This window comes from Gouania willdenowi, unplaced genomic scaffold, assembly GCF_900634775.1.
Source record: "Gouania willdenowi unplaced genomic scaffold, fGouWil2.1 scaffold_85_arrow_ctg1, whole genome shotgun sequence".
In the NCBI taxonomy this organism is placed as follows: domain Eukaryota; kingdom Metazoa; phylum Chordata; class Actinopteri; order Blenniiformes; family Gobiesocidae; genus Gouania; species Gouania willdenowi.
Genome location: NW_021145250.1, coordinates 711,423 through 782,179, shown reverse-complemented (window position 1 = coordinate 782,179; position 70,757 = coordinate 711,423). Strand labels below are relative to the sequence as shown.

The 70,757-nt window shown below is 37.5% G+C and overlaps 1 protein-coding gene and 1 pseudogene across 2 annotated transcripts; both read left to right on the top strand.

Annotated features, from left to right (window-relative positions):
• The first annotated feature begins 31,077 nt into the window (after nt 1-31,077).
• On the top strand, nt 31,078-57,342 carry rxrba (retinoid x receptor, beta a). 2 transcript variants are annotated; one of them, XM_028442813.1, is made up of 12 exons: nt 31,078-31,202; nt 32,015-32,165; nt 33,336-33,568; nt 37,384-37,537; nt 38,789-38,968; nt 39,316-39,336; nt 41,472-41,632; nt 41,703-41,832; nt 47,753-47,885; nt 48,776-48,867; nt 49,194-49,299; nt 49,378-57,342. In XM_028442813.1, the coding sequence occupies exons 2-12, from the start codon at nt 32,150-32,152 to the stop codon at nt 49,523-49,525; spliced, it is 1,374 nt and encodes a 457-aa protein (XP_028298614.1). In that variant the 5' UTR covers nt 31,078-31,202; nt 32,015-32,149; the 3' UTR covers nt 49,526-57,342. The 2 variants fall into 2 exon arrangements, with proteins under 2 accessions (XP_028298614.1, XP_028298615.1); XM_028442814.1 differs by lacking the exon at nt 39,316-39,336.
• Nucleotides 57,343-68,362: 11,020 nt separating this feature from the next.
• LOC114460913 (collagen alpha-1(XI) chain-like) overlaps nt 68,363-70,757 on the top strand; it is a 41,409-nt pseudogene continuing 39,014 nt past the window's right edge.

The following is a 70,757-nucleotide window of genomic DNA, read 5'->3' as shown; positions in this document are numbered from 1 at the left end:
TCGGCCATTTTTGTAGTTTGATAGAAGAGATACGGCTATGTAGCGGAGCATAAACTTTTTATTCACACGTTATTTACAAAATGTCAACAACGTTAGACTTGTCCATCCAGCCTTACATGTTCCAGCCAGAGTCTGACCCAGTGGAGCGAGATGAAAATGAAGATGATGAACCTGCAGAACCCTAACAAGTGAGCTAACACAAGCACCGAGCTAACGCTAGCACCAAGCTAACATCACGAAATGCACTTTAATACAGTCTTTTCAAAGACAAAAACGTCAAAATGAAATGACTAATGAAAACTTTAGACTTAAATTAAATCACGTAGGCCATATCATCAAGGATCTAAAACGAGCACACAGCGCTAACATATGAAGACGGTGCAACTGCTAATGCTAACAAAACAATGACAGGGACGTCTTATCATCACACTTTTTAGTGTTATTTACAGCTTACCGAAGTGCTCTGTTCATCGTCTCCAAAGATAGAAGGAATTGAACCCTCAATCAGACAAAGTCTTTCTGTAAATCCTTCTTTATACTGGTGGAGGTTGATGAAGCAGTCATCATTGAAGTGCTTCACACACACAAAAATGACCTTATCCACAGATGTGGTACATTTCTATAAAAAATAAAACTCAACCAGACACTTTGAAAAGGTTCTGATGCTGGGAGACGGTGTAATGAAGCGTGTGGGTTACTACATCCAACAACCCAACATTTAGACTTATCCTCTCGTAACTTCTGCATCCTGGAGCTTGGACTACAAAATAAAAGCCAGAAATAAAAATGGTGGATTGCTCGAAGTGTTGGACCTGGAGTTGATGAACTAATTTGGCAGTTCTGCTGCAAATACTGTGATGTAATAGTTCAAAAAACGTAATAGAGAATAGAAAAATCGAAACAGATTGAAAAATATGACCAAAACAGAATATAAAGATATCTACGGAGCACCTGAAGAGATTAATTTGATTTTTTTTGTACTTCTAAGCACTATAAATATACAACAAAATGCATTTAAGGGCTAAAAAAGTGGATTTAACATGATATGTCACCTTTAAGGGTTAATTAAACAATTTCAGATAAATAAACTGCATTCCTATGATATAAACACGGACAAACTGTGAGGCGTGCAAATATTGCAAAGTTTCATTGATTTTGTGAGATATTTACAACAGTAATTATTATCAGTGTTTCTCCTGTGGGCCACATTAACTGCCCTAAAGGGTCAGATTTGGGCCCCAGACCTTGAGTTTGACATGTTTGCTTTAAAGTAAACAGGATTATTAAATAAAGGAGGTAATATGAATGAGCCTATTGGAATAAAGCTAACAGTTCCTAAACAAACAACCCCCCCCCCCCCCCACCCACCCACCCACGCTCTAAATAAATGTCACATATTTATATTAGGGAGAGTTTGAACAGATTTTGGGGTAAAAGGTCAACTGTCTCAGCCTCTCCTCTTCCTCCAGGGTTAGCTCATGTCTGTGAACAAGTTAGTGTCTGATGCAATGTTAGTAAAGACCCAAACCCGAGGAGTCCATGAGGGGGGGCTCAGCTGTGAGGAATGTGAGGCATGCTCAGACCGCCCGTGACTCACAGACAAACTCTGTGATGACATCAGCACAGACGTGAAGCTAAAGCTAAACCGTCTTTCTCATGTCGACACTTTCACTGGCACACACACACACACACACACACACACACACACACACACACACACACACACACACACACTTAATGGTTTTATAAACGCTCTAGGTCACAGAGGAGGAAAATCATCCTGAAATCATTACAACAGACCTAATAATCTACTACAGAACCTTGAGAACCTCATTTGGGCTCATTTTAGCTTATTTTTACCTTTTTTCTGCAACTGCACCAAACTCACCATATTTTAATCTACTTTCATCACTTTTTCTTGCCATTTTTTTGCTCCTTTTAATGCATTTTTGCTACATTACTCTCATTTCTGACACTTCTACATCACATTTCAATGTCTTTTCTGCATTTTTTTTTATTTTCAAGATATTTTCAGCACTTATAAACCCTTTCCACCACTTTTTCAACTTAATGTCACACATGTTGACCCATTATTGTCACTTTTCAACATATTTCATGCTAATCTTTTTGGCAATTTTAACCCCATTCACCATTTTTCATTCCCATTATTTACACAGATTCAACTAATTGGTTTTTGGTCACTTTGAACCATTTTATTATTGATTAAAAGCATGATTTCCATCTTTAAGATGACTATAATAATAATAATAAACGTTCCTGGATAACAGTGGATATTATTCAGATGAATAAATAAATGTGAATCACAGATTCATAGAACAATGGACCATCATTTTACTGACTTTATGGATGGACCCCAAAAATCTCTCCTTTATTCCCCCTTATAGATGGTCCTGTCTCCACATGACTGTTCTTCAATGTTCATGTCTATGTTCATGTGGAAAACCAGCACAAAATACTGAAAATCCAAACTTAAGTGAAAGTAAAAGTCACTTATCAGAATTTTACCTAAAGTAACTGTTAAGTTTTAGTCGTAGATGTTGCTGCTTTTCTAAAACTGTAGAGCATTATGGGAACTAAAGGTGGTCGGTCTCGTGATTGTGGAAATCAGAAAGAAAACCAAAAAGTGACGCAAACTGCAGAGGCTCATGGGAAATGTAGTGTAGTGAAAAGGTCACATTACAAACAGTTTAACTTAAGACGACAAATGCACACAAATTAAGTGTTTCAATTAAACACGCAGCGGCCTGTGAGCACGTGCAATCGCGGCAAAGCGTCCACACTGACACACACAAGCACGCACGCGCATACACACACAGCTCAGAGCTGGAAAGTCGTCTTTCATTCACTTTGTGGAAAACTACTGAAGAAACATCATCAGAGAGCAGGAAAGGAGCTGTGACAGCATCACACACACACACACACACACACACACACACACACACACACTCTGACTTCTTCACCTCTCCTCTCACTTCCTGTGAATTTCTGCAGAAATGTGAATGGAAACCTCCCAAAATCAGCAGATAAACACAGACATACAGAGAATAGACTCAGACTCAGAAAATGTTATTGATCCCATAGGTCAGGGGTCTGCAACCTTTACTTTCAAAGGAGCCATTTTGGCTCATCTCACCTGGATTAAAGTCCTTCTGGAGCCAAAAGAATATTCCTTCTCATGAAGACATACAGTTTATAAAATTCTATACAGTACAAATAGGTTATTTTGAATAATATCTCAACAAGATATATATTTTTAGTTAGTGTACTCATAGAGTTAGAAAAATGAATTTGGTAACACATGATAATCTCTGTTAACATATGCTAATTACTCATTTTTTGCCAAATATCAAAATATCAAGTATGCAACATAAGCTGGCACGTTGGCAAATTGAAATCTCTATTTTCTTTATTTTTGTTTCGTTTTCTTACTAGGGATTTAAAGCGTGAGGAAAGTTGATAGGAAGGTGGCAGAGTTATTATTGCACAATGGGATTTATTTTCTGTCATGATTTTTTGTGTGTGTCAACCTATAGGGAGCCATTGCAAAAGAGTCAATGAGCCACATGAGGCTCCAGAGCCGCAGGTTGCAGACCCCTGCCATAGTTTGTAGTCATTCTCAGAGCAGCAGAGCAGTCACATACTGTACATACAACACACACACGGTAGTCAGTACGTTACATTCAGTCTATGGCGCAGCATCAGGATATCATATACAATAAAATCAAATCAAAAACATCAGAATATCATATCACTTCAAACTAAACCATTTGAATCTAGTCATTTAATCGTGGAGGGCACAGAAAAACACACTAGACCTGATCAGTACGAACATGTCAAATCAATAAAAGAAGTTGATCCAGGAGGTTAAATTCTTAAGCCAGTCTTTGTATAATAGATCTATAGATCTGTTCCTGTCTTTTGCTACAGACGTATACAGAATGAGATAAACTTGAGGATGTTTTTCCTCCTCCTGAGTCTATTTTGGGTTTTTTTGTGTGTTTTTGTCTTTTTTTTGTGTTTTTTTTTTTGGTGTATTTTTGAGTCAAAGTGTGTGTTGTATCCATGCACTTGTTTTGGTTAGCTTAGCATGTAGCGGAGCGGGGGGGTCGAGGGGTGAAGGGGTGAAGGGGCGTGGCTATGTCTGCGTCACACTGCAATGATGAGCTCACTGTCTGCAGAGCTGGTGCGTCATCATGTTTTCACTCAATAACACTGATTAACATAAAGGCTGATTAATATGTTTTCACAGACTCGAACCCTAAACTAATCCATCACCTCTAAACAGCAGTTATGACATCCACTGTTGTCCAGAGGGTTTATTATTTGTGCCATAGTATATAGTCATCTTAAAGATGTAAATCCTTGTTTTAATCAGAAATAAAATGGGTTAAAAGTGACCAAATATAACAAAGTGTCAATAGTTCAAACTGACAATTAATGGGCATGACAAATGAGGAATGTGGTTAAATTGGCAAAAATAAGTGTGAAATATGGTGAAAAGAGGTTAAAAATGACAATAAGTCAACATTTGGCAGCAAAAGTTATCATTGACTGAAAAAGTTACTAAATGATGTAAAAATCAGGCTGAATGTTTCACTGCAATAGAAAACAATGGATGTTTACAGGCAGTGGGGCCGTATGACATCATCAATCATGTGATATGAAGATGAACACAGGCTCTAAAGCTGTAAAGTAGTCCTATTATTAAAAGGAAATAAATATGAATATGGTGCATAATAATGTGTTTTGTTACACATACTGTAGATCTACTAATAAGTACATTTTTAGGCCATATTTGTAAAAACACAATTAGGTATTTCTGACAAACTAAACCAATCTGGTCCTATTTTGTTCATTTATGGAACTTAACACTAATAATAAGCAAAAAGAAGTTCCTTCATCCTTAATTTTTGGTCACTTCCTATGTTGTTATGAATAAATATGATAAAGAACAAGAAATAACTTGTTTTTATCATCCAAAATGATCATATATATAATCAGATTTAATGTGCCAAACACACGTGAACAGATTTGAACAGTATAAACAATCGTAAAAACTGTTATTTCTAATCTTATGATGATCATTACAGCTTGTATTCAGTGTGTTTTTTCTATCAATATATTTGAATTATTTTGGAGTCCAGCACACACACACACACACACACACACACACACACGACACACACACACACACACACACACACACAGCATTGACCAATCACAGGCCAGCGTGACATCAAGCACTTCACCTGGTTTCAGAAAGTCATTCATTAATGAAATGAATTGTCGTCATGTCAATTATAACAGAGTCACTCATTCATTCATTTATGAGAAAGTAACAAAAACAAACTTACATTTCATCATTGTGCTGTGACCGTAGTAAACAAACATCCACTCGGCTCCTGAGTGTGACTGTTGTTGGTGTGTGTGTGTGTGTGTGTGTGTGTGTGTGTGTGTGTATGTGTGTGTGTGTGTGTGTGCGTGTGTGTGTGTGTGTGTGTGAGCTTGTGTTTGTGTGAACCAACTGTAAAAAGTTCCCTCTTATAGCTCAGAGTATGACACATCACCTGAGTCATCAGCAATGGTCGCCATTCAAGCATCAACGCCCACGCTGGATAGCCTAGACTGCACCCCCCCCCCCCCCCCCCCACGCCCCCACTCTAATACACTCACACACACACACACACACACACACACACACACACACACACACACACACACACACACACACACACACACACACACATATCAAAGTCATATTGAACAACTGTCAGGTTTCCTTTGAACACTTTCTCATTGAATTTTAGCCAAATGTGAGAAATTCTACAAATATAGTATTAAAAAAAAAAAATCTTCTTGAATATCTTCATTTTTCTAATTTGATCAGATATCGATGCGCGAACGTAAATTTTAGGTATTTTTAAGGGAAAGACGCGTTGGTTCCCGTGGTCGTTTCACGCTCTAACGATAATCTGACGGATCATGGCCTGCTATTGGTCGGCTGATGTTGTTGTTTCCATTGAAATGCTAGCTTCCATTTGGTGAAACCAATGTGTTGTAATTAAGCTCTGCAGAAGCACGATGACGAGTCATTCAGTTGATTCAGGGACACATCTAAAAGTCTCGAGGACTGGAGGTGAAGACCCTGCTGTAGATCATACAATGCACAGATTGTAAACATGGACTAAATGTTAAAGTAATGGTTGAAGTTCTACTTGGAGGATCAAAGTTATTTTGTAAACATAGTAAACTTTGAATCTGACAGATTACCAATGTCCTGTTTTTAGTTGTTATGCTGCAAAGAAGTGGAACAAACTGCAGCAGAGCTGAAGTCAGCATCACATGTGAACATTTTTAAATCAAAGTTAAAGACACTTTTTTTATCTACTGCGTATGATTGAGAGAGAGATTTATGGTCATGTTGTTGTTGATGTTTGTTGATGATTTTAAATGATTTTACTGATGATTTAAACGTTGTTGTTGATAAATAAGCTGTTTAATGTTTTCTGTTGCACTTTTTGATCATGTAAAGCGCATTGAGTCGCCTTGTGTAAGAAATGCTCTATACGAATAAATTTGCCTTGCCTAATAATAATAATAATAATAATAATAATAATAATAATGATATTAAAGCTCAAAACGTTAAAATGTAAAAGTGGGAGCTAATGTAAATGTGCTAAAATATATTTTAGCTACAAAATAATTTAAAAGACAAGAAACCTGCATATTTTTTGCTTACTAGTAATATTCAAATGTTGTAAACTAAACTAGAACGTGGGTTTTTTCCACTTATCACTGCAGCATTAATGACCTCGTTACATTTACACTCATCTGTGTCACAGGCTTTTAGTTTTTTACAAGAAATGATGTCGTAGTTTCACTGTGTGTGTGTGTGTGTGTGTGTGTGTGTGTGTGTGTGTGTGTGTGTGTGTGTGTGTGTGTGTGTGTGTGTGTGTGTGTGTGTGTGTGTGTGTGTGTGTGTGTGTGTGTGTGTTGGGACTTTGTGCTTAATCTTTCCCACATCCACATTTTACCATTTAAAGAAAAACATAAATCTAGGGTCTAGTGACACAAAAAAAGCTCAGATACCCACACCATAAATATTAAAACCTATGTTTTCATTAATTATGAAGCATAACAAGGTAATCAATAGATAGGAAACTAATTAGATGATAGATATTAGTTTTTAGTGTATTTTACAGCTGATTTAGGACACGTTAGCATTCGAGATGCTAACATAAGAGGAAGGTTAACGTTTATTAGGTTATTTATTTCAGGCTCAGTAATTGTGATTAGTTGTAATTGAACTTTAGCAATTGAAAACGTAATTGTAACTGAAAAATGTAATTGACCCTACCCTGCCTGCAGGTGGCAGTATTTACCAAAAATGTTAGAGCCATTCTATCCAATCAGAGCGAGCTTCCCAGGGTGCCGCCCACACTGACCGCCTCCCTCTGACGACATGAACAAAGGAAAATATGAATATTTATATATATATATAACATTTATAAATGTCACAGACTTTTACGTTTGGAAATTTAAAACTCGTGTTTTTAGGTCCACGTTCTAACTCTAAATCACAGTTTTCCAAAAGCCCCATTTTTACTGACGTAATCCTGCATTTTTGTGTGGATTAGAGGCCAAACCGTGTAAATATATATATTTGTTTTATCTACGGCTGCACAAGGCCCAATATTCAACTGTTGCTGTGTTTCCATTAACCTTTGAAATGCACAAAATGTAAATATCTCCATTAAAAACTCGTAATGAGGTTTTTCAGACGTTTCCTTATTGAAATGTGTGGTTAAAGCTCAATAAGTACAAGTAATTCAGACATAAAATACTCAAATACAAGTAAAAAGTAGCTCAGTTCAATAGTACTCAAAGTAAAAGTAACTAGATACTTTCACACAGGGCCACATTAACATTACTATAATATGGCAAAATAATAAATACATTCCAGTAATATACATAAATATACTCAATAAACCCATATTTAACTGTCATCAAGTGCATTTTGATGTACAGATGTGCAAATGCTCATATAAATACTAATGCACCATTTTATCCTCTTGTCAAAGCCACTCATTCACATATGATGCAATGAAAATAAAACACATCAGTATAATCTGGAAAAATTGACCCATTACATTAAAGAGGGAGGGGCGTGTCCTCCATTTTCAGAGAAAATAAATAAGCAACCACTTTCAGAGCATCCAGTATTTATTTAATAACACAAATGTATAGAATGGATAGAACCATCAGAGGAAGTCCAAAATCCATAATCTGACAGGATCAAGTACTATTTTGTTCTTTGGCTCATTTTAAACAGAAATCAACAGGACAATAAAGTGGTGCAATGTAAACATTTTCTCTCAACAACAATAAACAAGTTACAGCATTTTTATTGAGACGCCACAAGGAAAGAAACATAAATATTGTCCTGGTAATAAACCTTGGTACAGTTCCCTTACGTACAGTAATCATCTCATGTATAAACTTAACACGGAAGAGACACAATCTACCACAATTGGAACTTCATTTATTTTCCACAAAATGTGCAATTATTTTTTAAATAAAAAAATAATAAATAAATCTCAGACTCTAAGTATAGATACATTTAGGAACTGTAAAACTGAGAAAATAACCTTCATTCAACGCTTTCTTAGCGGCGTTTATTGTTTGTAGAAATGTAAAGAATGACTTTAGTTGTTTTAAAACACACTTAAATACAACTAAAATTGCTGATTTTGAAATATACTAAAAAAATTAAAAAAAAGTACAAGTTCCCCTTAAAGCAACTCAATTACAGTAACATGAGTAATTATAATCTGTTTATTTCACCTCTGGAAGTAACACAACCTGAGACTCACATTTAGGCAAAAGCAATAACAGCTACAGTAACTATTACAGTAACAGTAACTGTAACTATTACAGTAACTGTAACTATTACAGTTGCTTTGGTAAATTTCGCTCCTCGTGGTGGTTTCCTTATATGGGCGTGTGATGAAAGCAGGGGTGTGGCCTGGTGGCCTTGACCAGGTGACGGGGGTGGGGGGGTTCTCCCACCTCTACTCCTACATCTACTCACTGTTCCAAGTATTTATTGACCTTTTCTGCCTGGTTGATCATTGACCACAGGCTGCTCCACATCTTCCTCAGCCACTCCTCATCATCATCATCATCACCACTCTAAACCAGGGGTGTCAAACTTTTCTGGCCCTAGTACCCCCATTCTCTCTGAATCCAAGTCCCCCCTTCAAACCAAAGGTGTTCTGTCCTGAGTTCTTTAACTCATCTCGATGTAAACGCTATGAAATAAAAGCTGGAATTCTGAACTTTTGTCTCATATTCATGTTTTGATCTAAAACCCAAATGTCTACAATCTACAACAAAAACAAAGGAAGTGATCTTGCATTCCCAATACTTTTGGAGAGCACTGTATGTACATTACATTAAGAATTGTATTTTTTTGAATGAAACTGTAATGAAAACCTGTAGTGTAAACACTTGACTGTTAAACTGCTGTGAAAGCAACAGATTTACTGACAAACAAAGAAAAACATCTCCTGAGTGTCTGAGAACAGCCTCACGTTGCCATAATGACAAAAGCAGATGTGATGCAAAATCAAACATCTGCATATTGGACTGTAATCACAGGATTAGTCAGCACACTGTAAGCATTAAAAACAATGAATATGAGGATATCTTGATTGTCATTGGTCCACATGGTGCAACGTCATCACTTTCTTCGAGGAAATTTGCCGCGGAGTTTCCAAGAAGCCACAAACTTTCTGGTTTCCTGATAAATTTCTGACGTTGGCTCGTATTATTTAAAAAAAAAGAAAAAAAAAAAAAAGCATTCGTAAGAAAACGAGGCGCAGATGGAGCTGAACGTGAGCCAGAGAAAGTGAAGCAAAGCCTTTGTGTAATCAAACATACACTAATGCATTATGGGTAATGGTGAGGTCGGGCCTTTCAGGCGTGTTTAAAGTTCTTTCATCATTTCTTCCACCACCCACTCCTCAGATACACTCAGCTCTGGAATGTGAGGAATGCAGACACGATGAATGAAAGCGAGCTTTTTCTTTTTTTTTACTCTCATGACCTCAAACACTCAAACGTTCATGTTGGATTATTTAGGACAGCGAGGACCACCAGGAGAAAACAATGTTTCACGTACTTTGCTGAGGTTGCATCATCAGGCTTCCTGTTGGTCTCTATAAATGAGTTCAGCCTGTTTAAACATGGGGCAGTCATTGTAAAGTTGCTCATGCTAAAATAAAAAGCAACATTTAACACCAGTTTTACAGCAATATTAGTGAAAGTTGCAATTTTTCTCGTAGAAATATACTGTCAATGTAAAATCTAAATGTTACATTTAAATCTAAATGGTGAATCTAAATCTAAATGTTACATTTAAATTTAAATGTTAAATCAAAAACTACGTGGTAAATCTAAATATAAATGGTAAATGTCAAATCTAATTGTCAAATATAAATGGTAAATAAAAATCTAAATATAAATGGTAAATATAAATGGTAAATGTAAATCTTAAATGGTAAATATAAATGGTAAATATTAATCTAAATGTTAAATATTAAATCTAAATGTTACATCTATATCTAAATGATAAATCTAAATGTTGGATGTGTTTTAATATTTAGAATTAGATTTAAATGTAAAATTTAGATTTAAATGTTACATTTAAATCTAAATCTTAAATTTAAAACTACTTGTTTAATCTAAATGGGGAATCTGAATTTAAATCTAAATGAAAAAAGTAAACGTTGGATGTAAATCTTAATTGTTAGTTTTATCTTTTAGATTTAGATTTAAATGTCAAATGTAGATTTAAATGTTAAATTTGGGTAGGCACTGCCTACCATGCCTACCCTGACAGCACGTCACTGGTATTATGGGTATACCAGGAACTCACGTTATTTTTTTTGGTTAAACTTTAAGGTTAAACTTCCTGGAAAAATGTTTAAAAAGTGTTTTGTTTTGTTTTTGCTTTTTGAAGTTGAAACGAATCGTTTGTAGTAAATGTGACTTCATTCACATGTTGATGAGCCGTTAATGCGATGCTGACCGCTCTCCTTACTTCAAAGCGGCGACTCTACTTTGACTACACCTGCTTTGTGTGTCACACGGCGCGCTGCCTTTGATGTGTTGAGGAACGCTGCAGAGAGGAAGCTGTGGCCGGGTTCTGCTCCAACACGTTCCCGCCCTGACCTCCTCACCTCCTCACACAGCCAGCTTTTAAACATCAGCACACACACAGGCTGGTAGAGTGAGTCACACACAATTATTGAAGAAACACACAGGAAGTCATCATATTCCACCATTACACACGCTCAGAAAAAACACAACTCGCACATTTTACTTTAAAACTCCACAGCATTTTCCTCTGTTTTTGACCATTTTTCACTTCATTCTTTTATATTTGACATGGTGTCATCACTTCATCATAATCACACTCAACATAAAATCATACACAAATATTGTGTAAATCCCCTGAAATCAGAGGTGGAACCACAAACACCTTAAATAAACGTATTCGCCTAAAATAGAAATATATAAATCATACATTTTAAAAACTTGTACACAGTGAAAAACTAAGTGACATTTATTTACACCAACATTCACAGCTATTCAAGTATTTTCTCCTTAAAGGATCCTCCACTGTTTTTACAAATGTGTCCTAAAATCTTCTTAATGTACATATTAGTAAATCTATGTATGATAAAACACATTATTACGCACCATATTTGTTTTATTACTTTTAAAAATAGGACTACTTTACAGTTTTAGAGCCTGTGTTCCTCCATCTTCATATCACATGATTGATGATGTCACACGGCCCCACTGCCTGTAAACATTTCATTATTTTCTATTGGAGTGAAACATTCAGCCTGATTTTTACATCATTTAACAGCTTTTTACTCTCCCTTAAACAGTGCGCTGACACGCTCTGGTGGCTGAAGTTAGCGAGTAAATCACAGACTGTTGAAGACACACAAACCTTGAGAAAAGAAGTCCTTTTTGGTGTGAGTTCTTCAACCATCTATCATTTACTTTCTAACTTCAGCCACCAGAGCGTGTCAGCACACTGTTTAAGGGAGAGTAAAGGTCCCTTAGGGGAGCTCTTCTTCTCTGCTTCATTGTTTACTACGAAACCTCAGAGTTTGAACTGTCGCCCCATGCTGTCATAGATTATTTTTTGCATCACAACTGTTTTTATCCTCTTTCTGTAAACAAAAGTCGTTTACATCCACATCTTTAAAGGTATTGTTGACTATGTTATTTTGGCTTAAACTTCTGGGTGGATCAGCTTCACTATTGGTATTCCTAGTTGTCAATCATTCTGATGATATGTTTACGTTGGACCGTCGCTCGTGCACGGTGCGTGACGGGTCCTTTGAAAATTATTTTTCACTTACTGGTGGTGAGTCTGACATAGTGGTAAAATAGCAAATCTTCTTTTGGAAGGTAAACCTGTATGAACGATGCTGACTCCATATTGTAAACAGAGCCGTGCACGAGGAAAACTGGGCTCGTGCACACTCTCTCGCACACGTAGGCGTTTCCTCTTGGGAGCAGGTAGAGTGACCATGTGCAGAGGGCGTTTCTTTTCTAAACTTTGGGAAAATCATCCTCTATACCTTTAACTTTTCCTGGTTCTTTTAGAGCAACCGAAGGTAGCACAAGTTGTCATTGTGACTGAAAAAGCTGCTAAATGATCTAAAAACTGATTTTAACATTTGCTAAATGATCTATAAAATGATTTAAGAATTTGCTAAATGATCTAAAAAAGCTGCTAAATTATCTAAAAAAATTATTTCAAAATCTGCTAAATGATCTAAAAAGCTGCTAAATGATCTAAAAACTGATTTTAACATTTGCTAAATGATCTATAAAATGATTTAAGAATTTGCTAAATGATCTAAAAAAGCTGCTAAATTATCTAAAAAAATTATTTCAAAATCTGCTAAATGATCTAAAAAAAAAAACGCTAAATTATTTAAAAAACTGCTAAATGATCTAAAAAATGATTTAAGAATTTGCTAAATGATCTATAAAATGATTAAAGAATTTGCTAAATGATTTAAAAAGCTGCTAAATTATCTAAAAAAATTATTTCAAAATCTGCTAAATGATCTAAAAAGCTGCTAAGATATCTAAAAAAAAAACGCTAAATTATTTAAAAAGCTGCTAAATGATCTAAAAAATGATTTAAGAATTTGCTAAATGAACTAAAAAGCTGCTAAATTATTTAAAAAGCTGCTTCATGATGTAAAAAAACACTAAATGATCTAAAAAGTTGCTAAATGATCTAAAGATCAGGCTGAATGTTTTTCAATAGAAAACAATGGGATGTTTACAGGCAGTGGGGATAGATCTACTAATAAGTTTATTATTTATAAAAACAGTGGAGGGTCACTTGAAAAGTAGAGGTCAGCTAAAAACAGTGCTTTTAACTGGTTTTATTTTCAGTTTAAAAGTCATAATGACTCATTCACAGTGAGATATGAGATCCTTCTCTCGTTGTCAACGATGTTTCCTCCTCACAAAGATTCTTTCTTATCACATTTCCTCCAAACAAGCTTTTCTAAGGAGGAGACGCCTTCTCAGGAAAACTATCCCTCACTTATCGAAAAGAAAACAAACCATTATAATGAAGAAATAAGAGAGAAAACCTTGTTTCTCATTGATAAAGTTTAGTTTAGGTTTAGCTTCCGCTACGGTTAGCAACAGAAACTACGTTACGTAAATATTTAATTAGTGAGACTTGCTTTAATTCAGTACAGTTCATTTACTCTGAGTGAAGCTATAGGAAGTGAGGATTTTTCAAAAAACTATACTTGGAACACAAATGCAAATTAGATGCATTAAAAGAAAACTAACTGTATGCTTGGTACTTTTCGGCCCAGTTTGGGTCCACAGCCCAATAGTTGGTGACCACTGATCTAAATAATACTTTTAAAACATTTAATACTGTTTTCTTTTTTGTCCTTTTTTCTTCCTTTTCTGCTTTTTTTTGTTCTTTCTTTCCATTTTTCTTTTTTTCCCTGTTTTTGTATTTTGTCTTTTCTTCTTTTTTTCCTTTTCCCCTGATTTTTCTCTTTTTTTCTTCTTTTTTTTCTTCCCCCCTTTTTTTCTTCTTTTTTTCCTTTTCCCCTGATTTTTCTCTTTTTTTCTTCTTTTTTTCTGAAAAGGAAAAGGGGAAAAAAGAGTGAAAAAAATTAATACTATTTTAATGCTTATTAAACATTTAATATAATATCTAATCAAAGTTGGGCTGTTGTAAATATATGTATCATATTTACATTATTACTATTATCTATCTTACTTTATTCTTACTACTGTAATGTGTGAGTATCTAATCCTTATTTTTAACAGTTATTTGATTATACACTTATTTAATGTTTATTATTTCTTTTGTCTTTTGTAACGTTTATTCTTTTATTGGTAACAAAAGCAATTTCCCCCTGGGATTAATAAAGTAATTCTGATAAATACTTATCACACTTGTGATTAAAGCAGTCTTTCATGGTTAAAAATTGGTAATATAATTATAAATACACTTTAATAGATGATGATGTCATCGCTGGTATAATAAAGCTTTCAATCCAGAGATGAGACACGTTGAGAAAAACATATTTTTGGAAAAAACATGTTTTACTACAAATATACAGGCTACATAAATGTAATAAAATCAGGATTCATCTTTTAAGTTTGTAATGAGTTATTAATAACAGTAAGTAAATGTACTTATATACTGTAGCTCTGTTAACAGATAAAAATCACAAAGTGCTGTAGAAACAAAGGTGAAACTAAAACATCATAAAAGGATAATAAAAGTTAAAAAAATCAATTTAACCAAAATCTTCCTCAGATGTTTTTTGAGCTCACGGAGGGACTGTTTTTAACAGATGAGACCAGATCACCATGGGAGTTCTTTATAAAAGGGAACTTTTTATCCAGAGCGATGATCAGAGTGTCTGTTTTGTTAGAATTAATCTGCAGATAATTTGATGTCAACCAGTTTTTGATGAAAGATCCAGGAATTCAGATAAGAAGTGAAACTCAGAATCATTGAAAGAGCAAAACAGCTGAATATCATCAGCATAGAAATGATAACACACACTTTTAAAACCATGGATCAACCGACCAAGAGTTAACGGATACAATAAAAACAAAACAGGTCCCAGAACAGAGCCCTGGGCTACTCCACATTACATCGTTAATAGTAACACTAAAAGTTCTTCCATTTATATAAGATGTAAACAACTGGAGAACAGCAATAAATCAGGTAATAACTTCTGATATAGAAATATGTATGTAATGACTTAATGGTGATATCATGGTGAGCCACTAGAGGGCAGAACAATCACAAATATCACCAAACCATTTATGTCAGAAATAATAACAAAATAATCCAGAATATCACATTAGGTCAAAAAGTTAGAAAGATTTGCAAAAGATTAATAATCTTTTAATGAAAAACCAAAAGATGTTTGTTTTAAAAACACAATGAATGCTGCACTTTTAATTCAAAATGTTATGTTTGTAATCTGTTGTGAAAAATGTTTTATTGGCTCCAGAAGTGGAAAAACTGATGTTTAAAAATGTTATTTTTCCATTGACTCCAAACTATATATATATATATATATATATATATATATATATATATATATATATTATGAATGTGGTTTGTTGCTAAATGTTATGAAAAGTTGCTGTTTATTTTTAAGCAGAGTCGATTTTTACACCTCATTGATGGATTTTAAACCCAACAAAACAACAAAAATATACAGAATAACAGCAAAAATGACTTATAACACACAAAACAACAACAATATACAGAATAATGAAAAATATACAAAATAACAAGAAAAAATGACAGAAAAACGCAAAATAACACAAACATACAAAACTACAGCAAACTTTTCTGCTCTGACTCTGGAGCCACATATGGCTCTTTAGCGTCCTCTGCTGAGACTCCACGGAAATCAATTCTTTTCTTTTAATAATTCTTTTTTTTAACATTTTGAAACCTTTTACCATAAAAACAAACCAAATCACTGCAAAAATGACAAAAAAACACACAAAACTACAAAAATATACCAAATTATGAAAAACATACAAAATAACAACAAAAATATAGAAAACTACAGCAAACGTTTCCCTCTGTGGCTCTGGAGCCACATATGGCTCTTTAGCGTCCTCTGCTGAGACTTTCTTTGAATATTGTATTTTTTTAACAATATGAAACTTTCTTGCACAAGAACACACATGATGATAGAAAACTAGAGAAATAGAAAGGTGGACAGATGTCCCCCACACACAGACTCAGACCTGATCGATATCCTGTCACTGAGGACGACTAAAGTCTCTACTTCAAGTTCACACGTCTGCTGCTCACTTTGTCCGCTGACCCCAGATTGTTCTGATGGAAATGAGCCACAGCGACACAATCCATGGGATCAGAAATCTGCATATCCAGCATCTGCCTCTCTCTCACACACACACACACACACTGTGACCTTTGACCCCCCGCAGACGCCCCACAGGAGTTCAAGGTAAACATGTGACCCGCTAATCACATGGAGCGCCCAGAGGTTAGGGCTGAACCTCCCCCAGCAGTGATCCATCAGCTGGACACACACACACACACACACACAGCAGTGAAGACATGACGCCGCGGCTGGAAAATCAGCTCGACTTTCAGCTCCATCCAGTCCTCGCCATCCCACAGAGAAACAACACAACTGTTCTCACACAGAGACTCACACACACACACGGCCCCTAGAATAAACACACACACACACACACACACAGTTACAGAAAAAACATATTACATTAAACAACAGCAAAAAACACAACAATATGTCTCCAAATAACAACAAAATGACAATAAAAAAACACAAAACAGAAAATTATACAAAACCAAACCAGAAATACACAAAGAAAAATGACTCCAAAAACACAATAATAATTATAATCTCCAAAAAACAACAAAAGTACAGAAAAATAAACAAAGGACCACAATAGAAAATACACAAAACAGAAAAATGTACAAAACCAAAATAAAAATACACAAAATGAATTACTCCAAAAGCACAATAATATTGATTATCTCTGAAAAAGAAAATACACACAACAGAAAAATATAAAAATAAAAAATAAATTAAAAAATTACTTAAATAAAATATTTTTTTGGTTGAATTCTTAATTTATTTTTCTTTTCAATCAAAAACATTGGTTTTGTGTTTTAGTTTTTGTTGTTTTGTGTTTTTTGACGTTTTTTGACATTCTGTGCAGCGATCCTTTCACATATTTCCTGTGTTTTTTATATATTTTAACTTTGTTGTTGGTTGTGTGTTTTTGTTGTTGTTGTTGTGTATTTTCTTTCTTTTTTCTGACATTCTTTGTAGCGGCCGCTTTATTTTCGGGGGCTTGTCCAGGATCAGCTGCAGAGGGACATTAATGGAAGCTCGTCTCTCTCTCTCTCTCTGACTCCTGGTGGTAAAATGTTCTGGTGGTTCTCCCAGAATCCTCGGCCGCGCGGTGAGGACAGAGGGTCCCTGTGTACCAATCCCCCCCTGCACCCACCACCCCCTCCCCCCGCCCCCTTTCTGAGCAAGACGATAGGAAGTCGCCACGAATGTCAATAAGAGACGCACCTGATGAGCTACACACAAATCAGTGGCTTAAAACATGTGCACTCACCACATGTTAATATAATAATCATAATAATAACAAGGAGAAGAAGAATTATAGTGTATATTATTGGTATGTTTAAAAGTAAAGTTCTTAGAGTTCATCACATGGTCCATAGTGTAGAAAATAGATAATTAAGATAATAAATAGCATTTTTATTGCAAAATGATTCTGTCACATTTTTGTTTCTTTGCAAACATTTAAAATCTTCTCTTTCTGATTTAAAGGATATGATTTTATTTATTTCTACCAGTTACTGTATCACAGTATCCATGAAATGTTAAAGTATCTCATAATTATGACTTTTTAATCTCATTTTAGTGGTGGAAACGGACTTCCTTACCAGTCTCTTCAAATGTTGCTGATTTGTTTTAATAAAAACTGAGTTATTTTAATTTTCCCGCGCTGAGCGACAGATTGAAACATCGTCAGCTCAGTGGAAAACATGAAGAGACGTCTAACCTCAGTAGATATAACACTATATGACAACATGGATAAAGAGATGCTTACAATGCAATTACACACACACACATACACACACACACACACACACACACACACACACACAGGCCACACATTAATAGGATTAGGAGCCTTTGGAAGGAAACCACACTTTGTTCTTGTTCTCCAGCTCTGAGGAGGAGCAAAGGCCTTCAACGAAGAGCACTTTACATATCGGTGTATTACTCCAACTGGTCGTCATGTAATTATGTACAGCACAGCAAACTGTATGACAACTTATTAATGTTTCTGACTTTGTTAGACATTTATTTAATTAATTTATCTTGGTACATAAGTGCGTAGTAAAAAATCTAATGTCTATTTTCATATATGTATGAACATAATAAATATGTTTTCAATGTGTCCTGTCTGGATGTGGTGTTTTTAATGACCCCACATTTTTTTTTAAAGAAAATTCAAAGCAATACATCCTGGATACAATACATATCAACACATTTTTTAACCACATTAATGTTGGATTTAACTGTGTCTAAAAAGCAGGTAAACTGTTTACACTAATTATTAATACAAATTTATGTTGGGAAAAAACTATTTATGGAACTACATAAACATATATTGTATATACACATACATATGACGTTGTACTGTATAAATATTGTCAATCAATGCAGTTATTGATGACAAATAACCTACAAACCCAGTTATGTCACTAGGAATCAATGGATTGAATGGCCCACCACTAACTTCCAGGAACAAATTCAGTCTTACATCACGTGACGGTCAAACATTTTGGACTTCTGTTATCGCTACTCTCTCTCTGTACGGCTCTGGTCAGAATGACAGAAACCGGTCACATGATGACATGGTCACCAGTTAAACTGTAACTCACTGTAGTAAATTTCCAGCTTTACATTTCTTTTCTCTCCAATGATTTGGTATTTGTACTTTTAATTAAAATCATCCAATATTTCAGAAACCAGTCACAGGATTACATGATCACCATTGTGTCCCTAACACCCACTGGTTCCAAGTGCTCGGTTTGATCCAGACGTTAGAGAACGGAACTGTTTCAGAATGTTTCAGTGGTTTTAATAAATGACACACACACACACACACACACACACACACACACACACACACACACACAGCTCCCATTAATAGGATTAAGGCTCCGTTTGACACCTTTTGTCCGTGGACGCTGAGACAGATCTGAGAACAAAAGCCTTTCACACGTGTTGTGTTGTAGCTACAAATATATGACGATGGGAGAACGCTGACTCAGCGCTTTCACTGCACATGAAACGGACGACGAGTTGACGTCTCAATCAGTTCAGAGGAAACGAGACGCGTTCATTGGTCGAGAGCATCGACCCAACATGGAGGTTCCAACCGAGTGGCAACTGGGGGCTCGGGGGCCACATACGGTACGCTGTCTAATTTTGTTTGCCCCCAAAAGTAAACGTGCAAAAACACACACTAAACAATAGCAAACCCTCACAAAATATATAAACACACATAAGGACAGAAAAATGCACTGAACAACAACAAAAAGTTACAAAATTCCTGTACACAGAAGTAGAAACACTCCATTAATGATGTTTGATACGTTATGGGGACGTTTTAAAGCCTGTAATAACGTCTGATCAGAGAAAATGGTTCAAATAGAAACGTGTGAATCTCCTCATTCATTCCAACGTGCTGCTGGTGATGGAGCTGATGGTGTGAAACAAACCAAATGAAACCAAACTAAACCCTGACAGGTATCAGCTGTAACCCCCCCGCCCCCCGCCCTCACAGCGCCGCCGTGGTTCAATGTCAGCGTCCAGGAGAAAAGGGAGAAAAGGTTGAGGCGTGGAAGGAGAATCCAACCTTCGCCTCCTCTTGTGTGCTGTCCAGCTGGCTGTGACCTTTGACCCCCTGACCCTCACTCCTGACCCCGGGAACCGTTCCCACGCCACGCCTTTTTGTGTCCACCTTGCCATGGCAACGCCTCGGCCACCGCGGCTGCCACGGTAACAGATGGACCGGGAAACCACTTAATTCATCCCAGCCCCCCTCTTTGGGATGGGGACACCCCCAAACCAACACACACACACACAAACACACACATGTGATGGAGTCGTTCACACGTCCACGCTGACATTTGCTCAGCACACACACACACAAAGCATCGACGTACTCCAGAAAAGTCTTTGTTTTGTTGCTCTTCACCTGTTGGTGTATCACTTCAACTGGTGACCATTATAACTGGTGACTCTTTACTGCTGCTCATCTCATCTGAACCACTTCACACTAAAAAAAACACTTCAAGCTTTGCGTGAATTCTTTCAGGTTTGACAACATCCTTTCAATCAGTCACCAGATGACAGGTTTACCAGTCAAACCGTAACACCAGCTGCTCTGAGCACTCAAAGATCACCATGAGATGCAGGAGAAGGACCAGGGGACACGTATGAACTGTTTCAGGATGTTGGCTGAAATGCGGTCACGAGATAACGCAATCTTTTACGAGTGCTCAGTGTCAACAAAGTTTAGCAGTTTTCGCGCTCCTCAAGATACGAGAGAAGGAACAAGACACACGTTGCAACTGTTTCAGGACGTCCAACAGTCGTTTGCATGAGCGTGTGCATCAGGTCACGCCGTTCGTTCAACACATACACACAGTTTGCTAATTAAGGCTGAATGAAGTCAATCAGCGATCCCGTCTCACACATTAGCCGCTCACGCTAACCTCATTAGCTGTGTTGTCGTCACACTTTCTCAGATGAGAGCGAGCTCAGCAAACAAACTGAGCGCAGCAGCAGGAGAGCGGTTTAGCTAGCTAGCTAGCAAAGAAACAAAGCAGCTAATGGACATCTGTAATCTTTTTTGAATTTCTTTTTTTTTGCATCTCTTTCAACATAATCGTATCTTTTTTAAAGAGTCTTTGGAGAGGCTGAAACTTTTGATCGTAGATCGTCGAGATCACTATGTGCGCCCATTACAAGACAAAACATGTAGTCTGTAATGGTAGCATCAGAACAACGTATAATATTAATATTAGCCTAACGAGTGTATCATAGTTTATCATGTTTTCCTGCAGTCTGTGTCTTCTCCTCACCCTCCGTTCTCTTTTCTTTTCAGGTGTTTTGATGTCGGAGCTGGTGGTTCTTGATCAATGGTTCACGGCTCAACTAGTCTAGAACACTCTGATGGTCTATCCTTCTATCCTATTCTGTTTGTCCTTCTGTTCACTAACCACAACCAGTCAAAGCAGATGTTCTCCACCTCTGAACCTGGTTTTAACAGAGATTTATTCCTGTGAAAAAATGGGGAGTTTTTTCTTCCCACTGTCGCTAAATGCTTGTTGATGTGGACTTCATATTTTGTTAAATGAGATGAATTTGTTGTAATCTGTGCTATATACAGTAAATAAAATTGAGAGGAAAAAAAGAGAAAAAAGGAAAGTAACAAGTTAGGATGAACTACGACCGGGCCCACGGAACGTCTCAGCGCCGAATAGCATGTACCACGTTCCCGAGAATTCAGTCAAATGAATCGGTTCCACTGAGTAAAAAAATGGGGCCCCTGGCACCCCTTGGCACATACAGGGTAATGGGCCCCATTTATATATTGGTATGTGCCAATGATTTGGTACCAACAACTGTCGCAACATTTGACTCGTAAATAAATGAGAAATCGACTTTCTTTTTTTTTCTTTTGGGGTCCCTTGGGCCCCCCCTGAGCCCCAAATCAAAATTCGGGCTCTGAGCATCGATAGATAGATTATAGCTACCACATTTCAGCCTGATCTGTTCAAAAATAACCAGCCTCAGAAACCTTGAGTTTGTGTTTGATCAGTCCATGTCTTTGGAGGGTCACTGTCATCTACTGACTAAAAACTGTTTTCACCACCTGAGAAATATCTCTAAAGTGAGGCATCTATTATTAAAATCAGATCAGAACTGGTCATACATGCTATTATATCATCTCATATTGACTATTGTAATTCTGTTTTTACTTGTTTTAATAAGTCGACCCTAAACAGACTCCAGATCGTTCAGAACGCTGCTGCCAGACTTTTAACTGGTGCTTCTAGAACATCCCACATCACCCACATTCTTGCTACTCTGCACTGGCTTCCAGTGAAGTTTCGAATAGAATATAAAATATTAGTTCTCACGTTCCGAGCGTTACATGGTCAGGCCCCTAAATATATCTCATACTTGTTGTACCCCTACTCATCAGGGCGATGTCTTCGGTCTTCAGGTCAGGGTCTCCTAAAGACCCCAAAAAATAAATGTAAAACCAGAGGAGACCTGGTGTTCCAGGCTGTAGCTCCCAGACTCTGGAATAACCTGCACCAGTCTCTCAGGGAGCTCAACAGTGTGGTCACTTTTAAAAACTGTTGAAGACTACACTTTACAGTAAAGCTTTTAGTTACTGGATTTTAATTTTAATTTGTCCTTTAATGTTGCTGTTCTTATGATATTTATGCATCCATGTTTTATTATTCTATTATGATGTTGCACTTGTACTTTTACCACAACTCTGTACAGCACTTTGTGATTTTATCTGTAAAAAGCACTTTATAAATAAATTACTTACTTACAAATAACAGAGGAGTAGTGATTTAAACTAGTGTACACAACAACAACAACAACAACAACAACAACAACAACAACAACAACATCAACATCAACATCAACATCAACATCAACAACAACATCAACATCAACATCAACAACAACATCAACATCAACAACAACATCAACATCAACAACAACAACAACAACAACAACAACAACAACCAGAACAAAGTCAGGGCGTTTAGAGTCCGGTAGAAAAAGAGAAAAGACATAATGGAAGAAGAAGAGAGAACAAAAGGAGAGAGGATGAGGAAAAAAGAGAGAGAAAAATAAAAGGTAAAAGAGAAAAAGAAGTCTGTTATCTTTTCACATGGTTTAGGATCACTGTTTGTTTGTCTCCACTCAGGTGTGCCCACTCTCCTCCATCGTCTTCCCTCCATTCTCTAAAGGAGTGGGCGTGTCACGTTTTCTATTGGTCCCATTAGTCCAGAGGTGCCCACATTTTTTTCGTTGGAGGGCCAAAAATTAATCTCAGTAGAGGGCCACGGCCAAAACTAAACATTCATGTTCCAGTGCATGAAATTAGATATGCCAATAAAGTGCAAAGTTAACACTTAAAGTCGTTTTGAAAGTGAACAACACTTTTTTTATTGTGTTTCATGGCATAAAATCTAAATGTCTTCAAATACATTTAGTGTGATACAAATTCAACAAAATATGACACAACATACTCCACCTATACAATCAAACACTACATTTTCCCTGCCTTGAAAAATCCTTAAAAACTTGAGAAATCAATGACCTCAGCTTTATTATTATTAATGATAATAATAAATCACTTTTATATAGTGCTTTTCAAAGAAAACTCCAAGACGCTTTACATGAAGGTTTAGATTTTTTTCTTCTTATAAATCGCTGTACTGTATTACTTAATTTTTTTTATATTTTAAAAAATACCAAAACTTTGGCTCGTGGGCCCCAAATTGGACGACCATGCGTTAGTCACTCTTGGTTTGTTTATTGTTTTTATGGTTTAATTTGTTCTTTATGTTGGTTTTTGTTTGCACTTTAAAGTCCATGTAAAACAAATTCATTTTCTTCTAAACGCATTAAATAGGTCATAAATGTTTTCCTTAAAACATGTAAAAAGCCATTTATGATTTATAATGTAACTATGGAGCTAGGCTTCACAAACTGTTTTAAATTTCTGTGTTCAGGATTTAATGGGCGGGTCAGAAATCATAGGTGTGTTATGTAACATAGCCATCATTAGCATTAACCCGACCCTGCTGCTGAAGCACACCAGGCCTCCAGCGGGCACATTTTGGCCACGAGCTGAAAACAAACCACATATTCAGACTCAGGGGAATAAAACGCATCCGCTGGTGCCACATTTTCAATGAAATTAGCACCGTGATTGTGTGTTTCGCCTCTAACGGGCGCAGTTCTGACTCCAGGAGAGATGCACGTATTCCGACTCGGGCGGAGCAGACCTTTCTGCTGACACCACGTTTGGCCCAATCCAAGTACTTTTGGAAAACCAATGGGAGAAGCACTATCAACGCTGGAGCCACTTTCACACTGCTCTCTCCCATAGACACAGTACACGGAGGCATCTCTAACTGACACGCCCCCAGCATCTCAGAGCAGAGAGAAAAGCTTGTTTTTCCATGATTTTCATACCTCATGTTTTCAACTTTCATATTTGGCTCAGTGGTCAATGACACATGTTTCTGTGGTGTGACAAACACATTTATTTCTGCTTTACACAGACTTTAATGACTGTATGTAGCTCACTGCTTCAACCTGACAAATGAAACCAATCAAATCAGTAAAACCAGTAAAAAGGTTGTTTTTTATATATACCAGTGAATGACGACGTGGGTGAAATAAGAATTTCAAACTGGAACGTTGGAGGGAAAATCACACAAATGGAGACATTTATTGAATTTTTTGTGATTTTGCCCCCTCGTCCCCCCCTTGCCCTCTGCTGCTGCACCCCCTGCAACCCCGGCCAACCCCCCCCCCCACGCCCGTTCAGCCCCACAGCTCATTGTACCAAAGGAGATTTTCTCCATTGAAGCCCAGTCTCTTAGGAAACCCCAGCGCTGCATAAAATGAGGAGAGGGAGCGGGCGAGAGACAGGCTTTTAGAATGGGAGAGAGAGAGAGGGCGGGGAGGTGGAGCGAGCGAGGGTGGGGGGGTTGGATGAGGAAATGTAAAAAGCTGAGGGACAGAGAGGGATTGAAGAGATGGATCTGAGATGTGAGGAGGAAGCTGTTGCAACCTCAGGAGAACCTGAGTCTGGAACCAGGACGGGGGTCCCAGAGAGTCCACCTGCTGCACAAACCCAACACACCCAAAAAAACGTCTCCGCTTCCTCCACATTCTGTGAGTTTTCTCCACTCGTCGCTTTTCTTCCTTTCTCCACTTGTACAAACTTTGCTGAATGTTGAATGTGTTTCTAAGTCTTTTCTTTGTGTCCATGGAAAACGTTCTGAGATGGTTTTAGAGAGAAAAGTTCCAGGATTGGTCCGAGTCGGTCCCTCTCATCCAATGAATGAAACCAACCAGTTTCCCTCACTTTTTAAAAAGAGGACGAGTGTTCAGAACGTGTTAACTCCACTCTTCTTCTCCTTCTTCTTCTTCTTGATCATTTCCCTCTTTTTTACAAACTCTAACGTGAGCAGGAGGTCATGGGGGCCGTCCTTTGTGCGTGTGCACCCTCCTGCACCTCAATGGATCAGTCAGACAGATGGACTCCAGGGCTTTGGAGCTCATTTCTTTCTTCACTTTTTGTTCAGGAACTCCTCCCTGATGCAGAAGAAGAAGAAAAAGAAGAAGAAGAGATAACTTCACGCACAAACTTCACGCTTCGTTTCTCCTCACGTGTCAGTTTTCCCTCCTGTTTTTCGCAGCTCGTGCTTCTTCTCTTGACCTTTTCAGACTTTGGCGAAGCTTCTTTCTACTTTGGTGGAGTTTCTTCGTTGTTAGAAACTGTACAGGTGCAGAAACGTTCATGTGTGAGATTCGCTCTTTGCTGTCCCCCCCGCCCCCCCGCCCTCCCCGTGCTTTTCAAAGATCATACTTCTTCTCTCCACCTTTTTAGACTTTGTTGGAGCTTCTCCGTGCTTTGGTTTTATTGAACAACCAAAGTCACTTCCATGTTCGCGGCTTATAGAAACTGAACAGGTGCAGAAACTTTAACGTGTGCGTGATTCGCTTCTTGCTGTTTTCTCTCGTGCGTTCCTTCCTCTCGCCTCTCCTCGGCCGGGGCCCGTGCAGCGTGCACAGAGACACGGTGAGGGGAGGACCGGCCGTCCTTTGTGCGTTCACACACACACACGCACACACACACACACATACACACACACACAGCAGCATGAATAGAGAAGGCCTCACATCGTTTGGATAACGACAGGCTTCCCGCAGAAAGAGAAAACGCCTCACGGAGCGAATCAGATAAAGAGAAAATGTAGCGTTAGGCAAATCAGATTAGTGCGAGTAACCCCCCCCCTTTACCAAGGCCTCACACTCTGAAACTGTGTGTGTGTGTGTGTGTGTGTGTGTGTGTGTGTGTGTGTGTGTGTGTGTGTGTGTGTGTGTGTGTGTGTGTGTGTGTGTGTGTGTGTGTGTGTGTGTGTGCGTGTGTGTGTGTGTGTGATAATGCAATCCACCGCTGTGCTGAGTTATCATCTCAGGCCTTTGTTGCCTTTGATCTCGTCTCCTTTTGTGCGAGGTCACGTCTCGGCCTCCTTTTTAAAGAGGGCGACCTCTCCGTTAATCACAGCCTTCCCGCGCCTTCTTCCTCCTCCTCCTCCTCCTTCTCCTGAATTGGACCCACAGCGGAGGTCCGGAGCTGATTGTCCAAACGCAATTCTTGCGTCTGTTTAGCAAAAACCAGGAGTTGTGGATGGACATCACGCTGCTGGCCTCCGAGAAGCAACGATGGGATAAAGAGCAGTGTCATCAGCATACAGTGTGTGTGTGTATGTTATGGGGGCGGTTTTTACTCCTGACGTCTTTAAAATCCTGATGTTTTCAAACAGAACTCCGAACTTCTTCCCATTTCTGCAGGTTTCTTTGCTTTAAAGAGGATTAGCTGCTGTTTGCGTAGCCACTGCAATTGGTGGAAGGAAGCCAAACAGGAAGTGAGAGGAAGTTTAATTCATTTATTTGGCACAGGAGCAAAGTTAGCTTGCAGCGCTAATAGTCTGAAGCCTACTATGGTTTTACATTTATATTTCTTTTAATACACTATTAATTTATTGAACAAAATCATATGAAAAACAAATTGGGGTTGATTTATGTCATTATTTGAATTATAATGATAAAATTAATCGATAATGATTTTTCATGTATTAATTTTTTTCTAATTATTAATTTGATTGTACATTTTATTTATTCACCATATTTATTTTAGTTGAATTAAATTATTTGGATAAAGTTTTGTTTGGAGAGACCCTTTAATGCATTTTACTTTGAACAAGTGTGTGTGTGTTTGTGTGTGTGTGTGTGTGTGTGTGTGTGTGTGTGTGTGTGTGTGTGTGTGTGTGTGTGTGTGTGTGTGTGTGTGTGTGTGTGCGTGCGTGTGCCATTTTTTGGAGGGAAAAGAGGAGCACAAACCCTAAAATTGTCCGGTAGCCTCACAGCACTAGTGTCGTATATGGGTGAGATTTATAGATGAAAACCACAGGAAGCGACAGATCAGTGTGAAAAATATGAACAGAAAGAGAGAGAGAGTAAAAGAGAGAGAGAGTGCAGGGTGAGGGAGAGGGCGAGCGAGGGGCCATTAATATGCTAATAGATTGAGTGAATGCACAACAGGCAGCACTGACCAGGCTAATCACTGCTGGACACACACTGAGACTAATCCCCCCCCCCACCCCACACACACACACACACACACACACACACACACACACACACAAACGTCCATATCATACCTCAGATTCTGATCCTGGACAAGCCCCCAAATATAAAACGCCAGAGGTGTAAAGAGTAGTGTTATATTCTACTCAAGTAGAAATACTGTTATTTTAAGTCATACATAAAATACTCAAGTACAAGTAAAAAATAGCTCAATTAAATAATACTCAAAGTACATGTAACTAGTTACTTTAACCCCACATTATTATTATTAAAGAGGGCTTTCGCCTTTAATTGGCCATGTAATGTTAGTACATTATTGGAATTTGTCTTCTGCACTTAACCCATCCCTGAGGATGTTTATTGTTGGTAATAAATCTTGGTACGGTTCCCTTACGTACAGTGAACATCTCATGTAGAAACTTCAAAAGGAAGAGACACAATCTACCACAATTTCCACAAATCTGTATAAAATAAAAGGTCTGTCAAAATGTACAATTGTTTTTTTAAATAAAATAACACCAATTAATTCAATTCAAAATAAAATAATTTTTAGGCTCTAAGTATAGAAACATTTATGAACTCTAAAACTCAGAAAATAACATCCATTCAATGCTGTTTTGGTGTCATATATTACGTTTAATCTGATTGGTCAGCTATGGTCATTTCATTATTTGTAGTTTCACAATCATTTTAAAACTACAAATAATAATTTACTCAGTAATGGTTTGGTGTAAAATGTAATTAATTACTTTACTTATTTTAAAACGTACTTAAGTACAAGTAAAATGACTGATTTAGACATATACTCAAAAAACTACATGTACCCATAAAAGCAACTCAATTACAGTAACGTGAGAACTTGTAATTCATTACTTTCACCTCTTTCTGCTCAGAATATCAGAAAACACAAGGTTTACTTGTGATTTACTCACGATTAGGTCACAACTAATCCCTGTGTGTCATTGTAAATTCATGAACAACTCGTTGCGAATAATTCACGTATGAATCACAATTCGGTCACTGTTTGAAATTGATGTTCAGTTGCTATTAATTCATTATTAATTCATTCATTATTAATTTGCCTAATTAAACCTCAATCAACTCGAGATTAAGTCCAGATTATTCCCTTTTAAATCATGATTGATTAAACTATTACTGGAATTAAATGTTAAATATTCATTCTAAATCTAAATGTGAACTGTTAAGCATTAAATATAAACATTAATGTTAAATCTAGATGTTATGGGTGAAACTAATTATTTAGCTAATATGCAAATTCTCCCAAAAGTAACAAAAAAAAAAGGTAAATGACGCAAACAAGAGTCAGATTTAACATTTAGATTTAGATTAAATATCTAACATTTAAATTTAGATTAAATATTTAACATTTAAATTTAGATTTAATATTTAGATTCATATTCAATAATTAGATTTAGATTTCATATTCAATATTTAGATTTCATATTCAATATTTAGATTTCATATTCAATATTTAGATTTAGATTTCATATTCAATATTTAGATTATACATTTAGATTTAACATTTCATATTTAACATTTACATTTAGATTTAGACTGACATTTCATTGGTATAACATTTTTACGAAAAAAGTAAATACCAAATTTCACAAATATTGCAGTAAATCTGGTCAAAAGTAACAGAAAAAACATACATACATTTTTTTCAAACATGGTTTGTTGCTTAATGTTATAAAAAGTTGCTGTTTATTTTAACTTTACAATCAGCGTCCCATAAAACTGAGCTTGAATTTGTTGTGTTTCAGGTGAACTCATCGATGGATGAATGGATGGATGGATGAATGGATGATGGATGGATGGATGGATGGATGGATGGATGGATGGTCAACGCTCACATTGAGCCTCACAGAAGGATTTCTGCCTAAAACAAAATAAACTGTTTAATTATGAGAATAAATCGCTGTGTCGCTGTGTTTCTTTCAGTGGAATTGTTTCTGGTAGAACGTTTACATCCTCACATGTGGACTTTATTGTTCTTATATGATGGTGGAATGATAAACAATCACTGTAATAAGTAAAAGGTAAAACAAATATCAATTCAATTCATTTCTTGGTGATTTCCTGCCTCAAAAAAGCTAGAACTTCAATTCAGATTTATATTTATTTTTTTTAATTATTCATATTTGACAACATGTCTAATGTAGAGAAAAATTAAAACAAGAAAAATAACAGAGAGGCTTTAAAATCACAATAAGATTTCCAGTCCTCATTGCCTCATGTAAATGAGTTTTAAATGTGACTTTTACTGTTTTTCTTTCACATACACCATCATTTTTGCTGTTTTCTGAATTCATTTTCAGCATAAAACAATGTTCCCACCATCACATCATATGAAATATTAATAATCGTGTAGACCAAGAACTAACATCCACAAGTTCCAACCAGGTAAGAATTCAAAGAGCTTTTATTTTGAAGAATGTTCTCCTGCTGAATAGTAAGTGTCACCAAACGAAGAAAAAAAGAACAAAAAGGCAACTTTATTTAACGGTAAAAAAGTTCAAGACTAAAAATAAAAGTACAATGAAAAAAATGGTTCTCAACCATGGGGTCAGGACCCCATTTGGGGTCACGAGGCACTGGGAGGGTGTCGCCAGATTCCTTAAAAAAACTAAATAACTTTTGCTCCATTTTTTGTGGTTTTTAAAATCCCATTTCACCACCTTTTCCACTGTTTTTAGTCACTTTGAACCATTTTATTAGTGATTAAAACCAGGATTTCCATCTTTAAGATGACTATAATAATAATAATAATAATAATAATAAATGTTCCTGGATAACAGTGGATATTATTCAGATGAATAAATAAATGTGGTTATCACAGATTCATAGAACAATGGACCATCATTTTACTGACTTTATGGATGGACCCCAAAAATCTCTCCTTTATTCCCCTTTATAGATGTAAACACACATGGAATAAAAGTAAAACCCAAATGATTATTATGTAAAACTCACAAAGCAATATCAGAATCAGAAATACTTTAATACTCCCAGGGGGAAATTATTTTCATTACAGCTCCAGATATACAAACAATATATATTATACAAGCCACATCTATTAAAAACAATATGAATATAACTATACATATATAACATGTCAACTGTACAGTTTAATTATGTTACATTATAACAAGATCATTCAGTTGATTAAGAATAAAACTTTGCATTAAACGTGTGGCCTTCTCACTGTGTAGTAGACGTGCTATTATAATAATAAAATAATAATAATAATAATAATTATTATTATTATTATTATTATTATTATTATTGATAATAATTATAATAATAGTAGTAGCAGTATTAATGATACCGTCATTACAGATAATTGTTTTGATGGAAACCAAAGGAAAGTGAATCTGTTGACCTCTGACCTCTGACGTACAGTGAGGGAATCAGGAGCTCGAGCGTCAAAGGAGGATGGGGGCGACACATGCACGCGCACATACGCACGCGCGCGCACACGGGGCCCAGCAGCCACGTCTTTTCATGCGGAGGGAGCTGCACCGTTAAACGGTCAGTATTTTTATAGTTTCATGTATTTAAAAAAAAAAAAAAGCTTTTCTGCAGGTGTTATTATTGTTGTTGTAGCTCTGCTACCGCGTAGCATAGCGGCTAGGTTAGCACGGAGGCTAATTATGTAGCTGGCACTAGAGCAATACATCCGCAGCTTTATGTTTACCTTTAAACAGTTTATATGCACCTATTGTTGCATTGAACAGACAGAACAGTATATATATAATTTATTTGTCTAAGAAACAGGCTTAAGGTTGATGTTTTTTTGCAGACAAGCACATTCTGCATATGCAGCTAATCTTAGGTATTTTTGCAAAGCGTTGCTATTTTTATTTTTAATATTATTTTTTTATTTGGCAACACAGGGTTTATGTTCTCCGCATTTCTCTATGAATTAGTCATGCTTGTGTTAATTTGCATTTTTGTGTCTAATATAATGTGGTTTATACGGGTGATATTAGTTGTTAGCATTAGCCTTTAATATGAGGTGCAGTAATGCTAACGGTGTTAATGTATCCAGCTTAACCTGTTTTCAGATGCTGGGATTAAACTGTGTATGATTTCAGTGATGGTAATGTCAATAAAATGCATGTACAAATATTTAGTTTGTCAGAGTCCGGTGTGTCTGTCTAGCCTAGCTTGAAACAGTAAGCAGAAAGCTAGCTTCCGTGCTATATAAATAGAGCAATTAAAACCCCATTTAGCACCATTTTCTCATCATTAGCACCTGGGTATGAAGATAAGTGATGTTTGCGTTTTATTGTCAGTTTTGAGCACCATAAACAATCAAGTGTCTGTTGCTGGAATTTCAGACGCACTTTTGGCTTCTCTAAAACGGCTCCGGCCCGGGCCTCAGTCCGCGGTCTCGAGTTTGGCAGCGGCCGGAGGGCGGGTGCAGCACGTCGGTGTACCGCTGCCTAACATCCAGCGGTGTTTGAACCACCATCATGGGAGACAGCAGAGGTGAGCACAAACACATGGATACAAATAAAATACTGGAACAGATTGTAAAACATGAAATAAAACAGGTAAATACTTTAATAGTTAGGCTTTATAGAGACACCACATACATAAACACTGATATATACACGTCATCTTATTTAATAGACCAGATTATTTAATTTAGATAATTTAGAATGATGACCAATCTCAAGATTAATATGGGGATTAAGGGCTTAATCTGTATTTGTTGTCGTTTTGTATATTTTTTGTGTATTTCCCTTGTCTATTTGTGTTTTTTTTTTTTTGCTTTTGTTTTGTGTATTTTTCTTTGATTTCGTGTGTTTTTGGAGTGATTTTTGTGTATTCCTGTTGTCTGTTTGTGTATTTTTGCTGTTTTTATTCAACCTTGGGGTCGGTACCCTATGTGCGGTCACTTGAAATGTCTTGTAATTGAGAAAATAATAATTACTGATTGGAAATATAGAAAAATGGAAAAAAAAAAGATTTTTTTTTTTTTATTAAAAAAATTCACCTCATGATATTTCATAAAATGTTTATTAACGGGCAAGGATGCGTGAATATTATAATGGAAATAAATATAGAGACACTTTGAAATCTTATACAAGGCTATAATAAGACTAAAATAAACGTGAATAGATTTAGTCATTTTAAAGGTTTTTTTTCAAATCAGCAAACAGTCGCACAACATGATATTTTGACACTTTGAATAACAGAATAAATAAGTAATTACTATGTAACATTAAAAAATTTTTAAAAAAATAATCTAATTGAGAGCATATAAACTAAGTTACTATATTTGGTGTTTTTAATGCATTTAAACCTTTTTTTAACTAAAATAAATGCATTTGGACAGAATATTAAGGTTTCACGACATTGATCGTCATACAGTAAAAGAATAAAACAGAATCAGAAATACTTTGTTTATCCCAGAGGGAAATTACAAATAAAAAGAATAAACACTAAACAAAGAAAAAAAATAGAAAGAAAACATACATAATTAAGTAAAAGACTGTTAATTAAATACAAGTGCACACATTATAGTAGAAAAAATAAAATAAAAAAGATAATAATACAAATATACAGATATATACAATCAAAAAGTTATTCTGGGGTTGTGAACCAGTGATTTAATAACTACCTGCTGGTCATTTTATTGTTTTATTTTTCCAGACTCTCGCAGCCCGGACAGCTCGTCCGTGTCGTCGCCGCCGTCGGGCCAGCGCTCGCCACCCCTGGTCCCCTCGGCCGCCTCCATGACCTCCCTCCCCCCCATCACCACCACGGGGGTCAACAGTCCAATCAGCAGCATCGGATCACCCTTCTCTGTCATCAGCTCGTCTCTGGGCTCGCCCTGTTTACCTGGAACGCCCTCAGTGGGCTACGGCCCCATCAGCAGCCCCCAGGTAATAACATCATTAATATATAATATTATTAACCCTTTAAGGCAGGGGTTCTCAACCTTTGGGACACTGGGAGGGGATCGCCAGATGCCTTCACGAAACTATGAATATGTTTTGAACAATTAAAGCCGTTTTTTGCTTATTTTTGCCTTTTTGGAGCAAAATGTCAAGGTCAAGATCACATCAAGTGTCAGTTTTTTTTTCTATATCTCTACGAATATTTATCGTACAAGTTTGATGCTTACATTTATGAAAAGCTCATCTGTAGTGGAGTATTTTATTTAATCAGATCAAAGCTGTACGACCTACCAGTAAAAAGATTGGTAGGGGTCAAAGTTAATGACATCATCAAAAAAAAAAAAAATTCCCTATAACTTGAGATCCAGTGCTCAGACTGATACCATTGAACAACATTTCCTTTCAATATATGACCTTGACATTCGAGCAAGGTCATATTTAAGGTCAAGGTCAGTCTTTTGTTTTTCCTACATTAGTAGAAACAACAAACATGTCAACAAATTCAGATACAGGTTGTCATTTTTGACAATTTTTTTTTAAATTTTTCAGTTGCCAAATACGTATTTGACTTGCCAATGCAGGTCTTGTCTAGTTTATCCTATTTTCATCACTTTTTCTTGCCATATTTTTGCTCCTGTTAATGTATTTTTGCTACATTACTCCCTTTTGTTTTCCACTTTCCAGACATGTCCAGCACTTATAAACTCTTTCCACCTAATGTCACATATGTTGACCCATTACTGTCACTTTTAACCTCTTTTCACCAGATTTAATGCTTCATTTTTTTGCCAATTTAACCACATTCACCATTTGTCACGTCCATTATTTGCCAGTTTAAACTATGAACCCTTTTTACCACTTTTCTGTCTGTTTTTGTCAACTCTAATATGCAACTTTTAACCAGTTTCTGTGGTTTTTAAAATCCCATTTCACCACTTTGGTTATTAGTAGTGGTAATAGGGTAGTGGTAGTAGGTGCAACGGATCAAAAAACTCACGAATCATTACATTTTTTGGATCAGCAAAAAAAAAAAAAAGAAAGACAAATAACTTTGCTCTCCTCATATTTAATAGAACACTTTCAACATTTTTCTGCTCATTAAATATAAACAACATTTAACTTGAGATGTCAATCCAATGCTTAAATACAATTTTGAATCATATCAAAACAATTGAAAGTGCAATATAAGACATTACACCTTCATCCTTTAAACAGGTATGTGTATGAAAAAAAATGAAGGCATGACATCTTGTATTTTTAAACATGGAGAGTGAATTAAAAACTAGTCTAAGCCCACATCATCAAAAATGAATGAAAGAAGGAAAAGAAAGAACATCTGAGTTTATCATTTCAAATTCTTAGAATAGTCAAGGATGGCCATCCAGACTAGAGCAAATATTTATTTAAAAAGAGCTTTAAAAGACATGGAGCTGTTCTCTCTCCCTCCCTGTGTGTGTGTGCCTATTCTACTCTCACACAATCACACACAGATACACGACCAAGAGCATGAACCACACATGTGCAGTACACTCACTGTCAGTCACACGCACACACACACACGGATGTTGCACACATTACTAATGATCATTATGAAAAGTTTTTTTTTTTTTTCGTCAACCAATCCACGGACCACACTCCATGCGTATCACAGATCAATGATGATTCGTTGCACCACTAGTTATTAGTTAATTATTAGTCAAACTCACAAAGGAATAACAACATCATTCAGTTGATTCAGAATAAAACTTTAATTAAACCCATGACTTTCTCGCTAACCACTACACCAGTGTTCTTCGTATTGTTGTTTTTTATTTCTATTATTGTTGGTATTATCATTATTATTTATTTATTATTATAATGTCATTATCAGGGTTCCCACGGATCCTTAAAAAGTCTTAAAAGGCATTAAATTCATTAATCTAAAAATAAGGCCTTAATTGTTCTAATCAATGTTTCAAATGACTAAAAGGGGACATATCATGCTAAATCCACTTTTTTAGCCCTTAAATGCATTTTGTTGTATATTTAGAGTGTTTAGAAGTACAGAAAAAATCAAATTAGTCTCTTCAGGTGCTCCATTGATATCTTTATATTCTGTTTTGCTCATATTTTTCAATCTGTTTCGATTTTTCTATTCTCTATTACGTTTTTTGAACTATTACATCACAGTATTTGCAGCAGAACTGCCAAATTAGGACATCAACTCCAGGCCCAACACTTCGAGCAATCCGCCATTTTTATTTCTGGCTTTTATTTTGTAGTCCAAGCTCCAGGATGCAGAAGTTACGAGAGGATAAGTCAAAATGTTTGGTTGTTGGATGTAGTAACCCACACGCTTCATTACACCGTCTCCCAGCATCAGAACCTTTTCAAAGTGTCTGGTTGAGTTTTATTTTTTATAGAAATGTACCACATCTGTGGATAAGGTCATTTTTGTGTGTGTGAAGCACTTCAATGATGACTGCTTCATCAACCTCCACCAGTATAAAGAAGGATTTACAGAAAGACTTTGTCTGATTGAGGGTTCAATTCCTTCTATCTTTGGAGACGATGAACAGAGCACTTCGGTAAGCTGTAAATAACGCTAAAAAGTGATGATGAGACGTCCCTGTCATTGTTTTGTTAGCATTAGCATTAGCACCGTCTTCATATGTTAGCGCTGTGTGCTCGTTTTAGATCCTTGATGATATGGCCTACGTGATTTAATTTAAGTCTAAAGTTTTCATTAGTCATTTCATTTTGATGTTTTTGTCTTTGAAAAGACTGTATTAAAATAAGTTGGCGCTAGCGTCAGCTCGGTGCTTGTGTTAGCTCACTTGTTAGGGTTCTGCAGGTTCATCATCTTCATTTTCATCTCGCTCCACTGGGTCAGACTCTGGCTGGAACATGTAAGGCTGGATGGACAAGTCTAACGTTGTTGACATTTTGTAAATAACCTCTGAATAAAAAGTTTATGCTCCGCTACATAGCCGTATCTCTTCTATCAAACTACAAAAATGGCCGAGCAGGGTGGAGTTGAACCGAGTGTCACTTGAAGAGGGGGCGGGGTATGGAGTGTCTCATTTGCATTTAAAGAGACAGCACCAAAACGAGTTGCTCTCAGAAGCACATCAGAAAAGGGGTAGAAAAGGGGTGGAGCTATAATAATGAGGAATTCAGACCCAAGCATTGCAGTTCTGCTTTATATAGACCACAACTGTATGATTTATATGTAAAAAGGAAGGATTTAAAACCATGATATGTCCCCTTTAAATTTTAACACATAATAAGTATGATATTAAGATTGTGACCAGGCATGGTAAAAAGACCAATGGTAACATTCGTTTTTTAAAAAAATACTAATTACTTTACTAATTTAACCACATTCATCATTTGTTTTGCCCATTATTTGCCATTTTAAACTAATTCCTACTTTTTAAATTACATTATATACGCCCCCTCCCCCAAATCCCTGAATTGTGACCACTTTTAACCAATTTCTGTGGTTTTTAAAATCCCATTTCACCACCTTTTCCACCATTTTGAACCTGTTTTATTAGTGATTAAAACCAGGATTTCCATCTTTAAGATGACTATAATAATAATAAACGTTCCTGGATAACAGTGGATATTATTCAGATGAATAAATAAATGTGGTTATCACAGATTCATAGAACAATGGACCATCATTTTTTTACTAAATGATGTATTTATTTCAATAACATTTATTTCCAGCTTGGTTTCAGCTAGAATGTGTGCGTGCCGTGGTGTGCGTGTGAGGCCTGCAGGTGATTGGACGGTGTCTCTTTGCTCTTCCTCAGATTAACTCCACCGTGTCCATGTCGGGGCTTCATGCCGTCAGCAGCTCTGATGACGTGAAACCTCCTCTGGGTCTGAAGCAGCTCTCAGCTCACAGTCCTGGTCCCATGATGTCCCAGAAACGCTTGTGCTCCATCTGTGGAGATCGATCCTCTGGTGAGTTCATCACATCATCACCTCCACCTGCTCAACACGTCAGTCACAGCGCTTTAGCACAAGATTATTATTAGAATATTATTCATGGATGCATAAACATGTACATAATGAAATGACATTCATACGTTCCCAGTTTAACCCTTAAACATGGCTCTACACTAACTTTTCCAGTGGTGGCACTGGTATGACTAACTTTCTCAGTTGGTCGCACCACCGCAGAATTAGGTCACACCCTCTTTTTTTTTTATGCCATACATGCTGATGAATAGTTGACTTAACTGGCGTACCGTAGTTGAAGTGAAGATTGACAATGACTCAAGATATATTTGCAAAATGTTTTAGTGTCAATATTACGTTTTCAAGCAGGGGCTGAAATAACAGGGCATTTCTTTTATATAATGTTTTAACAACAAGTTACATGTATTCTGTTTTTTTATTTTACATAAATGCTGTACTTGAATTAAATTAACAGTAGCATAACCAACTTATCATCTGCATTTTTTCACCCCATGGAATTAAATTCAGAGGGTCCAGCTCTGATAGTGGGGTCTCCTAACCCTCTTCCCCTGGTCAGGGGTCTGTAACCTTTACTCTACAGAGAACTAGGGCTGGGGTTAAACGATTATTTTATCAAATAGTCGACTATTCTAATGACTAATTAGACAATTAATCTAACGATTATTTTTCTGTTGCACGATTAATAAAAACCATATTTGATCATATTCGAGTCATTATGGCTTTTTTGTCCATTTTGTGTGTTTTTGGAGTCATCTGTTCTTATTTTAGTTTTTCTGTCGTTGTTTGTATTTGTAGTTGTCTTGGAGTAGATTTGTCTATTTTTGTCGGCCTAATGTGTTGTTTTTTGTAATGGTATGCATATGTCTGATGTTTTTATTAAGTAATATTGTGTATTTTTGCTGTTTTTGTTTATTTTTCTGTGATTGTGTTTTTTGAGTGATTTTGTACATTTCTGTTAGCCGTTGGTGTATTTTTGCTTTTGTTTTGGGTATTTTTTTTTTAAATTTTGTGTGTTGTACTTTGATTTTGTGTATTTTTGTTGTCCGTTTGTGTATTTTTGCTTTCGCTTTGTGTATCTTTATTTGATTTTGTGTGTTTTTGGAGTGATTTAGTGTATTTCTGTGTATTTTTGGAGTTGTTTCCTCCTGATGGTGATGATCAGCCGTTACGTTTGCATTTGTTTTCCAGTATGTAACAGATGTAGTGTGTGTGCGTGTGTCTGTGCGTGTGCAGGTAAACACTACGGCGTGTACAGCTGTGAGGGCTGTAAAGGCTTCTTCAAACGCACGGTGAGGAAAGACCTGACGTACACGTGTCGGGACAACAAGGACTGCATGGTGGACAAACGGCAGAGGAACCGATGCCAGTACTGTCGCTATCAGAAGTGCCTGGCCATGGGCATGAAGAGGGAAGGTGAGCCTGGCCTGAGGCACGCGTGTACACACACACGCACACACACCTGTTAAACCTTTGGTGATTATTAAGCTAAATGTAGCTCAATCATTATAGTATCGTTATCGGGACAAACCAATTGATAAATGTTAGAAGAGTGAAAGGAAGGCCTCTTATGACAGCCCTGCGACCCACTTTAGGGCCACCACCCGAGCATTGAGAAGCAACGATTAAAGGTGTTGGACGGAGGATGAGTGAAGAGATGTATGGGGGAGACGGGGGTGGGTGAGCCTTGTAAACACTAACCCCTCTCCCCCTTCTCTTCCTCTTTTTGTTTCCTCTCATCCTCCCCCCCTCCCCCCCTGTAGTGGCCAAGATGAACGACAGATGTAAGGAGAAGAGGGAGGGAGGCACAGACGCAGTTATTAATGCTTTTACACACACTCAGCCATAACATTAGGACCCCCCCTGTACTTCTGTGATCAGAGAGTAGATAACTGTTGGTGTTACACTTCATGTGGTCATCGTTACACCTGGTGGTGGTGTTCTAAAGCAGTGGTTCTCAACCTTTTTGAGCCCTGTGACCCCCAAAATAAAGGTCCCAGAGAGCGGGGACCCCCACTGTAGCTGAAGGTGGTTGAACACAGACATGAACATTGAAGAACAGTCATGTGGAGACAGGACCATCTATAAGGGGGAATAAAGGAGAGATTTTTGGGGTCCATCCATAAAGTCAGTAAAATGATGGTCCATTGTTCTATGAATCTGTGATAACCACATTTATTTATTCATCTGAATAATATCCACTGTTATCCAGGAACGTTTATTATTATTATTATAGTCATCTTAAAGATGGAAATCCTGGTTTTAATCAATAATAAAATGGTTCAAAGTGACCAAAAATAGTGGAAAAGGTGATGAAATGGGATTTTAAAAACCACAGAAATTGGTTAAAAGTCACACATTAGAGTGGACAAAAACAGAGAGAAAAAGTAATAAAAAGGGTTCAAAGTGTAAATATTGGTACAATTAGTTTAAACTCGCAAATAATGGACATGACAAATCATGAATGTGGTTAAATTGGCAGAAATAAGTATGAATATGGTGAAAAGAGGTTAAAAGTGACAATAATGGGTCAACATATGTGACATTAGGTGTAAAAGTGGTGGAAAGGGTTTATAATAGGGATGTAACGATTCACTCACCTCCCGATACGATTCACGATACTGGGTTTACGATACGATTCTCTCACGATTTATTTTACAAAATGGGACTGTAGACAGATGATGACTGAACAATATTCCTTTATTTTTTTGGGGAAAAAACTAGAAAAAACTGTACTATTTTCCTTTTATTTTTCATTGTCAAAATAATCCCTTAATAAACTATTCAAATCAATGAAATTTAACTAAAAATAATTGAATTAAATAAAGAAAGAAATAATACAAATGAAGAAGAAGCCTATTAATTGAAATTCTGGTTCTATAGTAAACAATGCAAAACTGCATAATAGTTATTTTTCTTTTTAAAAATGCAACTGAAAATGTATTTTGTGCCTTAACAATTAGACATAAAAAAAAGTCATTGTACTGTATGTAGAAAAACGTGACTTTTACAGATATTCAAGCACTATTACAGATATTCTTTTGGTGCTAAAGGGGTAAGGAATCATTTATGAACATGTTTAAGAGTAGAAGGCGCCCAGAAAGAGAGTAGTAGCAGATTCCGCCCGCCGCCAACACTTCTGGACAAGAGAAGGATAAATATATAGCACCCTCTGCTGTTTAAAAAAAGTACTGCGATTAATTTTTTACAGTATTGATATGAACTGTGATACCTATGAATCGATTTTTAATGGCCTTACGATTAATCGTTACATCCCTAGTTTATAAGTGCTGAAAATGTCTAGAAAGTGGAAAATTAATTGAAATGTGAGCAAAAATATGATAAGAAAAAGTGATGGAAATAGGTTAAAATATGGTGAGTTTGGTGTAGTTGCAGAAAAAGGATAAAAATAAACAAAAATGGGCTCAAATTGTTCATAAAATATTCTTAGTTTCAGGACAACATCTGGGGACCCCCCTCCCAGTGTCTCGCGACCCCAAATGGGGTCCTGACCCCAAGGTTGAGAACACCTGCTCTAATGCATTCATCTGTCATAAAACAATAAAACAAACACCTCAGATGATGGTTTATATTTTAATTTCCTGTTATTAGAACACACAAGATAACATGATCACCAGTCCAACTGTAACACCTGTTGCCTTAGAGACGAGTTCACAGCACAGTGATATTTGTTCAGAAAACATATACATTTATATAAAGTTATAAAATAATGATAGTAAACTGTGTGGGTGTGATCTGTTCTCTTTCCTGTCTCCTCATTGGTTGATCGTTTCCGTTCATCTTTTCCTCCGTGTCTCTCTCTCTCTCTCTCTCTCTCTCTCTCTCTCTCTCTCTCTCTCTCTCTCTCTCTCTCTCTCTCTCTCTCTCTCTCTCTCTCTCTCTCTCGTTTTGTGGACAGCGGTCCAGGACGAGCGTCAGAGGAACACAGAGCGAGAAGGAGAGGTGGAGTCGACCAGCGTGGTGAACGAGGAGATGCCGGTGGAGAAGATCCTGGAGGCGGAGCTAGCCGTTGAGCAGAAGACAGAGCTGCACTCTGATGGAAGCTCAGGAGGGAGTTCAGTGAGTGGACCACAGAGGAGGATCACACACATCTGCATTAATAATAATAAAATGTTAACGTTTTCTGCAGCCCAACGACCCCGTCACCAACATCTGTCAGGCTGCTGATAAACAGCTGTTCACTCTGGTGGAATGGGCCAAGAGGATCCCTCACTTCTCTGAGCTTCCTCTGGACGACCAGGTCATCCTGCTGAGAGCAGGTGTGTGTGTGTCTGTGTTTGTGTCTGTCTGTCTCTGTGCCTGTGTGTGTGTGTGTCCTTATTAACAGGCCTTAATGAAGGGTTGAATTACATTTTTCAATTACAATTACACCTTCAGTTATCTATGTTCAATTTCAACTCAGTTTTGATAATGGTGACCGGCATTTTCTTTAAATTACAGTTATTATTTTCCCCCTGAAAGTTAACTACAATTCCATTCTAAATTTCTAAAGTTTAAATTTAATTACAATTACTGAGCCTTTAAAGGTCTTACATCTTGCAAAACTTTTTCAGTTTTTAACTTTGTTGCAATGTTAATTCCTTATTAAAAACACCCCCAAAGTATTATTGGGTTTCCTTCCTGCATCTCTGAGAAATCCTCAATAATCCTGCTCTCTGAGCTGATGCTCCGCCCTCTTCTAGTGACGTCACTGGTCAGGAAGTCACTTTTCAGAGGCTAAAACGCTGGAAAACAGGTGAGTTTTGGAAAATAAACCTTAAATACTATGATTCTGGGGTTTTTTTTTTTTTTTTAGAACTCAATTTTTATTAAGATTTATAACATTGTACAATACAATCACATTTATCACACTATATACTGTAAGTGCATGCCAATACTATACAGAAACTATTGTACAAATAATCAGACAAAATACATATATACCAGAACATAACAACAAAGACAAAACAAAAACAAACATCCACACTATGCTCATCTTTTTAAGATAGCAAATCCATCATGGGACTCCATCTTTTAATGAACAACTCTTTCTGAAGCCTCAGAGAATAAGTAATTTCTTCCATCCGATAAATTTCTCTCACCTTCTCAATCCAATTAGAATAAGTAGGTGGGTCCGACTGCAGCCACTTGATGGTGATACATTTGAGTGCAGCTGTCAGCAGAATTCTTAGCAGATATTTTCTGCTATTTCCTAAAAACCCATCAGGAATTGTACCTAAAATAGCCACTTGTGGCTCTCTAGAAAATGGTTGACCGAATACTGTGTTGAGGGCAGTGAAGACATTATTCCAAAAAGGACTAATCTTTGGACAAGTCCAAAAAATATGAGTATGACTCCCAAGCTCAGTACTACAATTTCGCCAACAAGTATCAGGATTTACTGGATTCATTTTTGAAGTTATTTCTGGTGTCCTGAAGTATCTTGTTAATATTTTCCATTTAAACTCTCTCCACGAACTGGAGTTGGTCACCAGGTGTGCTTCGGAGCAGATTTCATCCCACCTCTCCTCAGTAATTTCAGTGCCAATCTCAGCCTCCCACTTTATCCTTATATTAGATATATTGTTTGTATTCAAATTTAGAAAAGCCTTGTAAAAATGATTGATAGTCTTTAGAGGTTGATTACCTTGTTGTATTTTTATAAGAATAGCCTCAACAGGTGATGGTTCTAACACTTTTACCCATTCTTTATGTTTTGTCAAAAAGCTTCTTAATTGTAGATATCGAAAGAAATCCGAGGAGGGAAGCCGAAACTGACCCCTTAATTGTTCAAATGACTTCAAACAACCATTATGCACAAGATGATGGAGTTTGCTAAGACCAGAAGTTGACCAAGTTTTAAAGCCCCTATCGATGGTAGACGGGGCAAAGCCTTGGAGGGAAGAAACATCAGAAAGGGCTGAAATTTCTTTTGGCAAGCCAAACGACTGCTTTATTTTACGCCAGATCTTTAGTGTGATCATGGTCCATTCACCCATACGAATATCTTTAAATGGAATGTCAGAGAAAGGGAGAGCCTCTAACGGTCTGCTACACAAACTTTTTTCAATATCGAGCCAACGGGTATCAGACAAGTCCTGCATCCACACAATCAGGGGTCTCATTTGAGCTGCCCAAAAATAGTGTTTAAGATTAGGGACAGCAAGTCCCCCTCGAGATTTTGATACTTTTAGAGTTTGCCATTTGATCCTAGGTCGTTTGCATTGCCATATAAATTTGGAAAACATCTTGTCTACCTCATCAAAAACAGAATTTGGAATATTTATCGGCAGCATTTGAAAGAGGTATAAGAATCGTGGTAGCACATTCATACGAATACTTTCTATTCGACCTAAGAGAGATAGAGGCAGGGCTGTCCATCGTTCCAGGTCTTTTTTAATTTTCCCTATTATCACCTTGTAGTTTGTATTATACAGATCAATTAGTGATGGAGGAATTTGAATGCCCAAGTATTTAATACCATCTTTAGGCCATTTAAAGCCACTCTGGTCTTTAACGGTTTGTGATATATTTCCTACAATATCCATTGCCAGTGTTTTATCAATATTGACTTTATAGCCTGAAAGATAACCATAATTACTGATTAGGTCCTTAAGATGGGGAATTGTTGCTTTTGGATTGGAGATATATAATAGTATGTCATCAGCATAAATCGATAACTTATGTTGTTGACCATTTATTGAAAATCCCTGGATATCATTGTCGTCTCTAATTAACTGTGCTAAAGGTTCAATACTTATATTGAACAGCAGGGGCGACAGTGAGCAACCCTGACGACAGCCACGTTCCAGTGTGAATCTGTTAGACATTGTTCCATTCACTTTTACTGCAGCCAATGGGTTAGAATATAAAATCTGTATCCATTTAATGAAATTTGGGCCAAATTGAAATCTTTCCAGTGTGTGTCTTAAGTACTGCCAGGACACACGGTCGAATGCTTTTTGGGCATCTAGAGACAATATCATAGCTTCTTCTTGTTTCGTTTTTGAATAGGACATCAAATTCAAAAGCCTACGAACATTGTCCCCATAGTGTCTTCCTGTCATGAATCCTGTTTGGTCTGGATGTATCACCTCTGTAATAATTTTACTGAGACGTTTGGCTAATATCGCTGTAAGAATACGTAAGTCGGTGTTCAGTAATGATATTGGTCTGTAGGATTGACAAATTGTCGGATCTTTTCCCTCCTTATGTATTACAACAATTGAAGCATCATTCCAGGAAGGCGCCATGGTTTCGGTTTGCAATGCATGTTGGTAAGCCCTTAACAATAGGGGAGTCACTTTTTCCTTATATAGTTTATAGAATTCATTAATGAAGCCGTCTGGGCCTGGACTTTTATTACTTTTTAAATTTGATATCACCTGTTTAACTTCCTGTTCTTGGATTGGTTCATCTAATTGTGTTGCTAATGGTCCAGGGAGAGTTTTTATCTGGATACTCTTTAAAAAATCTGATATTAAATTGTCATCGTTACATGTGTCATTATTTTTATAAAGAGATTTATAAAAATTTGCAAAGCAGTCTGCAATTTGGCCTGGTTTAGTAATTATTTTTTGATCGCATTTTAATTTTTGGACTATGCTTGAAGACTGCTGTTTCTTAAGCCTAATCGCCAATAGTCTACTTGCCCTATTGCCATTTTCATAGTACTTTTGTTTAGTAAATCTTAAATTACCCTCTATTTTTTCAGTGACCAGGCTGTCAAGGTCTCTGCGTAATGATTTAAGCTCACTGAGCACATCCGCAGCTCGTGTCCTTTTATGTTGTTGTTCTAACAGACGTATACGGTTTTCCAATTCACACTGTCTAGCCTCTTTTTTCTTTTTCTTGGCACTCGCAAATGATATTATTCGACCTCTGATATAAGCCTTAGCACAATCCCACAAAATGAGGGGTGACATTCCAGGTGTAGTATTTATCTCCAAATAGGTCTCCAGTTCAGTGTTTATAAAATTACAGAATTCCTTATCATTTAAAAGTGAGGCATTCAATCTCCAGTGTTTAATTTTTGGTAACTGTCCCAAGTTCCATGTTACTACTAAAGGTGCATGATCAGATAGGGTAATTGGAAAAATTTCAGTGTTTTCTATTCTATGTAATTCAGTTTTAGAGGTGAAAAAAAGGTCTATTCTGGAGTATGATGAGTGCCTGTGTGAATAAAACGTAAAATCTCTCGTCCGAGGGAACTTATTTCTCCAGACATCTATTAGACCGAGTTCTGTTGAAAGTTGTTTTAAAGCTTTGCTCATTTGAGAGACAGGGCTTTTGGAGCTAGTCTGTCTATCAATGTGTGGCGACATGACACAATTAAAGTCCCCTCCTAACAGTAATATACCTGAGCTCTTTTGGAGCACAACATTGAAAATATTATGTATAAAGTTTGGCTCGTCCTCATTAGGAGCATAAATGTTGAAAAGGGAGACCAGTACACCATCAATAACTCCATTAACTAAAATATACCTCCCTTCTGGATCTTTATGAATGGTCAATGGAGTGAAATTCACCTGCCTATGCACTAAAATAGCAACACCTCTTTTCCTGCCAGACCGATGAGAGGAATAAAATACCTGGTTCGCCCAGGACCTCTTTAACTTGTCATGCTCAACATCAGACAGGTGTGTTTCCTGCAGGTATGCAATATGACAATTATACTTTTTTAACTGACCAAGAATTTTCTTTCGTTTTACAGGACTATGGATTCCTTTAATATTATAGCTTATTACTCTGAGAGCATCCATTTTTGAAAATTAAATAAAATCAGAGAGAGTTCCTTCAGTATAGTTATTCCTATACCAGCACAATGTTGTTTGCATAGTGTAACATAACAAAAAAAAACAAAAACAAAAAAACAAAAAACAAACAAAAAACAAACTAGAAACATGTACAAAAAAAGTATTTGCATTTTTTTCCCCTTTAAACGATCCCTGGGGAACAGTGGGATCTGAACAGGGACAACAACAAACAGTCTCACAAACCCCCTGAGCATGTATCCAAACAGCTTCCATTATTGTGTACAATAAAAGCGGATACGTTATGATTCAGGGTAAACGGCTGAGCGAGTGGTCCTGGCACCTCTAAACACGTGCGCGCACGCAATAGGTTGAACTACCTATAAATAACAATGTGTATAGTCCAGGCTCCTGCACAGTTTGTTGAAAATTAGACACATCTGAACATAGTAATCATACAGCGCTTTGCGTTACCTCGTGGCAGTCACATGTCTTCATCTGCTGATTGAAGGATGTTTCCTTTAACATAGTCCATGGCTTCTGGGGTTTTTAGAACAAATGCATGATATGAGACCTTTAATAAATCACTTAAAAAACCTTCCTCATGTGTTAGCTTTCTGTTAGCATCTCTTATGACAACACGTCAGTTTGACCCATGTATTAAATAAGCTGTTAAAATACACTACAAAATGTTAGGCTTTTTGATTTATGAAAATATTGGTATTGCTGTAAGTTTCGGACTATAAGCGCACCGTTATATTGGCCACATTACATTAATTTAGAAATGTTCTAAGAAAAATCTACACAAAGGCCACAGCGTACCCTAGGGCTCACTCTATTGGCTGATGACGGTGCCCTTCAAACGACTCGGCCAATCACAACTGGCAGGTAGGAGGGCTGCTGTACAGATGTTAGGTTTAACAGAGATTTCCATGTTTCCATATGAAGTCTCCTCCTCACGCCCCACGTCTACATATCAGTCCATTTACAGCTTTTTATGGTCACTTTTTACTGGATCCAGACTGAAACACACCTCCGTCTGTTCTTCTTATTGTAAACTACCACAGAGCGATCACAGCGAGTCAGACTCTGAGTCAGAATGCGGACACGATCGCTCTGAACAAACTAAATGTGGGGATTTGGCAACTTTATGCTGATTATTGTTTCTTTCTTTCCTGCGCTGCTTTTACTGTAGACGTCTGGCCGTCCTCCTTATGAATATATTTGAAATTATATAGAAAATATTCATTAAAAACAAAATGTTTTAGCAGTAAACCTGTTGGTGAGGTAGGAGATACGTAAAGAATGGTGGAATATAAATTACATACATAAAGGAACTGGAAAATTTCAACAGTCAAAGTTATATTTAACAGGAAAAGAATAAAATCTAAAATTATTAAAATGTTATAAAATTGTGTGTGCGTGCGTGCGTGCGTGCGTGTCACAGGTTGGAATGAACTCCTGATCGCGTCGTTCTCCCATCGCTCCATCTCAGTGAAGGACGGGATCCTATTGGCTACTGGCCTCCACGTGCACAGGAACAGTGCACACAGTGCAGGGGTGGGCGCCATCTTTGACAGGTAACCTTTATCCCATGGGGCGGGGCCACAAACGTGACTTTGTCTGATTGGAGGGTCACATGATCAACATTCACATCAGCATTAGAATAACGACCAATCAGAGCATGAACACAGGGAACAACTGTGTGTGTGTGTGTAACAAATAATTTATTTTTGTGTCATTTCATTGTATTTTTGTTGTTGTTTAGTGTGTTTTTGGAGTCCCTTTGTGTTTAGTTGATTTTGTAATTTTTTGATTTGTAATTCTTAGTTTTTCCTGTAATTTTGTGTTTAACAAGTCATTTGCTGTCTTTGTGTTTTTTTTCTTCAACTCAACTTTTGTTGTTTTGTGTAGTTTTTGTCATGTTTTGTGATTGTAATTTTGTTTTTTTTTCTGTAATTTTGTTTTTTTTTCTGTAATTTTATGTTTTTGGAATATGCATTTTTTGCTGTCTTTCTGTGTATTTTTTGTCATTTTGAGTATTTTTCTGTCATGTTGCGTATTTGTCTTTAATTTTGTCACTTTTTGTTCTTTCTGTGTATTTCTCAGCTATACTCTTGTAGTTTTGTGTAATTTTTGTCATGTTGTATATTTATAACTTTGTGGGTTTTTTTTTATATTATTTGTGTATTTTTCTGTCTTTCTGTGTATTTTTTGTCATTTTGAGTATTTTTCTGTCATGTTGCGTATTTGTCTTTAATTTTGTCCCTTTTTGTTCTTTCTGTGTATTTTTCAGCTGTACTCTTGTAGTTTTGTGTAATTTTTGTCATGTTGTATATTTATAACTTTGTGGGGGTTTTTTTTATATTATCTGTGTATTTTTCTGTCTTTCTGTGTATTTTTTTTGGACAGTTTGTGTATCTTTCTGTTGCATAAAATTAGATATAGAACTACATGTGGTTGTGTCCAGGGTCCTGACCGAGTTGGTGAGCAAGATGAGAGACATGCAGATGGACAAGACGGAGCTGGGCTGCCTGAGAGCCATCATCCTCTTCAACCCAGGTACGACACAGGCCAACGTGTGCGCCAACGTGTGCGCCAACGTGTGCGCTAACGTGTTATAATAGAAAAATAAAAAATAACAATGTATTAAAGGCTAAGCTTTAAATAATAATTTTTAAAAATGTACCCAGTGTACCAAAGGCTAACTGAATGAATGCACTAATACAGAGTCCAAATTATTAATGTAAATATTGCAGACAATCAGGTTTATTTAATCATGGCAAAAAAATCGAGATCACGATTAAAATTTGATTAATTGTTCAGCCTTAATGTGTGCTCCCTAACGTGTGCGCTAACAACGCTGATGTGTGTGTTGTCTCCTGTAGATGCGAAAGGTTTGTCCAACCCCAGTGAAGTGGAGCTGCTGAGAGAGAGAGTCTACGCTTCCCTAGAGTCGTACTGCAAGCAGAAATACCCTGACCAGCAGGGCAGGTACCACAAAATCCATCTAAACATCTTTAGATTTTTTATAAACGTTCGTTTCACCATTTTAATCCCACCGCTCGGCAGGTTTGCTAAGCTCCTCCTCCGGCTCCCGGCGCTGCGCTCCATTGGTCTGAAGTGCCTGGAGCACCTGTTCTTCTTTAAACTGATCGGAGACACGCCCATCGACACCTTCCTGATGGAGATGCTGGAGGCGCCGCATCAGCTCACCTAGAAGATCCAGGATTATCATCAACCAATCAAACACACCCTGGTTCATGAACTGTTGGCTTACACACACACACACACACACACACATCCTACATACTTCAGGAGAAGGGAAACCATGTTTTTACTCAGAGGTGTGATGTAGTAATGGCGTGATCTGACACACACGCTCATAAATGATTGTTCTTCATCCTAGAACAGTTATAATGTGTCTCCTCCCCCTGCCCCTCCCCCTTCTCCTGTATCTTATGTAGGAAGATATTGATCTCCTACCAGCTGGTGTTACGGTTTGACTAGTGACTATGTTATCTTCTGACTGGTTTTTAACTCATTCACTACCAGCCATTTTAGAGCATTTTGACTGATTTTCAAAGACCCACAGAATATTTTGTACTATGACGATCTAAAATCTGAAACCAGATTCTGAAAGAATAGACTCTGCTTTCATCAGAATGTTTCTGTCTAGCTTGATTTGTTCTTCCATAATCAGCAGTTAAATATACACGAGTTTCACACAAAATGCCAGTTTCTGACAAAAAGCTGAGACTTGGAGAGAATTTTGTTTTTGCTTAAGGGACACCAACAATGGTTTCCTTCTATAAAACAACCAAAACAACCCTGAGACTGGGCTTTTGATGGCAAAATTATTATGTTATCTGGGTTAGAGTTGTATGACTGGTTTCTGACGTTTGTTGTAAAACTGCGAATCGGTGCCTAGCTGTGATCTGAAGTGTTTCTTTATTGTGTTACGTTTCAGATTAACTTAAACTCTGAGTGTTTTTTAAGTTAAAGCCTCACTTCTGTCGTGTCAGCAGTTATAACGATCACCAGTCGAGCTGTTACACCCTTCCCCAACAAATCTTCCTCCTCGGTGGTTCCCGCGTGTTGGTTTCTCTCATCAGTTGCTAAATGTAGTGTGGTTGTTCTGGAGGCGTAAAACAAGCAAAGTTTTCTGTTCTCCTGAAGTATATAGAAAGTACACACACACACACACACACACAGTGCTCCCAGTGTCGTCCTCTAGCTGTGGATTGATGAAGGCTCTTCCCTCTGAGGTCACGTACACTCACTGCTTCTCAAACCTTCCCGGTGTGTGTGTGTGTTTTAGTGCGTGTGTGTTCTCCATCACCACTCCTTGGTTTTTTTTTCTTCACGTTCGTCTTCAGAAACTCACACTTTTTTTGCCGTCTCAGTTTAATGCTCGTCCTTGAATATTTTGTGCTGAAACTTGTCCGAGTTTCTAAAGTTTTGACGTACTGTACTCATCTAATGAGAGCTTTGGAATCCAGGAAAAAAGCAAAACAAAAAGAGGGCCGAAAGCGCCTCATGGCCCCGCCCACTCTGATGCGCACAGCAAGGCTTTTGTAGGAAGAATGACTTGAATATATTTTTTGTTTTAAGTATTTTTAGTTTGCGTCGGAACAGCTCGAGGATCGGAGGAAGTTCAGCAGTAGATTCGTGAGAATTTGTTTTTAAACTTTTCCGTCGCAGGTGGTCATTTTTGCACTTTTGGTGAGATGTAAACGTGTCAATGTTACCGTTTTTTTTACAAATAATGAACCAACACCTTTCTTCAGGTACAATGTGTAGGATTTTTCTTCTTCCTGTCGGATCAGGAGATGAAGAATTGGCCACTAATTCCTTTTGAATATGAGCTCTACAAGGAATTTGGAGACTGTCTTAAAGGGTCCTCCTCTGCTTCGGATCTGTGCTTTAAATGTTCCCCGTTTCTTTATTCAGTGTTTGTATAGCTTTTATTTCTAAGCTTCACGTGAGATTACGTAGTGCGAGATCTGGACAATCGACATGTCCGTAACATTCAGGCACAGGGAAAAATATGGTGCAAAGGTGTGAAATTGTCCAAAACATTTTGGGGAGAGTATACGGAAATAAATTCCATGATTTCAGACACATTTTTCTGTGTCATGTCTGATGCTCATTCAGCAATATTTCCTCACAAACGAGACAAGAAGTCGAACAAAACTGGAGACTTCATTTGAACTTCCTCCAGATTGGGAAAAAAGAACAACCCCAGAATTTGGTCAAAGATTGCGTTTCTATGTACGACGTGATTTAAAGTGAGGATATTCTAACAAGTAGAAGGGAAACATTTTGAGCAACATCTCTAAGAACAGTGAAGGATCCCTGAGGTCCTCCAACCATTCCTGAAGCTTTTCTCCTTCATCAATCTTCTCTTCATTGATTTATTTCGTGCACATCAGATGTGCTGTTTATAACTTTTATGAGTTTTGATTGGTTGTGATGGAGGTTTTAGGATCTCTCAAAGAAGCCAGTACTTTGTGTTTCTCCTGTATCGCATTAACACTCGGCGATTGAGAACTAAAAGCATCTGATGCTGAATGATGAAGAAAATCCTACACCTTTTACCTGCAGCTGCTTTCAGTCTTTGTACATTGGCTGTATAGACGGACCCAAACTGTCCTGTCCGTCACGTGCGTGTCTGTAAGGAAACTGCCGTCGCTAACCAACCCGCTGCTGTCTTTGCACAAACATCTAACGATAACGACGGCACTTCACTATCATCCAAACTTACTAACGGCAAATAAAAGACGAGAAGAAACTTGATCACAAGGCGTATTATTTAATTGCATTCACGTGTCGAGGTGAGCTCGCGCTTCTCCACGTTTAACTAAAAGTATCAGAGGAGACCCGAGAGTCCCAGACTAGGTGCTAATAACTCTTCAGTCTTTTCATGGTCGACTTTTCCATCAATGCAAACGCGTTATGCAAGTACTCCGACAAATCAGAAGGTCAGTCTCCAGCTCATTCCTTCATCGTAGACTCCCATCATTGTGCTGGAACCTGGAACGTGACGTGTCGCTTTAAGCAGAATGAGCTTCGTGTTCTGCAGACGGTCCAAAGTATTTCTCCTCAGAGGATCTTCAGCCTCCCCTCATGTAATGTGGACGCCGAGGCCACGTGTTGGACCTGTGAAACAGGTGAATTACTATCAACATGTGCGTGAGATCTGTGATCAGGGCAGCTTCATCTGAAACAATGTGATAAGTTTAACCCGAGTTAGTTATCACGGCAATCTAATCTTTCTTTTACTGTATGTACGGAGCCAATTCAATGACCCAGTTCAATCTGAAGCTATCCTTAACCACACCTATGTGTTGTTTTACACGTTATAAAGGAAAACTCTTACTGTTACTCATTTGATTAAGTTGAGTTAACTAAATAAACTGCTTCAACTTAACCTACCCAGGCTAAATCTAACGCAGTTTACTTTAAACTTCAATAAAATAATGTGAATAAAGGTAACCGTTTATATTTGTTGATGCACATTTCCATGACGTAGCAGCAGCACGACTCTTCATGTGGAGAAGCTAATTTGAGTCTTTTCTCTATAAAGAAGAAACTCGTCTAATTCCTTCACTGTTTTCGACTAATGTTCCAAAAAAGACTTTTCCTCCAAAGATTCCCACAACCTTTTATTTTGATTGACACCTGATAGTTTTTATCACCTTGATTTGGTTCGGTTTGCGTTCAGAGAACAACTTCTGATCGTTCTCCAAACAGCCTCTGGTGCAGTTCCACGAGCTAACCAGTTACTGTAACCAGCTACTGTAACCAGCTACTGTAACCAGCTACTGTAACTAGCTACTGTAACCAGATTCTGTAACCAGCTACTGTAACTAGTTACTGTAACTAGCTACTGTAACTAGCTACTGTAACTAGTTACTGTAACTAGCTACTGTAAGCAGCTACTGGAGTAGAGACTTCTCTAGGCAGAGAAACAGAAACCTGAAGAAGAGGTTCTCGAAGCCAGCGCTGTAGAGTGCTCACAAACTTCTTCCTTCTCCGTTTGTTCTTTTACCAACATTCAACAATGGAGCAACAACAAGTTTTCTTGTTTTTGGTGGTTTTAAAGCCCTGATTTACGTTGTTGTCGTTTCTTCCTGATTATCCACATTGCTGTGCACTCTGTCTTTGCGATACTTCCTGTTTTTAGTCTGCTCTGAGCGCTGTTGCGTGCACAGCGAACATAATTGCTCTAGACTTTGATTGGAAACGCTTTGAGACCGGCAGAAACAACTACTCTAGACTTTGCTTGTGTCTTCACACTGACCCAAACGACGCGTTCTATCCCAGCAAATGGATCCTAGAGCGTTTTAACTGCTCTATGATTCGTCTGCTCTATGATTCAGTTATCTCCCTAGAACAAAAGTTTCCACCAGTTTTTCTGTTCTAGTTCCAGTTCCATATCAGTTGTGTTTAAACAGGGCAAAGCTTTAACGTTTCATCCAATTTATCATTGGCTGTTTCGGCCCCACCCCCTAAAATTCAGAGTCTTTTAAAAGACCTCCTTCCATCAGGCCTGAGGATCGTCTTTGATCAGAATACTTAAAAGTCTTACATTCTTGGTTACGGTGCTGGGAATCCTTTGTATTATCCAGATATTTTAAGTGAAGTCTCTTTATCGGACCTTGTGTTTCCAACTCCTTTTAAAGTCCTGCGACTCCTGTTCAATGTGTGACATAAAGAAAACGCTGGACTTTGTTGTCACCAAAAATGACCAGGAACGGCTCGACCACGATGTCCGTCCACGGCGCTTAATCCATCAGACAACAAAAGTCTTTCCAAAATCGAAAATAGCTTTGGTAAACCTCCTTGAAACCAATGTCTAAACATGATTAGTTCTTGTTATGACGACTCATCTTAACTGAGGACACCAACAGCTTGAAAACAGAAAAACACCACAGACTGAAGCTGATGCAGGGGTGTAAAACTGAGCCGTTAGGTGTGGTTGGATGTTTGATTTTCACCGTATTTAATACTGACAAAGTTAAATAAAAGAATAACAGAGGTTAGAAAATAGTGATGCAACCGACTCGGGTTGAACAACTTCTGTCTGCTTTTGTTAGACGAGGCCTGATTTTTGTGAAAATCCTGCGACATGGTTTTGTAAAGTACGTGCGGTAGTTTCTCAGTGCTTTGATGCTTGAACGGGATCGTAGGAGTTTGAATAATCAGCCCCTGAGCTTTGAGATCTGTGATCTTAACCCGAGGAGACGCTGGGATGCGTAGAGTCTCTGATTGGTTCTCCTTTTCCTTTTCTGAGCTTCCTCTGTTGAATGTGTCGGTTGCTGCAACTGCATCGTCTTTATTATCTCTGAAGGATAATCTTTGAGCAAGAGGCGAATGATCTTCGTTGGACGTTAAAATATGCAACTTGTACAGTCATCTTGTTGTAAGCTGTCGTGCATTATATACATCATGTTATTGGCCACTTGTAAACTCTACACGTCGTTTGTTACGTAGGTTTTCATCTCACTCTGCTCCTTCGTAAAACTGGTGATGATTAGCTCTTTTTTTTAGTATCGTTAATAAAAATGTCTTTACCACGTGTATGTTTTTAGACTCGTGTTACGTATCCAGACATTGCAGCTTTTCATCTCTGGTTCTCTTGGTTCTTAATCAGTTCAGCTTCCTATTTTTTCTTCCTTTCCTGATCTTTTACTCTAAGAATATGGCAAAGATTTAGATTGTCACTCTTCGCTAGCCTTAGTTTAACAGGATCTGAAGGAGAACGTGGAAAGACCGAAGCACGAGCTGCTTTGTTCCAAACTCCAAACCAAGTATTTGTTAGTTTGTTAATTGTTTCTGGAGACTAGTTAAAACCTGATGTTAACACTTGTTCTCTGGGTTACGAGACGTCATTGATTTATTGAGGCTGGTTAAGAATTGTTTTTTGCTGTTTGTCTCTTAACAAGAATTGGCAAGAATTTTCGACACAAACTTGAAAAGTAGAGTTGCTTATCTTTGCTGATTCTTGCTAAGGATAACTTGTGATTTAGTGCCAGTTTTGTGTTACTTCCCATAGTTGGAGGATGGTTTGGTGTTGGGTGAGGTTGATTTGTCTCTGCGTTACACACGTTACAGCAGAGCCATAACAATCTGTAGAACTCCGAGACGTCGTGCACTTGAGGCGCTGTGAACCTGTTGGCAGTATTTATGTTGTTTTTTTTTACATTTTGATAATAAAGACAAGTGTGCTCTTAAAAGACTGAGGAATATAAAGAGTGAAGAGATAAATTTCATGTATCTGTGCGTTAACATCCAGTGTTCTTCTTATCGAAGCTCTGCGTTCTTCCTTCTTCAGCAGCATTAGGATTTCTTAATCCTTGGGTTTTGTGAGATATTGATCTTAAAACAAACCCTCTGGAGGTCTGTGGGTGCTTCACATGTTCTTTGGTGCATATTCTCCTTTTGACCAAGAAGAACCAGAAGCTGGTTCTTTGATGGTGCTAAACATAAGAACCCTTCAGAGAAAAATTTTGACATTGATGGTTAAGACAACCACGTCCTAGAGCAAATCCTCTTCCTAAATAGCTGAGGGCGTGTGCGTTTATTCTAAGTGACTACATCGGCAGCACTTTAAGGGTCACACCCGAGTTTCAGACCTTGAACTTTAGAACGTGAGGAAACTTTAAGGACGAAGTTTGTTTCTGTTCATTACAGAGATTTTTACGTTAGACTAGGAGTCCAACAAAGACCTACAGGACTAAGTCCCTTTACTGTCTAAGACCAGGTTAAAAAACAAGCCTGGTTTGCAATCAGAGACTTGATTCTGGTTTCAGATACGTAAGGTTTGACAATTCAGTTCTTTGCTGGAGATAACAGATGATCTCGCTCTAGGTTTTTTCATCCATGTTTCTAAATCCTAAATCAGTGCCAGTGTTTGTTTTTGGGAGCTCATTAATTACCAGTATACAGGTTCTTTATTAATGACCAACGATGTTTTCATTGTGGACTTAAAGTCCAGCTTTGCTCTGGACTGGCAGTCTTTAAATGTAGTTTTCTGTAAAGGACCAGGAAAAACCTTTTGCTAGCTTAGCGGTTGTTCTCCGGATTGGAAACACTTCATTATTTGTAAGAACCTTTTTCTGGCCTAGTTAAGTTTTTTTTCGTTGGCTTTGTCTAATGAGGTCCAGGTTCTAAGCAGCGAGTCGTCAAAGTCTCTGTACTGGTTCATCATTATTTAGCGTCTAAACCTGGAAACCTGGCTAGGTAACCAGCACTTGGTTCTTTTTAGGTGAATAGAAATTCCTTGGTTTCTTCAAAAAAAAAAAAAAGTGAAAGTTAGGAAAGAATTAACTGGAAAGACCTTGAACTTGTGACTCCATCAAAAGCACTGATTCTGTTATTATTAATTCTATATCTGTTAAACTCAACGTTATTTTTCGAGCACTTTAAAACCAACCACAGCTGTAAACAAAGTGCTGCACAAACGAGACGGAAACAACAGAAGACAATTAACGACTGAAATCTCCATTATTTCTAATGTCTAAAGCTCAATAATCAGCGATTTTCTGTAATATAGAAAACGGCAGTGGCTCCTCCTCCATTCTACGACATTAGACTTCTGTGTGACTTCATGAACGTTCAGTTCAGAAAGACTTGTCTGAAATCGGAGGCTTTCCTGTGAGTTAGTGAGATCCGAGAGAAGTCGGTCAAATTTAAGCATTTCTCAAACCAGCTAAAAGAAAACGTTGGCTCCAGTAGATCTACGATCTTCCTTTGTTTTTCACTTTCAAACATCTCACTCTTCTCTCCTCCAGCTCTACTATTCATTATTTTGTTTATTACCAAGTATTAAACAAATAGTGTCCGATCTGAACCCGTCTGTGTCCTGTTTCAGTTCTTCTTCTTTTCCCGTTTGACTTTGTTTACGGGACGATGAGTGTTTGAGCGAATGAAAGCAGAAAAAAATACAATTTTTTTTTTTTTTTTTGTCGTTAATTCTGAACCTTGTTTCTGTTTATTGTATCATGTCAGAGTAAAAGTTTTAATATTGTACTTGGAGTGTTTGTTTTTTTTTTTTATTCAAAGCAAACTGTGGAAATAAAAGAACCAAAAACAGACTGGAAATGGACAAAAGGACTGAAATTGAACCCAAAGAAGACAAAGGTAAACCAAAAAATGTCAAAAAGTATTAACTGATGATTTTAACTGATTCTAAATAAGGAAATCTGCGTGTGTTTTAACTTAAAAAGTGTTTCCCTGTCTATTTTCACATGTACCACTAGAGGGAGACATTTAATAACTGCTGAGGCATTTAAGGTGAAACATTGTTCAACACAAACCATTTAGATTCAATAATTAATGACATTTAGAAATATCTAAAGAAATAAAACCTTTATATTACGAAATTCACTTATTGTAAATAACCAAAAATAAGATAATTTTTCTGGTGTTTATTCACCAGAAAATAATTTTTTAGGAGGAAAAATGACATAAATTAATAATGAATATCTATTCATGTCATCACAATCTTTAAATGTAAAATATTAGGATACTTTATATTATGTAATCTATTTTAACATAATTTACAGTTTCAAAATTTAATGGAGCATTAATTGGAAATAAATAACGTTGAATCTTCTAAATCAATGTGAAATTAAGAAAATTGACTGAATTAAGTTGTGTTTTTATTAGAAAAAAGATTTAGACTAACAAAATAATACAGTTTTAAAATAATTAAATATCAAGTTCAGTAACTTATTAAATATTGTTTTATGGATAAAATAATTTAAAGATTATTACATACTAAATGTGGGATAAAATTTCAAGTGAAATTGTTTGAAAACCATAAATACTGGTTTATAAATATAAACTTAAACTATGGAAAAAAGGCAGAGATGATGAAAAGTGAACTGTCGCCCTCTGAAGGCCAGATGTGTTACTGCAGCTCAGAAAAGCTGAACCCTGGGGTCCTTCTGGACTGAAGCATTAAAATATGAATATTATATTAAATAAAACGTAAAAAAAAAAAATCAGTGTACGATTATAATGACAATTTAAAATAATCTAAAAATGTATTATAATATTTTAGGTTTAAAAGGAGAAAAGAAACCAGACCACGGTTATTTAATAAGAAAATATTTAAAATAATCTTAAACTGATTAACATTACCACTACTCATGACATATTAAATATAATTTTTTAACAATTTAGAATATCACATTTTATTAAAAAAAAACAAATAGTTTGTGTAAAACTGTGTGAAGTTGCAAATTAAATGAATAAATAAAATAAATAAATAGTCCTGGTGGGGTGTGACAAACATGAGGGCATTTTCAGTTTTATGCTAATCTATTAAAAAAAATTATTTACTGACAATAAAGATCATTAAAACTAAACAAAAAAAGTAATAATGATAATCTTAAAAATGTAGCAGAAATTAAAAGTATTAAATTAATAAACTGCATCAGATATGGACCAGGAACAAAATGTGACCTAAAGTGCAAATAAATAACAATGCACCACATATATAAATTTGTCCATTCTCCATTTGTCATTCTCTAAATATTATTATTATCCTACTGTTTTTGTTTTTTGCAAGTCACATTAAAGTTTAAAAACTATTTGGTGATAAAAGTTTTCTGATTCTGATTCAATATTTCACATGAAGCAGAACAAAAAAAAACAGCTTTTAATAGCTGACTTAAAAAAAACATTTATTTTATTTTGTTTTCTCAAGCTATTTGGCCCAGATCATTTGTTTATTTTATATATTTTTGATGACTGCACTTTTACATTTTTTTTTTTTCATGCCGGTAATGAGTTTAGTTTCTTTTGTTTTTGATTTATGAACTTTTTAATTGTTCTGTTACTTCAAAACATTTGAAACTGTTATTTGTCAGGATTATTTGGGCGCAGGTGAGAGTTTACCTTTGTTCAAACTGGGAAATACCCTAAAAACTGTCTCATCTATGCCTTTATTTTGTAGGAGTGGTTAATGCAGAGGTAGCGATGGTTAGCAGAGAAGCTAAAAGAGTCCCTGAGCCGTAATGATACAGTGTTTCAGCTGCTGTGGTTCAGAGTCTAAATGTGGAGGAAACTCTGAATGAGCTCCGACCAAACTATGTAATTCTGCTCCTACGGATGCTTCTCTTCGTTCTTTTTTCTTCTTTTTAATCCAGAAATCATAGCACACATGAATCTGTGGCCGCGCCTTTAGCCACAGATGCTACTTTTAGCTTTTTCTCTGTCCCTGGTCAGCAAGGACTGGACCTCCATCACGTACTGGTTCTCCTTTATCTTAAAGGGACACAAGGATACATCAGCCTCTGGTTGTTTCTGTGCTAGCTAAACGAGCTAACTGTTAGCTAACCGAGCTAACGGTTAGCACCTCAAAGAAGAACCAGGGTCAGAAAGCCACTTTCCTTCTTTAAACATCTGTACACATAACAATGATTTATAATGTAATACACACACATATATCACACATATATCACAGTTATATATTTATATATATATCACAGTTATATATTTATATATATATCACAGTTATATATTTATATATATAACTGTGATACGAAGCATTGCTGGATGTTTAGCAGCTTGGAGGTTGTAATGGTTAATTACGAAGGCTTTTAAAAACCAACTAGCTTTTCAAAACCTGATGAAGCAACAAAAAATGTAACTTATTGGAACAGGTGACCCTCGGCCTATTTTTGTGTGTCTCCTAAAACAAAAAGCACAAGAAAATTCTAAAAGCACACAATGTGACAGGAAAGTTGCGATTCATTAATTACAGAAAAATAACGTACTAAAAAAAAGCAATTCATCTTTTTTTATTCACTCCAAATAGTGTGGAACCTTTCTAATTTCATGAGTTCCCAGTATACCCATAATACTGATGCACAAACCACAACACGGAGAACCAGAGGAGAAGTCTGGATCAGCAGAGCTGTGCTAGCTTCAGATAGCACCTCAGTGCTAAACATGTAGCAGCTAGCACCTCAATGCTAAACATGTAGCAGCTAGCATGAACAGTTTCCACTTCTCTGTACTTTTTTTATTTTAATACAAAACATATTTGTTTTAGAAAGTTTACCAAAAATCCTGAAAAGCATGAATATTTCTTAGTTAAATTTAAGTCAGTGCTTTGTGAACAATGCAATCATAATATTATTTATTCATATTACACATTATGTTAGCACTCAGTGATGAAAATAATAAACACTGTTATAGTTGTTTGGGTTTAATGTAGATTAAACAAATTAATTAATTACAGTCTAATTTTTTTAGAGTCCCAACTCTAGAAAATACACAAAAAGGAAATCAAAAATACATGAACTACTCCCAAAACACACATGATTACAGTAAATAACTGAAAACTATACAAAAAAACTACAAAAATGACAAAATTATACAGAAAAACAACAAAAATACACAAATCCTCATAATTCTCAATGCTGAACATGTGAGCATCACAGTTTAGTAGATCTGCTATGATGGAATCATATGACATGTGTTAGATACAAACTGATGAGAAAAGTACTTTATGAGGTGTTTTATTGCAGGTTTTTAGATAGATTTCATGTTCGCACTGAGTTTGATTGTATACAACCGTGTTTGTTTTTCGCTCTATCAGGTATTAATGCTGTGCAGTTTCTTTGCTCTGAAATATTCCATAAAAGAGAAAAAGAATCTAAATTTCTGACGCTACAAAACAAAGAAAATAATAAACATCGCGCTAAACGAACCAATATTAATTTTCAGGTGTTTTTAAAGCTACATCTGGAGGAATAATACTAACATTTTTAAAGGTGGAAGATGATTGGCTATGGTATCGTATTGTGCGTGACATTAAACTTATACAAGGACAAACTTTGTGATTAAAGCTACTTTAACCCGTCTAGTTCTGAAGCTCCGCCTCTTTTTAAATTAGCCTGTAGGAGAAAAGGAAGAGGGCGGCGCCGTGTTTTCACTCCCAGTTGATGATGTTTGATGAAGAAGAAAACTAGTGAAACTGGTTGTTTTTATTGCGACGTCCGTTCAGCCACTTCCTGTTTGATATGTGCCACTTCCTGTGTACCTCCTATCTACAAAGAACCTCACAGCGATGTTCACACAAACACCATCAGACACGTTCACCACTCTTCCTTTCATTACACGTCAGCCATTGTTTTTAAATAAAAACAAATGAATGTAAAACTCTACAAATCAACATTTTAAATCAAATCAAATTATGATTTTAAGACTTGGAGAAACTTAAATTTATGTGCAGAGGAATAAATCCAGATATTTTTTTCCAAAAAAGTGAAGATAAATACAAAAGTTAAATTTAATAACTTTAAAGGTAATGTTTCATGTATAAAAAGAGGCTGTGAGCACATCCTTGGCTCTCTTTCTCTCTCTCTTTCTCGCCCACTAGGGGGCGTCGCAGTAACCTCGCTGAATAGTGGGCGGGCCCAGTGCGGCTCGCCTCCTTAAAATGCAGCAGTTGGCAAAGTTGTTGCCATGGCAACAGTTGTATCCTTTGATGTGAGTGTATTTTGCCTATGAAGTTGATTTAGCATAAATCACCCATAGAAATGAATGTAAAACATTTAATATTTATATTTGTAGAAGTAAATTCTAGAGAAGTTTGAACTTTAACAAACGGAAACATGAAATCGATTACGAGCTTTGCAAGGGGGCAAAAAGGGGGGAGATTTTTGGGGTCCATCCATTAAGTCAGCAAAAAAGAATCTGTGATAACCACATTTATTTATTCATCTGAATAATATCCACTGTTATCCAGGAAGTTTATTATTATTATTATAGTCATCTTAAAGATGGAAATTATTGTTTTAATCACAAATAAAATCAGTTCAAAGTGACCAAAAATGTTGGAAAAGGTGGTGAAATGGGATTTTAAAAACCACAGAAATTGGTTAAGTTACAATTTAGAGTGGATAAAAACAGGGGTTCAAAGCGTCAATATTGGAACAATTAGTTTAAACTGGCAAAAAATGGGCATGAAATATGGTGAAAAGAGATTAAAAGTGACAATTATTGGTCAACATATGTGACATTAGGTGGAAAAGTTTATAAGTGCTGAACATGTCTGGAAAGTGGAAAAGAATGTGTAGAAAATTGAAAATCATTAAAATGTGATGTTGAAGTGATGAAAATAGGTTAAAATATGGTGAGTTTGAAGTTGTAGAAAAATTTTAAAAATCAGCAAAAAATGGGCTCAAATTGTTCAAAAAAAAATTTCAGTTTGGGGTCCTAACCCCAAGGTTGAGAACCACTGGTCTAAAGGAGTGAAGAACAGCAGTAAGGTGTGTTTTTAGGGGTCAGCCCCCCCCCCCCCCCCCCCCCCCTGCTTCCTGTGGTACAAAGACTTTCTGTTTCGTACTGTGGCTCCGCCCCCCTCACCAACACCCCAGTGGTACATTCCCTCCTCCTCCCTCCAACATTCCTTGACGACCTCTGAGGAACGTGTTCCACGCTGCGTTCACACCTTCATCCTCAGAATCACTATACCAGCTCATTATCTGTATCATCCTCAGTAACACTCATTGTGATTGGTCCAACTTTCTTCTTCTGTGGTTGCTTTGGGGCGTCGTCCTCTCTCAGATGTTCTGAGCTTCTCCAAAATGTCTCCATAAACTCTGGACGCCCTGAGGCAGCACTGCAGCCATAATACATGATGCCTCCTCCACCGTACCTCACCTTTAGTCCTAATGTGACACATCCAACCGACATCCTTCCATCCAACCATCCAACCTCCATCCATCCTTCCATCTGACAATCCAACCTCCATCCATCCTACATCCAACCTCCATCCATCCTTCCATCTGACAATCCAACTTCCATCCATCCTACATCCAACCTCCTTTCATCTAATCATCCAACCTCCATCCATTCTACATCCAACCATCCAACCTCCATCCATCCTACATCCAACCTCCATCCATCCTTCCATCTGACAATCCAACTTCCATCTATCCTACATCCAACCTCCTTTCATCTAATCATCCAACCTCCATCCATTCTACATCCAACCATCCAACCTCCATTCATTCGACATCCAACCTCCTTCCATCTAACATCCAACCTCCATCCATCCTTCCATCTGACAATCCAACTTCCATCTATCCTACATCCAACCTCCTTTCATCTAACCATCCATCCTTCCATCTGACAATCCAACCTCCATCCATTCTACATCCAATCATCCAACCTCCATCCACCCTACATCCTTCCATCCAACCACTAACAGTATGTCTCCTCTTTTCGTCCACTATTTGTCCTTTATCCAACTTCCAACCCTTCTACATCCGTCCTCCATCTATTTGTTATCCATCCATCGGTCCTCCATCCATCCATCTGTCCTCCATCCATCCATCCATCCATCCATCCCCTCCCTCAGGTTTATCCAGGAATCTCTCCATGTGTAAATAGTGTTTGATCCCTCCCCCTCCCTCACCTCTCTCTCCCTCTCACTCAATGCTTCTCATTCATTCCTCTCGCCCTCTGCATGCCTCTCTGACCCCCCGCCCCCCCCCCCCCCGCTATTCATTCCTGTGATATTTTTTTTCACCTCCTGCTCTAGTTTGTACCTTTCCTGTACCTTTCCACCTCCTGGCGTTTCCTCAGAGCTTCCTATAGGTCCATCTGTAGATCAGCGTTCCTGGAGAGAAGGAAGAATATATCACAGCTCTCATATTTAGAGCAGCTATTAAACACAATTACCTCCCATCACTCAGTAATTGGGTGAAATTGAGCAAAAGGAAAACACAGAGACCACATTTAAGGTCCTGAGGAGGAAAATCTCTTGTTACTTTATAATAAACGGAGGAACAAAGAAAAGTGTTTTTGCACCGACTTAAATATTAACTTTGAAAATATTACAGAAATTACTTTACAAAATGTTTCACATTCATTCATGTCAGCATTTAAAAATAATTAATAACCAATGTGAGCGTTATTATTATCACTTTTGTATAATTTTGTTGTGGCTTTATGTGTTTTTACTGACATTTTGTGTATTTTATTTAATTTTTCTTGCGTGGTTATTTGCTATATTTAAAATTTTCTTCTTTTTTGTCCTTTTGTGTACTTTTCTCATATTTTGTGAGTTTTTGTTGTCATTTTTTTGTGGTCATTTTATATATATTTATTTTATTTTCTTGGGGTTTTTTGTGGTTATTTTGTGTCTTTTTTGTGTTTCAGTATCTTTTTGTGTATGTCTGCTATTTTTTGTATTTTTCTCTTATTATGTGGATTTTTATTTTGTTTGTTTTAATGTGCTCATTTTATCATTTTTATTTATTTTTGGTCATTTTATGTATTTTTGAGTAATTTTTGGCCGTATGTACCTGCAATACGCTGATGATACCTTAGTGTTCCTCACAGCATCTGCTTCCAGCACAGACCAGCCGGGGTCGTAATGTTAAGGCTGACTGTTGTAAACAGGAGGAAAGAACACGCACACACACACACTGTGACACACACACGCACACACACACACTGTGACACACATGCCTGATGAGATATCATCAAAGCTCTTGTGTTCTTTGGCTGAAGACACTGCGTGCATCGGTCTGAACACTTGCCCCACGCACACACACACGCACAGTTGTGTGTGTGTTAGTGTGTGCGGGCGTGCGCGCCCCTCCCTCTCCTGCCTATTTGCAGCTCTGTGGTTTGCTGGGTGTGTTTTCTGGTTCTCTTCCAGCTCACTGAGTCGCTCTGTGTCTGAATCGCACTTTTTACCTGCAGCAGCACAACCAGCAGGTATTCATCCCCCCCACACACACACACACACACACACACACACACACACACTGACCCTCTGCATTAATAATCAGCCCCTGCCTTCTTTCTCCAGGCCGTGCTCTGATCTATTTGGAGTGTTGTGGCTAACGGTGTGTGTGTGTGTGTGTGTGTGTGTGTGTGTGTGTGTGTGTGTGTGTGTGTGTGTGTGTGTGTGTGTGTGTGTGTGTGTGTGTGTGTGTGTGTGTGTGTGTGCGGCCCCGCCCTGTAAAATACAGCCATTTTATTGTAATTACAAGCTTCTCTTTTTGGAAACGTGAGTGCTGCCCACAGGACGTTCTCCCCGTCTGCTCTCTCTCTCTCTCTCTCTCTCTCTCTCTCTCTCTCTCTCTCTCTCTCTCTCTCTCATTTAAAGCTGCTTTTATTCACTTTTTACTGAGTTTTTCTCACTGTGAAGTTTCATCTCATTACTATTAGTACTACTGGGAACTAGTCAGTACTCAACGGACCCAACTCTGGCTCTAGCGCTGTCAAAAATCATTCCACCAAGTTCATTTTGTTTTCTTTTTTGAAATAATATGTTAAAGTTTCCTTTATTCAGACAACACTAAGGAATCATCAGCATAGAGCAGACACGGGGCCACAAACGGCCCTCCAGTGACGTGCCGTGACCACTACGGTTAGTTAGGCAGGGCGTGGCAAATCAAGACTCCCAATGTCAATTCCATATGTTTCTGCTGGGAAATGTTAATTCAATTCAACTTTATTTGTACAGCACAATTTACAACAAATTCATCTCAATGCGCTTATCAAAATATCAAATTCATAATAAGAAAGAAAAAACCCAACAAGATCCACATGAACAAGTATTTAGCATCTAAGAAAATCAACATCATAAACACCATTAAAGAAACAAATAATTATTCAATAGCAGTCTCCATACAACAGCAACAACAACAACTCAGAACAGCCTCAGTGAGGTGTATCCACAAAGTCAATCCTTCCATTCACTGTAGAAAATACCAACAATGTTCTGACCTTACCTTAGCTGAAGGTCTGGTAGCTCAGGTGTTGGTCTCCATCTTTTAAAAGCTGTTGTTTTTCCTCAAAACAAAGGTTCTTTATCATCTCTAGCGCTGTCATCCTGACTGTAGTGTTATCCCGCCCACTAGCTAGAGAACGTAGCTGCAGCCACGCTGGATCAATTCACTAATGCACTGTGAAAGTACATTTAGCATTTAGCATAGCACGGCTACGTCTACGCCTTTGGCCGTAAATGGTTTTCATCTTGGGCAACTGACTGCGCATACGCAAACACATAAAAACACTTTTTGGGAGGGGGTGTGGCCTCCTCCTGCCTTACAGCAGAGAGAGACTGCAGCGTCTGCCGTACCAGGAAACAGCAATTTTTAGCAATTTGGGCTATGAAACGCACAAAATGCTGACAATTTCAAACACATAGGTACTGTAGGCTATCGGAAATGGAAACATAAATAATTTATAATTATATTCTAATGAAAACAAATAATCAAAATATCAATTCAGCCTTGGGTAGGCACTGCCTACCTTGCCTACCCTGACTGCACGTCACTGCTACCCTCAGTCTGAACGTTAACATACAAAATTACTAAAAAAATACACAAAATGACCAAAAGAAAATTATAAAAAATTAGCCCTCAAAAAAACAACAAAAATACACAAAGTATGAGACACATAGACAAAATTACTCCTGAAATACACAGTGACCACAAAAACAAGTAAAGAAAAGAAAAAAATTATAAAAAATGACCATGCAAAGAAACAATAACTAAAACCCACAAAATTACTCAAAAAATATCCATGTGACCACACAAAAAGAACACAATAAAATAAAACAGAAATTTATAAAATTACCTCACAAGAAATCTACAAAATAAGAGAAAAATACACAAAATGATACTGAAACACACAAACAACAAAAATACACAAAATAAAAGACAAATGCACATAATGACTCCAAACTACACAAAATGACCACAAAGAAACACAATGAAATAAAATGATATAAAACGAGAAAAAAATATAAGTAACTTTCCTAAAAAAAAAAAAAGTTGCCTGAATAAATGAAACCTTAACACATTATGTCAAAGATCCTGTATTGTATGAAGATAATCACTCCTGTTCACTTCCACCAGGCACAGAAAGATGGTTTCCTCTGAACTTTCACTAAAACACACTTTATCAACAGTTACGGCTGCTTGTTTAAGGTTAAAAAATGTGAAAAAACCAATCAAAATGTGTCAGGAATTTCCTTCACTAACGATGGAATGAACAGACAGGATAATTACAGCTGATTAAAGCTCTCTCTCACACACACACACACACACACACACACACACACACACACACAGACCACAGGATTGAAGCGTTCAGACGAATTTTAAAAGCAACAGTTATGAATTAAATGAAAGGTTTTCTCAGAGAAAGATTTATTGCTCCTGTGTCTTAAAAACATGAGACGGGTTTTTATTGCACAAACATGATAAGATTGGAACTAAAAGCAAAGTTTGACAAATCCTGTTTAAATTTAACATAAAAACTAAAAAACCTCAGTTGTCAGGAAGTAAAGAGACGACGAACATTCAGAATCAGATACTTTATTTATCTCAGGGGAAACTGCTTTTTCTTCTTTCTTTTTTTATACTTGCAATGAAACGAAGAAACACTAAAACGTGAAAAAGAAATTGGACAAAAAAACTGTTAATTAAATAGGGATTAATTACAAGTGCAAACCGCAGGAAAATATAATACACATATAATACAGATAAATAACTCATGACCTACTTTTAGGCTCCAATTAAATGAATCTGCTCTGATTTATTTTATGTTGTCATGAGATAAATGTGATGCTATTTTTAGGAGAAAAAACTAAAAGATTAATTTCACTGTTTTTAAATTATTATTTGATGTTATTTAACTTTGATTTATTTGACTTTATTTTGAACACAGTGATTGGAAGGAAAGGCGGGGGCGGGACGTAGGTACGCGCACAGACTTGTGATTGGACGGCGAAGATCACTGAACATTCACCTAACGGCGCATGCGTCACGTGGTGAGTTGACTTCTGGGATGAATGAGTGAGACCAAAATAACTTATTTTGTGGCATTAATGATAAATAATTAAAAGTTGCAGGAAACACGAATCGATGTGCGCGTCACTTCAACCAAACCCAACTCTGGGCAGCCCCGTGCACCCTGCGCGTAATTACGCACGCCTTCCTCCCCCCCCCCCCCCCCCCCCCCCCCCCCCTCTCTCTCTCTCTCCAGGCTGTGCCACTTTCTCTCTCCAGTTCTTCACACACGCGCACTCTCGCAGACGCGCACGCGCCTGTTGCACGGGACAAAGTAAAGAGAGGGAGAGGTAGAGAGAGAGAGTCCAGTCTGTGCTGTGGTGCTGACTCTGAGTAAGTCCATGGAGCTCTGATCCAGGACAAATTCACCCCAAAAAACTTCTCCTTCACTGTCCGGGTTTGGAGCCTCAACGTCGGCACTAGGCGCCGCTGAAGGTCCGGTTCGGTCTGTGAGAGGAGCACCTTCCCCCCCTCCCCTCCCAGGGGCCCATCCACACATCCACCGGGACCCTCCGGACCCTCACTATGGATATTCCAGATCATCGTTTACGTAGGAAGCGGAGACGCAGCAGCAGCAGCTTCTCGTCCCTCGCGCTGCTCACCGCGCTGCTGTGCGCGTGCCAAACCAGTGTGGCTCGAGCTGGTAAGTAGACTCAATAACACAGAAACTCCCTCACTTTAGTTCTGCTCACATCGCCTCTGTTTAGTTCCATCTAAAGTTTCAAACGCGTGCGTAAAAGGAGCACCGCTGGTTCCATTATCGGACAAAGGTGCACCTGAGATTCCTGCTCATGCTCACGTCTCACGCCCTGCGCGTGCTCAAATGTAGCCTTTAATATGACAAACGTGTAAATATGACACACCTGGTTCTGTTTTTCACAATAAAAGTCAAGTTAGCGTCTCTTCTTAAAGGAGCCGCGGAAAGTTTCAGAACAAACACAAGCTGATGTTTATTTATTCACTAAACCTGATCATTTATTATAATGTGTGTGTGTGTGTGTGTGTGTGTGTGTGTGTGTGTGTGTGTGTGTGTGTGTGTGTGTGTGTGTGTGTGTGTGTGTGTGTGTGTGTGTGTGTGTGTGTGTGTGATATGAGGGGACTATGCGGAGGGGGCCACAGGGTAGGATGGTGATGGTGCACTTCCATCAAAGTGAGGTTTGCTGTCCGTGCACCAGCCCAGCCTGTGCACCATCTTGGCCCTTCCTCTGCTGTCCAATCACAGCGCCTGTTTATTCTTTAAAAACCGCTAAAAGTAATGTGTGTTTTTGTTGTTGTTGTTGAGTTTTTCATATTTTAAACACACTCTGAACTTTTCTAAAGACACAATATCTACTTTATTATATTGTTACAGCTTTTAAATGATATATTTTAGAGTCTGTGGAGTGTAGTTCATGAATCAGCCGCTAGGAGTGACGTCCTCTACACACAGCCTCCATTGATTCACTGAATCACCTTTAAATCCTAAGCTGCTCTGCTTTAACATCCACAGACTGACGCTAGAAATACATCAGATGTGCGTGTGTGCGTGCGTGTGTGTGCTTTGGCCCGGTGACGTTTTTCATGAATAGGTTTTTATTCCTGATGGAGCTGAAAGCGGTCACTGTGTCCGTGCGTCAGCTGGACACGTCCACAGTAGAGATGTGCGCGTCAGTGCCTAAAGATAACGTGCACGCGCCTCATCTGAGCCTTTTTAACGTGCACGAACCTGACCTATGTACATGCACGTGCTCAGAGATGCCGGACGTCTCGCGCGCTCTTGCGCCGAACTTTCCACTTTTTACGCACGGGCCAGATGTGAGCGCGGCTCGTGGCCGTCAGTCCTCCCGTAGGTCCGCATTTTGGAAACAGGTTTGACTTCCTCACTGTGCGCTGACCCTGCTCTGAATGGAGCCTCTGTGCGTGTGTGTGTGTGTGTGTGCGTGTTCCTCTGTCTCAGTTTTCCCATGATTCACAGCTTCATGTTATCGTGTGTTACAGTGTGTGTGTATGTGTGTGTGTTTGGGTGTGTGGGGGGGTGTGTGTGGTGTGTGTGTGTGTGTGTGGTGTGTGTGTGTGTGTGTGTGTGTATTAGTGGACATTAGTAATGTTATTGGTTGTTTTTCCTCTAAAACTCAGTTAAACACTCAGTCTGGCGACACATGTTCACACTGCTTCACGAACACTTAATAACTTTATAACTATATTATATAAACTATAAATAAATGGAACTAAAGCAGGTAAAACGTGTTTGTTTATAATAAAGCTGTTTGTTGTTGTTAAACAGAATAAATAATGATTTTTTGAATTACATCTACACACCTACCTATCATATACCTACCTAACTATCTACTTATATACCTACCTATCCTACCTACCTATCATATACCTACCTACTACCCTACTTATATCCTACCTATCCTACCTACCTATCATATACCTATCTGCTTGTGACCTTCCCAGCCTGTGATTGGCTGATCTGGTCTGATCTGTGAAGATAAGCAGGTCTGGTCGTGGTCAGTAGATGATGGAGACCACTGAGGGGGACAGTCAGTGCTGTGGTATCTGTCATTGTGTCCTTGGGCAAGGCATTTCACCCACATTGTCTAGTATGAATGTAGTGTGTGAGTG

Coding starts and splice junctions, on each gene's coding strand:
- rxrba (XM_028442813.1), top strand. Junction 39,337..41,471: donor GGCCAAGATGAACGACAGAT/GTAAGGAGAAGA, acceptor TTTTGTGGACAG/CGGTCCAGGACGAGCGTCAG. Junction 41,633..41,702: donor GAAGCTCAGGAGGGAGTTCA/GTGAGTGGACCA, acceptor CGTTTTCTGCAG/CCCAACGACCCCGTCACCAA.